The sequence below is a fragment of the Urocitellus parryii genome, chromosome 5, assembly GCF_045843805.1.
Source record: "Urocitellus parryii isolate mUroPar1 chromosome 5, mUroPar1.hap1, whole genome shotgun sequence".
NCBI lineage: Eukaryota > Metazoa > Chordata > Mammalia > Rodentia > Sciuridae > Urocitellus > Urocitellus parryii.
In genome coordinates, this window is record NC_135535.1 from 141,317,940 (window position 1) to 141,390,028 (window position 72,089).

Consider the following 72,089-nt stretch of genomic DNA (forward strand, 5'->3'; position numbering starts at 1 on the left):
AGGGAAAAGAGGCCAACTCTCCTTTCACCAGGTGCTTGACTTTCCTGCGCTCACAGGCTCCTCATCTCCTGGGCTCTATAGACCTTGGAGACATCTCCCATCCAGGAGGTCTTATTGAGCAGCCAAACAAAACGTTAGCCTGCTTCCTATATTTTGTATTTTGATGCCTTCATCTATCACAATGATTCTTACCTTTGTTATCTCACATTTCTTGAGTATTATGGTTATTTAACATCTTTACTGTTGACAATATTCTTTGTTTTACTGTTGACAATATTCTTTGTCTTCAAGACCTGAGATTCTGTCTTTAAAGTGGTCTCATTTATTGGTGACGTTTTCCACTTAATTTTTAATTTGATTGTCTGAATCTTTCCAGGATTTCTCTTTGGTCCTTTTTCAGAATATCTATCTCTTTCTTGAAATCATCTTTTACCTCCTGTATTTTTAAAACCCTTACATCTTCTTTTAGTTCACTGAACATTTTAACTATGAACTTTCTAAATTCTCAATATTTTCTGCACTGTGATGTCAATGGGATCAGTTGTTGAAGTGTTGTGGGTTGTTTGGGGTGGTAGGTTTACATGCTTTTTCATATTATTTCTGTGTGTACCCAACTTCTGAGAGGATGATTACCTTTACTATTTTTTTTTTTTTGTGCCAAGGATTGAACCCAGGGGCGTAACCAGTGAGCCTCATCCCCAGTCCATTTATATTTTTTTTATTTTGAGACACATCTTCCTAAGTTGCCTAGCACCTCACAGTGTTGCTGCGGTTGGCCTTGAACTTATGGTCTTTCTGCAAAAACCTCCTGAGCTCCTGGGATTACAGCCTGAGGTTCCAAACCTGGTTATTACTTATACTTTTAAACAAGAGACAATTTAGTGAGCTTCTTTGTGTAAGTTCCCTGGGCTGGGTGAATATCCAGGTATTGGTACTCCCATTCTACATGTTCATCTGTATTCCCAAACTCAGCATCACTGAAAGAAGATACTAAACCTTAGTACCTTCAGAGCAAACTTCACACGCTAATAAACCTTAGGTCAAGTGGGACTTGATGAAAAAATTTTCAACTCTTCTCATATTCTGGGTATAAAATTGTGGTAACACTCTGGAGTAGGTTGGGAAATGAGTTATTACAGATAGTAAAATTACTGTCACATTATGTAGGACATGAAAAGAAGAGTAGAGATTAAATGGAAAGAAAGAGAGAGAGAGAAAATAGAAATGAATAATACAAACCAAGTTAAAAAGAAAATATGGCTGGAGGAATTTGTGTTAGTAGCAGATAATGGTAGAGGAGAAAGTGGGACTAAGGGGAAAGCGGAGCAAGTGTACATATGACCTAGGAAAACAAAAATAGAATGGTTTCCAGTGAATCTTTAAAACATTACAAGAATATAATCAAATATTGATGAGGGTGTAATTTGATAAAAGATGAACATGTATTGATTCAAAATAAAAAGTAGCATGTAAGATCAAAATTGATATTAGTGCTGTATGTAACAATCCAGGCCAAAGTGGGAAATTTTCTTATTGAGTATTGCTTGTTTGGATTTCACCAGAATTGGAGACCTTTAGAAAATGCCCACCAATCTTCAGCTTTACATCTATGTTTCTCTGGGTGTGGCAGTACTGGAAAAAGAACTGGGAGGTTCATCTTCCAAGACCTCCACCAACTTCTGGGTGGAAGGGCCCAGTGCTGACTGAGACAGATGGTGGAGCTTTCAGAGGGTCTTGACTATGCTGGCCGCTCAGGTGCTGTCCATCACGCAGTGGGTGGGGGTTTCTTGATCCTGTGCAGTCAGCAAGCACCTAATTGGTTGGCCACTCCAGCCACAGGATAACTTCAGCTCTCAGCACAGAGTTCCAAGATGGGCGTGGCTCTTGAAGCTGAGCATGCCCCCTCCTGTCTCTGTTACATAGGGTTACTTGGCAACCTTTCTTCATTTATTAGCTGCTACCCGAGTATTGAGTGGCTCAGCCACAACTAGGTACCTGGTGGGACTAAGTTGTTTATTATGTGACTGAAAAAAAAAGTCTTGAAAAGCCCCAGAATACAAGGCTGGGGCCTGTGAGGCCTTGTCATGGCCTCTAAGTTTGTCAGAACCGAGAGCTCATTCATGAGGAGCCTGTGGAAACTGGGCTTTCGCTATAAAGGGAACACGAGAATCCACAGAGCGGCCTTAGAGGGAGATGTAGACAAAGTGAACCACATCTTGACTCATGGAGAAGCTGGCGTTGATGACCGAGATAAAAAAAAAACAGGTAATAATGTCCAGAGGAGTAGGCGTCCTAGGGGGACAGGGTGCTGACCAGGGAAGGCGGGGCCAGTAAGGAAGAAGGCTCCACCTTTCCCACTGGGCCAGGGCGGCAAGAGGGAAAAGAGGCCAACTCTCCTTTCACCAGGTGCTTGACTTTCCTGTGCTCACAGGCTCCTCAACTCCTGGGATCTATACACCTTGGAGACATCTCCCATCCAGGAGGTCTTATTGAGCAGCCAAACAAAATGTTAGCCTGCTTCCCAGCCACTTAAAATTCATCCTATAGAATGCTTGATTGACTATTTAAAAGTGATTTAAATCACAAAATTTTGTTCCAGCACTTTGTTTTAATGTACACATTTTTAAAAAATGTCATGTACATTGTAGAAAAGTGCAGCATGAGACAACGTTTCCCATAATAGAGCAACTTAAGGGCAAAAATAATTCTTTGAACACAATCTGGAATCCATTTGCATCAGTGTAGATGTATATGTATATAAGTTCTCTACTGAGGACCCTTACAAGGACATTTTGAAATGGCAAGATGGCTCTTGTCTCTGTTGTGCAGGGTTGCTTGGTAACCATTCTTCATTTGTTAGCTGCTTCCTGAGTATTGAGTGGTAGCAGTGTTTTGTTTCTAATGTTATTTCACACTAGCATTTTTAGGGGTACCAATTTCAGTCTTCAAAGTATTTTCCTTGTTTCTTGGTGGTCCACTTGTACCCATCCATCAACTTCTGAAGGCTCACTCAGTGTGGTTTTAAGCAGACAACCATCTTCATAACCAGATTTGCCGAGAAGTCTGGATTTCCTGCAAGCTTTGCACTAATTTCAGGTACTTCCCTTGAGAGAGGATAGCAGTCACTGGGCGATTTCACACTTAATGAAACCGCAAACACATCATGCTTTTTTGTCGCACCTCCAGTTCTGTTTCCAGTACTGCCTTTACCACCCTATATCCCAAATGTCCACCTATCTGGTTGGAGGAGTCCAGGGTTGATTGGAGAGCAGGTGGCAGGACTTTCAGGAACCCTTGGCCACACTGGCCACACCTATACTGCTGTTTCAGGCAGGTGGATGGGGTTTCCTGATCATGTGCAGTCAGCACTCTGCTGGACTGGCAGCCTGGATGATCATGAGTGGAGGAGGATCACTGAAGATATCTACAGTGACTTCTTTTAGGCTTGCGGTAAATCCTGAGGTTCTCTTGGGAAACAACTGAGCTTTTCAAGACCTCCCTGAATGTCATTGATTTCTGGTCCATCATGATGGACCAGATCTTGGAGCTATTCATAGTGTTGGAGCTATTCATAGTGTTTACAGGAGAAAACTCCTCTCCAGTGGGCTTGAGTTTCTTTGAGAGCTCAGGTTGAGCACGCGCAGTGTCACTGTCCTTTTGGCTCTGCAAGCTCACTTGTGTTTAGCAGGGTTGTTTGTGAATGACTATTCTGCCCTTGAAGGACACCAGATCTTGGAGCTGCCTTGCTTAGTCGCTGTGGCAGACTAGTTTGGCTCACCTCTTGGATTCAATGGGTGGTGAAAAGTGCTCTATGATCTCCTAATGAATCTTCTTACTTTCCCAGGACCCCTCTCCATTATGCTTGTGCTTTTGGACACTGGGATGTGGTGGCCCTCTTAATAGAGAAGAAATGCAATCTTGAACTTTTGGATGGTGACTACAACACACCTCTGATTAAGGTACACAGTTAGTAGCCTAGGGTTTCTGCAGGAGATGGATTTGATTGAAATGCACAAATAAAAGGGGCTTAATATAATTTAAATATAACTAATTAGTGGACCCTATAAAATGTTTGGCTTGCATTTCTTGTATCTATGATACATTTCTTGGTACAATACCAACAGGCAGCAGAACAACATCATGAGCGCTGTGTAAATCTGCTTCTCGATAATGGCGCCAATCCAAATGTTCAGGACAGGGATGGTGACTCTCCTCTCCACAATGCCGTATTTTCTAGGACCACTGCAATGGCAGAAAAGCTGCTTTCACACAATGCAAATATGGAACTCCAAAACAAGGTACACATCACTGAATTTTATTTCCAGATTATTTGAAATACTTTTGTTTTCATAATGACATATGTTGGGTTTATTTCCATATTAAGAAGCTGAAGCACTCAGTGCAGGAAAATGTGTTGAAATGAATGGACTTTTGAGACTTCACTTCAAGTACCGATACTTTAAAAGTATTAGGAGGTACAGCTTTCGGGTATGCACCAATGGCAAATATTTGTAAAAATACTGAATTTTTAAGTTAAAACATTTCCTGTGTCCAAATTATTTTTTGCACCAAGACCTTTTTCTAAATAGTGTAAAAGAAAACAGAGAAGCAAATTTTGCCCTGGAAATAGGGTTTATCTTAAAACTCAAAACAGAGAATTTTACAATAAATGGTGATCTTTTTGATGTGGGAAATGTTACATGAAAGTTAAATATCTCTCTGTGGTAAGGCTTGAGCAGGAAATGTGGAAAAGCAGATAATTTTCCAATGAGGAAATTTAGATAATTAAGGAAAAAATACCAAGAAGAGTCTAGTTTTTGTAATTTTTCTCAGTTTCTGTGTATGGATGAGGTGCTATTCGATCTGGGGAACAACAATACTTAATTTAGGGAAGGAAGATGCAGAGTTGCAAACATGTTTAAAATGCAGTTTTAGGTGGGTTCTGAGGAAACCATGTTGGCAGTGACTAGGCAGTGATTATGGGGAAGCTAGTGGGGAGAACACATTATTAACTGATAGATGATGTTTTTCTGCCTGAAACAACCAATTAGATAAGAGTCAAACCATTCTGTCAAACCTACACTATCTTATTAAAATGTGGGAGCTAAGGAGCTTACATATGAAACCAAGCTGCATTTTGAATTTACTGGTCCTTATTATGCCTCTGTCTAGGAAAATTACATGGAGTATTGTTAAATCACTCTCTCTCTTGCCTGTTTTTTTATTTTTTTTATTTTTTGGCAACTCTCCAAATTGTAAATGGAATTGTTCCTGAAAATGAGAGATGAGATGAAGAGATGATTGTCTGGTCTTCTAGTTCTCTGCTCCAATGGTATCACAAAGTGACCTGGGAAAGATTTAAATATTGTCAAACCTAGGCTTTTCCCGGGAGGTTTATATTCACTAAATCCAATAGGACCTGGACATGGATATTTGCAATATTTCCTGAGATTCTGACCCAACTCCTGGAAAAGAATCACTCAATAGAGAGTATAATATACAAAATCCCAGATCCCCAAAACTGAAGAAATAACTGGGAGAATTGGAGTTTGACTAGGTACAACTTCCTTCCAATCTCTCCTTTCTGACCAAATTAGTTTAACTTACATTTTTTTTTTCTATTTCCATGGCTGGGAATTTAAAAGAAGTATGATTAGTGATATATTTTTGGCTTACAGAATACAACCTTTTTCCTTTCAACAAACATTAATCAACTACTATCATTGGAAAGGTGATTAGAAATTTTCTTATGGCTAGTCTTTCAATAAGCAGAGACCAACCTTTTAAGGATTTTATGTCTCTGTTATCATTCCAATCATTGGGTCAAAAAAACCTGACTTGAAAAATGATTTTCTTGGTCAGGAATGGCAAATGTTGAAGATTTTTAGCAGAGGTTGGATGCTACTCTATATCATTAGGTCTATTATGTTTCTGGGCCTGACGTAATCAGCCTAGCAGTTTTAAAAACTGAAAACTATGTAGTAAGAGCATCATGGGGGCTCCTCTTAATAATTTAGTTTCAGCATTCCTATGCATCTAAATTCTTATTTAAATAATCATCTGGGAGAACAGTGATCAAATGGAGTATGTGTTTATAGTTGGTAGAAAAAAATATTAAAATGAAGATGTTACGAATTTTTTGTATTATATTTTGAGGTCTCATTTTTGGGTGAAAAATTATATTAAAGAAAGGAAAGATTTTACATGCAAACACTTGCTTTGAACATAACCACTCGTATACTCACAGTAAAGATAAAATCAAGAGCTGCAGACTAAATGTAACACACAGATATATGTGTTATATTCATTCATTGAGTCACCATTTAAAATGCAGGTGATTTAGTGTCTTTTATGATGTTAAATTTAAGCCATGTACGTCAATGTAAAACATTTGTTGATTCACAAAATGTTTGAATTAATTAATAACTTTAAATTGCAATTAAAATGGGAGCAGAGTAAAAGAGAATTTAAAAAGTAGATGTGGACTATGATAGTATAACCCAGGATTATTATTATAAGTGAGCATATATTTTGTGTTGAGCTTTGTAACAGCTAATACAAACAGTTTTCATTGTATAATATCAGCAAATTCAGGGAACAATTAAGAATGAAATCAAAGGTCATTTTGAGCCTCTTTTAATTCAAAACCTATTTCCTTAGAAATCTATTGAAGCAGTGCCTGACATTGGTATTTGGGATCCTGACACCATAGATAGAATCACTTGGGTTTATACACCATGAGAGAAGCTTTCTCCTCATTGGAAAACTCTCAATAGTTGTCTCCTAGAAACTCCTTAATTCCTCAAATGTAACTGTTTTATACAAAAATGTTCAAATTGGTATTAATGATGGCAAAGGACTTCTTTAATATTGGACATGTTTCTCTAACAAGGAATCTTTATGATGAAGCTTGGTATTTATGGAAAAGTAGATATTCTTTGGAATAGATGGATAATTCACACTCTAAAAAAGAAAATTTAGCACATTAATTCAACAAAAGTACCAAAATAATTTACCTTTAGGTTTTTGGGGTTTGGGGTTTTTGAGATAAAAGATCTAGTCCCTGTCGTCAACAAGTTCTTGGTTTAGAAGGGAGCTGCAACCACACAACATCAATAAACCAGGATAAATGCTATGATGGAGACCAAGATTTCTGGAACCCATTATGTCTTTTATAATTTTTCTGCTTCAGTTGAGAAATTTTGTGAATAAATTGTTTTATTTTTTTTTAGGATGGCCACACGCCCCTTCTACTTGCTTTGAAGTACAACAGTCAAGAAGTCGCAGCATTGTTACTTCACAGAAAAGCAAATATACATGCAGTTGACAAAGAGAAAAGGTATAGTAGTGATATCTTTCAAAGTTTAATGGAATGATAATAATAATTCAAGTAAAAATATTAAATTAATGGGAAGAAGAATATTAACTTACAATTATTGGGATAAATTGAAATATAGGAACACATATCACCTTTTAGAAAAGTAATTATATGGGCTAATACAAATAACATTATATAGTATGATCAGATTCCATTATAATATTTGTTGATGTTTGTCATGTGTAAACTGATTTGATTTGTCACATTATCAACCCTTTAGCCAAGGGTATTTCACATTAATTTTGCAAAGTATTCGCTTTTTGTTTACTTTTGCATTCAATACTGTGAATTGCTTAACCTTTTATCATATTTAAACTTCTGCATCTTATGTATGTTTTCTTTTACAATGCTCTGTTGATCATAAGTAGATGTTGAAAGCCATTTACTTTTGGATGATCCTTTGCTTAAACTGCTTTTTGAAGAAAATTCATTTTAGGTTATCTCTAGGTGAGCATTAATTGCTATTGGTAGATTATTTTTAATCCCCTCCTTTTCATTTCTAACATACTCTGATGGCTATATTTTTAATTGACTGGAGCAAAGGGAAGAAAAGCAGCTTTAATGGGATAAACATTTGCTAATAAACGTGAGTCATAGATGGGTGAGCAAAAGACAAGTGATAGGCTTTAGATCCAAACATGACTGTTTTGCATTCCTTCCTTTGCTAATTGCAAGGTGTGTCACCTTAGAAACATTATTCATCACTAAACATGTTTCCTGAAAATTAAGATAATATATAATTGAAGGTGGTTAGAAAATTACGTATATTGCAGAAGTTTCAGTGCCTAGCAAATGCCCATGATTATCATTACCTGAAACTGCAATGACTATAATTATCATTCTTATTCCTATTGTTTTAAGCTTGCAAACAGCCTTTTCTTATTTGACTTTGAAGTGAATTAGAGTTATAACATGTTACATTAGACTAGGGTAAAAATGGATCATTCTTCACTTCAATCTTTACCTATTTCAGTCAAATGACCTCATCATAGTTGTGGTCCATCAAAGTACATTAAATGTGCAACTTCTGTTATGTAATACCCAATTGGGATAAGAGGTTTCCTGTTTGTGTTTCTCTATTTGATGTGGAGGTAATATGCAAAGATGAACCCTTGGGTGTTAGTATATATAAAGGTTATTTGTACACAATCAAGAACTTAAATTGGTAAAAAGATTAGTTGTTTAAATGATTTTATTAAAGACAATTCATCATTTAAAGTACCTAAGGGTGAAGTTATCTCTCTGTTATTTTAGAACAGCCCTCATACTTGCCACAAAATATGATGCAAAATATATAGTTGAGTTTCTTCTTCGAGAAGGTATTGATGCCTTTGCTGAAGATCAGTCTGGAAGGAACGCATTACAGCACGCCATTGCTAGTGGTTTCAATGTGTAAGTGTTTGCATTAAAATGATATGATTCAATGGAGGTTCAAAATAATTACAACTAATGCATCCTACACACCAATCTGATTTCATAGTTCAGGTATGTTTGGATTGCAGTCAAGACCCCTGCAAAAATCAAGACTCTTTAGATGGCGCAATGTATGTAGGATTCATTAAGCCCCACCCTGTTTCTGATGGTGCTCATGGTAGAACCCTGTCTCAGGACTTTTAAAACCTTTATCTAAGCCAACTGATTGATTAGTTTCAGTATAGGAGAAAATTATGTTATTCAATTATATTTATAAATAAATTGAGTTTATAAATTGTTAAATAGCTGATTTATCCTAAGCATTATCCCAGCATTATCCATTATATTCTAAGTATAACCCCTGCATATGGGGCACAAATAACACCATATCTTTGATTTTTTGTTTTGGTTATTTGTGTTTTGCCAGTGTCATTTTGGGTTTTACAAAGCACATTTTCTTTGGTTGTGGGAGGCCCCATGTCAGAGTTTAACAGAAAATCTTACTTTCTCTAGGAACTAGTTGTTCAACCATTCTCCTTGGATTTCTTTGAGGAGTTTCTTAAGCCTAAGGAAGAGAAATCTCTTTCACCAGAGGGTAGATAAAAAGGACTTCCCAGACATTCTTTTGTTTCTGTCCATTGGGTTGCTGTAATGTTGCAATTAGAAGTAGTCCTACAATCTGGTAATGATTAACTTCACTACCAGGTTGTCCTGACTGATCCAGATCCCTGAGTCTTCATGGTGATATAAGCTTAGACTTAAAAGTTACAACTTATTTTCCTTCTAAGTATCCATATGGTTATCACCTCATCTATTGTTTCCCAGTTGGCACTCTGCTTTAGTAGCTGGATCTCCTAGCTTTGGTCACCCCAGGGTGAACATGCCAATCCTGCCCTCCCACTCAAAACCTTATGTGCAGTCCACATGCTAGCCCAGACCTTTATGATGAGTGGTCCTTTGAGGGTTTTGTTTGTCTTTTTGGATCATTCAAAATAATCCAACAGTCTCAAATAATCTTATAGGAAAAGTTCAGAGTTCCCTTTTAATCTCTTCTAACTGATCCGTAGCCCAAAGCCCCATTATATCTCATAAAGCACATTTTCTTTGGTTGTGGGAGGCCCCATGTCAGTGATTCCCAGGGAGGATGCTAATCCTAATTGGTACCTTAAGTGATTTTTTTTCCCCATGGCAATAAAAGTTTTCCATGCTGCTTTCATATCTGCTTCATTTTTCAGAACATTTCAAGTTCTTTCTCACAAATAAGACATTAAGCAGCATTCTCAAAAACTAAAGTAAATTCATTGAACCTAGAGCTAAGCCTTATCATGATTTGTCAGTATTCATGTGTAAAAGAAGGTTTTGTGTTTCAAGTTAGCTAGAGATCAGTGTGGAAATTAAGCTTCATTCTGAATAAAGATCTACTGGTTCCATTTGATTAGGTAGAAAAGGAATAGTAATAATCCAAGCTAACTGATTGATTAGTTTTAGTATAAGGAGAAAAATATGTTATTCAATTATATTTATAAATAAATTGAGTTATAAATTATTAAACACCTGATTTGTCCTAAACAATATAGCACAAGAATAGTACAGTCAATGACCCAAATTAGGACTCATTAGAATTTGTTAATAATTGCAATATTTGATCATTAGAACCTGTGAAAAAACTGAGATTGGATTTTTACTTGAGTTTCAGAGTTCAACATTAACGTACAAATAATTCCATTACTTTACTATTTCTCTCAGCATTGTTTATATTAACTCACTAAATCTTCATAGCAACCTGGTGACCTAAAGCAGTACAATCCTTATTTTTTAGAAGGAGACTTTGAGCCTAAGAGCAATGACTTGTGTCAAAACACAAAGCTATTGTTGACAGAGAGAGGACATCTTCTGAGTTCAGAATGTTTTCCTTATGTCAAGCTAATATAGTTAATATTTGAGCAGGTGAAATGAAAGTGAATTATAAATGTGAACATTCATTTCACCTTACTTTGTTTTTGATTACAACTTATGGATGCAGTCTTTGGGATGCTGAGGCAGGAGGGTAGCATGAGCCCAGGATTTGAAGACTAGCCTGGGCAATGTGGTAAAACCTCATCTCTAAAACAAAACATAATAAATACCCCCTTCCCCAAACATCCTAAAAATAACTGCAAGATTAATACCGTGCATAGAGAGCTTGCACATTTGAAATATGTGGGGCTAAGTACTGATACTAGTTCTGATGCTATCTATAATACTCTTCACAATTTATATTTGGTTAGTGTTTCTCACATCAGTCTTAAGATACTAATTTGATTCCTTTTTTGTACATTGTAATAGGAAAATAATTCTGGCACATACACGAGCAGTATTTAATGACATGCATGCCAGGAAAGCAGGTAATACTTCTGATAGTGAATTGCCCTTAGTGTTCCTACCCTACATAAAAAAGTAAGAGTAAGAAAGTGCCATCATAAAGGAGTGGCATCAGATCAATGTGTATAGGACATTCATATTTTCCTTTTTAATAGCCTATAATTTAGAATTCTTTAAGAAATGGTAGAGAATTTATATTTTCAAACAATGTTTTCTGAAAAAGATTTCGTTATTTAAAATTTGGCTTCAGAAATCTTACTTGTCTTTGTATAAATCATATTTTAAAATTAGTATGTTGTGTAATTCTTCTATAGTGACATTACAGTAAATTAGGCTTGTTATAAAACTTGATACTTTTTTAGTATAATTATTGACTCCTGTTTTTTGGCACTAATGAGTGGATTTCACTGTGACATTTCCACACAGGGATATCATATCATATTTGAATCCTCTCTATCCTCCCTATGTTCCCTTCTCTGTTTCTCCACGGTCTTTTCCCTCATCCCTATAGTCACTTGTAGTTTCAGAGCATCCTTTCATTTATTTGTTTTCCAGGCTGTACATGTGAGGGAAACACAGGATACTTGCCTTTCTGGTTTACTCTGCTTAACAGGATAATTGCCCTTGTATATTCCAGTTTTGTTTCCCCCTGCAGGGCTTGAAATAATCATTGTATACTTATCTGGTTTTTAAAGTTTCAGTTTAAAAATGTACTGTACTTCTGATAGCTTTGCCTGTATAACAGGTTCAACCATTGTCTCTTGTAGCTTTCAGTATTCTTTCTGATTTTGTATTTTTGACAATTTTATATAATAATATGATGTGGAGAGTTTCTTTTCTGGTCAGGTCCACTTGGGGTTCTAAACACTTTCTGTTCCTTGGTGTCTATATAATTTCCCATGATATGGTGTATTTTCTAGTATTATTTCACAGAATAAGTTTGCTATGCCTACAGTCTGTACCTTTGCTCCTTTTATGTACCCTTGATTCACAGTGCATTAATTGCCTATCAGTAGTATAATTGATAGCCAGTACAGAATAGTCTTCAGGAATGGTCTGAAAGAATTGCTTTATAAGAAAGCATGATTCATGAACTTCTACTATTTATGTTTTGTATTGTTGATAACATATTTATTTTACCATTTGCTTTTATAGTGGGCGGTGACTCTTCAACCAGGTATGTTTTTGTTTTTTGGTGGTGCTGGGGATTGAACCCGGGGCCTTTGTGCATGCAAGGCAAGTACTCTACCAAATGAGCTATATCCCCAGCCCTCAACCAGGTAGAATTTTACCAGTTAAAAAAGAAAAAAATAATGACCTCATAAACTAATGAGGGAATGCATCAGAAAGAAATGAAAATTGTTGGATGTTCTAGTCTAAGCCAGACACCATAATATGTGCTTAGCAATTCATCACACCACCTTTGAAAGTATCTGTGCTATTATAACCTATTAATTACTGATTAAGCACCAGTCATTCAAAAAAGTTGACTAATGGGCCCATGATCTTATAATCTTATAGCTGGCCTCTGATTTGATCATCAGCCTGTCTGGCTGATAAATTCATTCTATTGCCCTTTTACATAGATTGATAGGGACCTCTATGACACAAAGGATCAAGATTCAGGTCCATAGCAGATGAATTCATAAGTTCAAATTTATTTGTCTGTTAATGCTTAAATCAGGCATTTTCTAAAAAACCTGTTTGTACTTGAATTTGTGCTAATATTTTTAAAACCTGGCACCAGTAAGTGTTGTACCTTTTGCTTAGTATTCGGGATTGAACTCAGGGGCACTTGATCACTGAGTCACATCCCCAGCCCTAATTTCAATTTTATTTAGAGACAGGGTCTCACTGAGTTGTTTAGCACCTCACTTTTGCTGAGGCTGGGTTTGAACTCATGATCTCCTACATCAGCCTCCAGAGCTGCTAGGATAACAGGCCTGCACCACTACACCCAGCAAATGGTAACTTTTTAACTTCAAATGTTTTAGGGCAAATCTCACATACCAGTGGTCATAGGACCATGGGTTTTACATAAGCAGAGTCAGGCAATTGAGCTGGAGTTGTGGCTTAGAAGTAGAGCATTCACCTACCATGTGTGAAGTCCTGGGTTCAGTCCTCAGCACCACATATGAATAAAATAAAGATTTTTTTTTAAGTCAGGAAATTACTGATGAGGAATTGTTTTCCTGGAAGTGAAGAATACATATGACCTGTCTGTGATATACAAACAATTATTAATTGTTAATAATGATTACTATTAATATTAATAATATATAGTTATTAATTACATTAATCTTCTTCAATAATTATTTAGAGAATAGTTTAATAGGTTTATCTAGTTCTTGATTTCATAGTTGATTGTCACATCAAGCTAGCGTCCCTGCCTAGTTCTAGAAAGATTTTTCTTTTTTCATCATTTATGTTTTTTCTATGGCTATGATGTTTTCTTGAAAAAACTTTTTAACTTTCTCTTCTGCTTTTGTTGATGTTTGGTCTTTTAAAAAATTACTGTCAGCTAAGTACTAAATTATTCTCTAGATAAAATCAAAATCACAGAGAATAACAGAATTTTAAAGACTCTAGTCATGAGACAAAGAAACCTCCAATACTTCAAAATATTTTAAACATTCTGCCAAATGGTTGTTAGGATGGACAACCTAAAACTTAAATATATTAAATGACCTTATCTTGTAGAAAGTAACAGCAATGACATTTGAACTCATATTCCTTAATGGAAAGCCAAATACTGTTCTGAATTGCAGTACCATTGGTGAGTATTTTAACAATAAAATGGAACAGTGAGTCTAGTGAGCCCAAACATGGATAATAGGAAGAGAATTAGTAAGTGAACCTGGAGGTAGAGGATCATAATAGAACTACAGAGGGAGGGCATATTGAAGAGGAAAAACTGAGTTGGGTAGGAATCATGGTTTTCCCAGAAGAAAACAAAATATCTGAGTTTACACCTGGTTTGATGAAGACAAAACAGGAATTTAGGACATGGATTTTGGGAACTAAGTAGAAAATGATATTAAAATAAGGGGTTCAAAAAAGTCCAAAACAAGTTGTTGCTTATAGGAACTGACAGACTTTCAGGTTTCTGTTGAAGATGTTAAAACCTTTTGAGCTACTGGGAAGATTGTGTAGAGTACATAGGAACATGAGGGTGGTTTACCAGACTTCAAGCACCAAAGGACTAGGAGTTGCTCAACCACATGATCTATGGCCCAGAGCAGGCATAGGCTCACTTCTGCCACTTTTGCCACCTTCTCATTTTTCCCCTATGTTTAGGGTAGGGTAGGACATGGGTACAATCTGGCAGAGCTATCACAGAGCTTTAGTTGGATGGTTGGTAACATGCTTATGCTGAGACCAGTGACTGAGACTCCATTTAGCTTATTTTCTAGGAGTGAGGAAAGAGCAGCTCCCACTCATGGTCATTGAAGCCAACCTTGTTCAGGAAAGTACATCTTAAAGCTTGAAAGGTCCTGCAGAAGGAGGACATGGGAGTGGAAGCCCACAGGAAGGAAGATGTTGAGACATTTGAGGACACAGAAGTACAACTTTAGATAGTACTTAGGGAAACAGAGTCCCACGTGCAGTCCTCTACCTCAGAGGCAATCATTCCCACTGAGTGTCTGAGTGTCTGTGAATATTTTGAAGTGCTTTCATGGCCCTGAATAAGGCAGGACTTGTACTGGGAAATTAATTGAATTATATAATTTATAATGTTTTAATGTGTCTAAGAAAGGAATTCCCAATAACAACATATGCATTTTTTTTTCTCTTGTGTATCTTCATCTTTCAAACCATTAACATGTTTCAGGGAAATCCCTGTGCTGTTTTTGAGTAAAGGGAAGCAATAGGTACATATTGCAAGTGGTTTCCATGCCAAAGCACCAAGGCTACCACATTCAAGTTAGCCAACTTTGATACAGGGAGAGAAAAGGGAGAAGGAGCAGTATCTCTTTCTACCTCATGCTAGATTATCAGGTTTGTTTCAGTCCAGGCCACAAAGGTTGTGTTGGACTCTAATTGGATTCTTCAGTTCAGCCTTCAGGGCAGGAGGTAGTTTCTGAAGATAAATGATTCTCAGACTTGGCTAATATATTGCCTCTCACTGTTTGAAATTGATCTAAGTATGACTTCACTAAATGATTCATAGAATGGGAAAATCGAAGGCAGTAAGAGGTAAACAAAAGTTTTGTTAAAAGGGAGGTCATATTTTAATTCTCTCAGTCAAAAACCTGATTCTGGGTCTGGGAATGTGGCTCAAGCAGTAGCGTGATGGCCTGGCATGCGTGCTGCACTGGGTTCCATCCTCAGCACCACTTACAAACAAAGATGTTGTGTCCCCTGAAAACTAAAAAATAAATATTAAAAAAATTTCTCTCTCTCTCTTAAAAAAAAAGAAAAAGAAAAAACCTGATTTAATATAGTGATATCCAAACACTCACCAGATTTTATTACTTTAAAAAACCAGACTCACCCATTTTTGTAATACATTTTGCTCTAAAGATTTGCAGAGGAACCTGGTGCTGCTGATACCAAGCCTACTTCAGAAGAGAGCAACAACAAATCTGACACCAAGGTAAATGCCCTGTTGTTAAATTCATTTTCTTGATGTGAATTTTGTGAAGTGTTTAGTCTTTCAATTTAGCAATGCTTTTCTTGTCATTTTATTTGGAAATGTTCTAGGAGAAATTATCTGATAACAATGTGTTGGGATTTTACTTTTATCTTTTATCAGTGTTCCATCTGATCCTTTAGGCAAGTAGGGGCTTTTGAAAATCCATAGCCACAGAAAATTACATTAGTAGAAACATTGTAATTACATTAGTAGAGATTGGGTCAATGATTATTGGATAAATTCACTGTGACTTTTAAATAAGCTTCCATAATTTTTAATACTCAGGACAAAATAAATCTTTAATGAATCAAATAAATATTTATGAATCATGAAATTTTCCTAATTCCTTCAATTTGAACACTATGCAGAACACTGCGTATAGTTTTTTTCTTGGCCACTTTGTTTTCATGTCATATATTTTTATGAGAGCTTTTCCTCGATTTCTATTCTAGGTTCCATATTTACATTTAAACTGTGAGAATTTTTTAAAAAGTAGAAATTTTAAACCTGTTTCTCAATATTTCTATTGTAAAGGTATTTGTACTTTGGTTTTGAGTCTTTTCCATTAAGAGTATTTAAATCTCTTAATCTAATTAAAAACTAGATGTCTTCGGCAAATAATAAATAGTTCTTGAAGCAGAAAGTCTGAAAAACCATATAGTATGATTTGAACTTCTAAAAACTTTTTCATAGCAGTGTTTAAAAATATACACTCTGAATTTTTATATCATAATCTATAATTTCAGTTTCAGAAATTTGTGTACTTAGTTATTTAAGTATTCGTTTTAAAGCTCTGTTGTCACTCTTGAGATACTGCAGGATAGGAAACATGGGCGTGTCTTGGAAAACTGAGAATAGGGTTTGATGTAAAGTCTTTTACATATATTGTGAACCTGAATAAATGGGAAGACAAGAAGATATCTGAAAATGAAGTGTTTTAAGTAATAAGCCTGAGGTAGTTAATCATGAAGACTATTGGATTTCTGAAAATACGACTTTGGTATATATTTTCCTTTGAAGTTCAAGAGATAAAAGTTCTGGTGAATTACCAGAAACTAATGTCACAAATAAGAAGCAAAGAAAGTGAGGAAGTGTCACAAATATGAAAGTAGGTAGCAGAATACCCCTTACTTCTTCCAGCTTTGAGCTAAGATTAGGAGTTTAGATCAAAATTTCTTAAAATTTTTGATGCTCAGTCCATGTACTATAAATTACATCTTTTCCAGTTGTATCTGCTCATTAGTGTTCTGATTTCCAGTACTCTCTTTCAGAGGCAAATTGGGAAAATTTATTTTATCCTACTAAGAATTTTACAGATTTTAAGCCTTTTTTTTCCTTAGGACAGATGAAGTAGATTGAGGCTAGTTCAGTTAGGCATTAAGCTGTTAATTAAATATTTACAGGTTTAAATATCATCCGTCTAGAGAATTAAGATAGCTTTTAGCTTAATTAAAGTAATTGATTTCTATTCAGTTGATGTGAGATAAATAGTCCTGATTGTAGGAGTTAAGTATTAGTACTTTCTTAGAGCTTTGAAGGCTCTTGGTCTAAATTTAACCTATATCCCTAGCTTAATTAAGATTGATAGCTAAGATATAAGGTGAAGGGAGAGGGTTGATGCAATTATGAGAGTTGGCATGAGAGGGTTTATTTTTGTTTTTCAAATTGTCACTTTAGTGTTGTTGGATGATGGAAATAGTGTTAGCGATGTTGAGTAGATAATTCATATATAGAAATATAAGTTTAGTAAGGCTGTTATTGGTATTGATATAGATACATATAATGACATTGCTATTTGATATAAGTTAATAATCATTCATTTTGGGGGTGAATTTTGTCAGTTGGGAAAGTTCACTTAGAGAGATATAAGTACAATAAGTATTATTGAAATTAGTAGAGGAAATTTGTTTCATATGTTGGAGAGTGAAAAAGGATGTATGTGTTCCTAAGTCCCTTTGTGGTCAATGGTCACTCAGCTACCTTTTTTCAGGGTGGGGTGGGTAGAGATGCGGAATAAACATACAGACTCTGGGAGCTGGTGAGAGAACTGTCTGAAGACTTACCTCAGGTTGTCGTCCAGTAGCTCATTTTATTTTTGGAATGCACACAACTGTTATAGGGTTCAAGTGGGGTGTGCCTGTCAATCATACATAAGCAAGACAATATCCATAAGCAAATCATCTTCTGCCTAATGTAACTGCACTTTGAGGAATCTCTAAATATTGCTGTCGTGGTGGAAAGCAATCTGGAAGGGTCTTTGGCCCTTAATGAGTCAGGGGTTTCATGCCCTGAAGCCCTTGACTCTCAGTTTCCTGGCCTGGTAATTTGGCAATGCAAACCCAAGTACTGAGGATGTGGTTTTACCCCATCCTCAGGCGCTCCTCTCAGGCCTGAAGGAAGGTGGATATTTTAGGCACTTCCAAGCTTCTCTTAGCTGCTAGCTGTGACTGAAAGTTATTTCAACAAAAGGGTGGTGGTTTTCTTGTTATAATAGAATAATATGAACATGTTGATTGTATGTATAATGTAAATAATCAGATAAAATATATTCAATGTGGGATTCAATGCAATGATTGCTATTACTCAGCCTATGTGGGTGATTGATGAGTAGGCCAGGATTTTTTGTAGAACGGTTTGTTTGAGTCCTCCTCAGCCTCCTCATACATTTGACAGAATTGCTATTATTATCATTGCTATCATTGTCATAAGGACAAATTGATTGAGGGAGCAATTTGAAACATAATGGAGTTTGGGGCGACTTTTGACATTGTAGTCAGATTACTGCTGATATAAGTGGAACTCCTTGGGTAACTTTTGGGTCTCATAGGTGAAATGGGGCTAGTCCCATTTTTACTGACAGCACTACAGCAAATATTAGGGGTGAAATTTGGTTGGGTGAGTTGATTAGAGTTCATTGTCCTGAGTGTATAAAACTAGTGATGCTAGAGCCTGAATTAAGAAATATTTGGATGCATTTTCTGTGGATTGAGGGTTTGCTTTGTTAATTAAAATAGGGATAATAGCTACTATGCTTATTTCTAGTCCTACTGAGGTAAGTAGTCAGTGGGAACTAAATAGTGTTTTTAAAATTCCTGAAAATGAGGTGAAATTGATGGTAGAGGCAATTAGGGGATTAATTAGTACAGGAAGGGTATAAACCAACATTTTTGTGGAATAGCCTGACAGCTTATTTACCTGACCTTACTAATAGAACATTATGTGTATGTAAGGTAGCATCAAGAAATTTAGATTCTTAAGGTTAGGTTCAAACCCTATGATTGTAGAAATAAAAGGGTTTAAACCTCTATTACTTACTCTATGAAAGTAACTATTTTGTCAGACATATTTCTTTAGGTTTGAGGGGTACACATGCCATGACAATGGGCAGGGAGATGTGTCATATGCATATAGAGCTAGTGTTAGGGGTTATAAGTTATTTTCATAATAAGTGTATGAGTTGGCCATATCAGAATCATCGGTATGATGCTTGAATTCATAGAAAAGTTGAAGTTAATACAAGGGTTTTTAATGCAAAACTGAATATAAAGATTTCAGGGATTGGTGGGTTTAAGAGTACTCCTATGAAAAAGAGTTGTGGTTAAAGTGTTTATTATAATGATATGAGTGTATTCGTCCAGGAAAAATAAGGCAAAGAGGCCCACAACATATTGTAGGTTAAATCCTGATACAAGTTCCTCTTTCTGTTGGTTTGTTTCTGCTACTGTTGAGATGAATCATATTATTGCTATGTTGGTGATAGTGATCCTAAAAATCGTTGAGTTGCAATAAGGGTTGATAAAGTAAATGGCCTGATTATAAGTAGAAATGACAGGAGAATGATGGCCAGAGTTATTTCATATGAGATTGTGCTGCAACTTGTACTGCTGTGATTAGGGCTGTGAATTGGATGCTCATCTCAATCATAAGATTGTACATATGGCTAAGCTTGAGGTTGCAAGGATAAAGAGTACTTCCATATTTATGTTGATGAAGGGTCATGGTGTGAGTAGGGGAATTCACATTGTAAATGCCAGGATAAGGGCTAGGGAAGGTACAATAATAAATAAAATGATGGAAGATGTTAGAGGTTTGTGTGGTTCTTTAATAAATAATTTTATTGCATCAGCAAATGAAGAATGTTTGGGCCTTTTTGGAGTTGTATGTAACCCAGTATTTTTCATTCAACTAAAGTTAAGAAAGCTATTCCTCTAAAATTAGGACAACCAGGAATAATAATTTTACTAAGAACATGTGTTAAGAAAAGGAGTTGAACCTCAGGTAATAAAGTTTGAAGTGTTATGCAATTTCTGGGCTCTGCCATCCTAACAGACCCTGTTCTAGGGCAGGGTAAGTAATGGTTTAATAGGTTTAGATTATTTCATCCATTATTCTAAGGAAATGTATAAAATTAGCCTTAATTTTGTTGTACTTTTTAACTGGGAGAAATATTTTAATAGCTAGAAACTGACCTAGATTTCTCTAGTCTGAACTGAGATCATGCTGGACTTTAATTATTGAACAAATGAACCATTAATGGCAATTACATTCTTTGGATGTCCTGATCCAACCCATCAAGGTCTTAAACCCTCCTGTCAACCCTCTTGAGTAGGATTGCGATGTTATCCCTAGGATAACTTGTTCTACTGATTAAATAGTTTGAGTCAATTAATGAGTTTGAATTTAGACAGATGTGTCTGGATTATAATCATTCCGAGGTTGGTTTACACTCTGAGGTCACTCCAGCCAAAATTTTTGGCCTACAGGCAGGATTTTATATCCCAAGGGGATAGTGTCAAGGGTTCATAACTATGGTTATATAATTCAATTTCATTTATGTTAATGAAACTAACTGATTTATTATAGAATTTTTTAGAGGAAGAAATTGTAGTGTAATCAAAATCAGTATTATCAGTATTATTTGTTTGGTCCAAATTCTGTGTTTTATTTCTTTCCATGCTCTGCTCTTATTTCTTTCCTTTCTTCTTTGTCTTAAACACATGTTCAATTGACTGGCCATGTTTCCCTTTCTGTTTGTTTCTTTCTCCTCCCTTACCTTTCTAGAAATGTTTTACCTCTAGGCTCAATATTTCCCTCAGCCACCTGTGCCTCCATGGTGGCTTCTTTAATTAATCTTTCTGTTTTCTATTTGCTGTGTGCACCTGTCATTCATCCATCATTGCCCTAAAGGATTCATTATTGCCTTTGTCAGATGCATCCAAATGTATGCAATCACTTCTCTTCAGGTATCTGACATACAGGATAAAAAGACTCTATCCCATCTCAGTTGTAAATTGTCCTCAAAACTGAGCTCAAGAGGGACTTTGTGCAAATAAAAATCATGGGAACATGAGTAGTTACTTTGAATTTCTTAAATGTCAGATTTTGACAAGTATGCTGAGCTACTGATGGATCAAATTTTTACCCAGGATTATTGTGGTCAAGAAAATAATCTATTGGATATCATAGTATCTGTGTAATAACTAACTAGAGGTTAGGGGAGTAATGTTTGTAGATGTCTCTATCATCTCTAATAATTCTCAATCTATGTGAAAATGTAGGTCATTAAATGGCAGAATTGTAATTGGAATGTACATCAGAATAATTCAGAAACCTGTGTTCTTTCTAATGTATCCTGTAGTAATACTGAATATTATAATTATTTTATCAAATGTAATGCTCATTACACATAAAGCCTTTCTTTCTTCCCAGAATATCCCTGAAGGAAAAGGAAGTTTATGTGGAGATGTTCAGAAATCCAAGAAAGATGGTAAGATACTTGAAGTCTGCTCATTCTTGTGCTGTTTATTGACTTGAGATTATAGACATTCTCATGTTTTCATTAACATAGAAGCAAAATGTGAGATGGAAAAACCAACAAATGCCATAATTTGCACTTATTCAACTGGAGGGCAATTGGAGAAGCAGTATACACATCTCATGATCATGTAAATGATTCTGATGTGTTCCACAAATGGCATATCCTGTACATTCTAACAGCAGCTTTGACGTTTTACTCACAATTCCTAGGGTTGTGAATTGCTCCCTTGTCTAGGGATCATGTTGTTCTCCACTAATCAGCATGTTTACTTTTTTATATGCACACTTTCCTATAATTTTTTTTTTGGAACCAGGGTTTGAACTCAGGGGCACTTAACCACTGAGACACAAGCCCAGCCATGTTTAGTATTTTGTTTAGAGAGGGCATCACTGAGTTGATTGGGGCTTTCCTACATTGCTGAGGCAGGCTTTTAACACACAGTCCTCCTGCCTCAGCCTCTGAACAAATGTTGTCATTGGAAACATAAACTTGATACTGGAATCTTAATTTTATGTTTCATTAAACCTGTATTTAAACCTGTAAAGGAGACATGAGATTTTTTAGTGCCTTAATTGCCTATCAGTAAATTAAATAATATTAATTCAAGAAGAGTCTCCATGAATGGTCCCAAAAGAATACTTTGTATTAAAATATGTCTCATATACTTTTACTATTTCATGTTTTTATACTGTTGATTAATTTTATCCTTTTCTTTAATAACAGATGAGAGTCCTAAAAATGAAACTTTAACCAGGTAGGATTTTATGGATATAAAAATTGTATTTGTTGTTAGGGCTAGGATTGTGGCTCAGCAGTAGAGTGCTTGCCTAGCACGTGTGAGTTCCTGGGTTCAATACTCTGCACCATATAAAAATAAGTAAATAAAATAAAGGCATTGTGTCCATCTACATCTAAAAATTATTGAAAAATGTATTTGTTAAGTATTTAGAGCATATAGAAAAAAGGAGGGTGTTTTGAGTATTCTTTCCTGAGCTAGAGAACCTATCATGTTATCATGTGCCTGGAATTTGTTCTCATTCATTCTCTCTCTCTCCCTCGTTTTAGTTTTGGTACCAGGGATTGAGCCCAGGTGTGCTTAACCACTGAGTCTTATACCCAGTTCTTTTTTTATTTCTTATTTTGAGAGAGGGTCTTTCTAAGTTGTTTATGACATTGCTAAGATGCTGAGACTAATCATGAACTTGTGATCCTCCTGCCTCACCTTCCTAGATCACTTGGATTACAGGCTCTGCCACACCCAGGCACTTTTTTTTTCTTAATAGTAGTCACAGCAGCTTGAAACTGTTTCTCTAACCTACTGTTTACTATTTAAACAATCATTCAGAGATGTCAACTGATTATTTCATGATTCCCAAACTAACAAGTACTTGGCCTATGATGGCAGATGGATATTTGACCATCTACCCACTTGGCTGACTAATCTATACTTTTGCCCCTGTTCATGGATTGATAGAGACTCATGGGGCATTATGATCAAGATGTAGTTCCATGAAAGATGAATTCAGAAATTTATTCTGAGTTATGTGTTCATTTTGATTCAGACTTTACCTGGGAAACCAGGATAATACTGAAAGAGTCTGTCTTAATATTTTGTAAAGTGGTTTGATAACCAATACCTTTTAACATCAAATCTTTTAGGAAAAATCTCACAATAGCAATGATTATAGGACCATGAGGCAAATCTGGGAGAAAAAAATATTTCATTGGAAGTGTTTGTATATTGATGTATAGGCCATGTTATATAACATAAATTACATTTGAAATCTTTTTAGAAGATATTTCAATTGATCTCTCTATTTCCTGATTTCTCAATTTGGATTTACCTTCAGGCTACAACCACTATGTAGTTCTATCTAGACACTTTTTTCTTCAGAGTCTTTTAACTTTTATGTGAGTATAATCGTGTTATGAGTATTGTCCTGTGTTTTTATTGTTGTCACTTTTTACATTCTCTTTTTACTTTTATTTGAGTTTCTTTTGCTCTATTAAGAAAATGCCAGCTAAGTATTCCTGCTTCTATATACTGCATCAAAAACACAGAGAATTTCAGGGTTTCAAAGAATCTTATCAACTAGTCAAAGTAATACTTCCAAATGTGTTTATCATCCTGGGCAAATGGTTGTCATGATCAACAACCTACAACTTAAAGGGTACTAAAGTGATTTTCTGGATATAGTAAGTGCCACAGTAAAATCTGAACTCAGGTTCCTAACTATTAGCCCAATATTTTACAATTTTAATACTTCTGAAGGTGGTTTTTGTTGTTGTTTATTTATTTTTTCATTGTTTCTTTTTAGTTAAACATGACAGTAGAAATTATATCACATAATTACAAAAGCAATGGAACATATCTGCTTGTAATGCAGTCCCCAGTATCTCTTCTTCCCCTCCCCTCATGCACTCCAGCCCCTCCCTTTCCTCCACTGATCTTTCTGCCATTTTCCCATAGATATTTTTAAAATTAAATGATTTCAGGTTTGCACAATGGTTTCTCTATGATATATTCATATATGTACATAGGAAAATAATGTTAGATTAATTCCAGGGTCTGTCCTTTGCTGATTTCTCCTCCCTTCTCTTGACTCCTGTTTGTCTATTCCACTGAAATTCTATTTTTTTAATGCTCCCCACCCATTTATTTTGGATTAGCTTCCATATGTCAAACAAAATATTCAAGCTTTGGTTTTATGGGAATATCTTATTTCACTTAGCATGATAGTCTCCAGTCCATCGATTTACTAAAAATTTTCATAGTCATTCATTTCATCTATTTCTCCATTAGGTATATATACCTCATTTTCTTTATCCATTTATCTGTAGAAAGGCACCAAGCTTGGCCCCATAACTTGGATATTGTGAATTGTTCTGGTATAAATATTGATGTGTCTGCCTCAGTATATTATGCTGATTTTAGATCCTTTGGATATATTCCAAGAAGGTGTATAACTGGGTCAAATGGTGATTCCATTCCTAGTTTTTAGAGGAATCTTCATACTGCTTTCCAGAGGGGTTGTACCAATTTGCAGTTTCACCAACAGCGTATGAGTACACCTTTTCTCCTCACATCCTTGCCAACATTTATTGTTACTTGTATTCTTGATAATTGCCATTCTGGTTGGAGTGAGATGAAATCGCAGAGTAGTTTTAATTTGCACATAGCTGAGTGCACAACAGAATAGGAGAGCTTGCCTAGTGAACTCAGCTGAACCCAACTGAAGAAGGTGAGACTGAAGGTAGTGCATGATCGCCGTCCAGAGAATCAGAATGGAAGCAATAGAGGAAAGACAAGTTTGAAGAGGAACATTGAGTTTTGGAGGCATAGGTTTTGAGAAAGAGATCAGAATATTAAGTTTTGTGGCTAATTTGTTAATGACCAAACAAACATGAATGACAGAGGATGTTGGGAGCTATCTAGAAAGGCATATTTAAAAATTGGTGCCCAAGGGAGGTTTGCTATTGCATGCTTTTTTGCTTTATTGGAGGAATGGGCAAAATCCAAGTTCCTGTGGGAAGATCTTAAAATTATTTGAGCCACTGGGAAGAGCAGAGAGCAATGTGAGGAAGGGTTAGATTTCCTCAAGCATCATGAGGCTTGAAGTTCCTGAACTTCAATTTTGTATTTCCCTGAACAGATGTCTGCTCACATTCATCCAACTCACTGATTCCATTCCTATGTAGGGTTGGGCTGGATTGTGATTGGGTGGCAGAGCCAGCATGAATCTTCAGTTGACTAGTTGGGTAACATGTTCACACTGAGATCAGTCACTGACACTCATTTAGCTTATTTTCCAGGAGCAGGAAGAGAGAGCTCCTAACTTTGTCCTTTGAGCCCAACCTTGTTTCAGAAATCTTCATCTTCATAGGATGAAGAGTTAAAAGTAGGGGATTGTCTTTGAGTCCTGCAGGAGAGGGCCTTTGGAGTGGGAGCCCATAGGGAGAAAGTTATTTAGATAGTACTTAGGGAAACAGAGGTACAGCTTCCAGAACTCTACTTTGCCAATAATGTTTCCTCTTGAGTGTCTGAATGCCTACAGAATTTTGAATTACTTGGTATTTAATGTGGTACTGAATAAGGTGGGACCTATATAAGATCATGAGTTGCATTTTATAATGTACAATGCCTCCATCTTGCAGGGAAAAGTATTCTCAATAACACATTACACATTTGTTTTTTACTATTGTAAGTTCATCTTTCAAACAATTTAAATGGAACAGGTAACTCCCTATGATATTTCTGGATAAAGGGGAGCAATAGATTCTTTTCAGGAAGTTGTTTCCATGCTGAGGAACTATACATGCCATTTTCAAGTTAATGTGGCTTAGTCTTTGATTCCTGGAGATACAAGGGAGTAGAGACAGTGTATCTGAGGTAGAAACCTCATCTGGGTTACCAGTTTTTGTTTCAGTTCAGGTAATAACAGTGATTTCTCCGATTAGTTGGATTTTCTGTTCAGCCTTCAGGACCATTTTTTAAAAAGGTTTATTCTCAGGCTCTGTCAACCTGGCCATCACCTTTGAAACAGAACTAAGTATGTCTTCTTTTACTATTCAATTGATTAGAAAAGTAGAGTCGAGGAGGGTAAAAATACTGTTTTTTAAAACAGAGGTCATATGTTAATTACATCAATTTAGAAAAATCATGTAATATAGTGATATCCAGATATTGACCAGCATTTATTTCTTCGAAAACCTGGGCTCACTCAATGTTGTTTTTCATTTTTGCTCTAATGATTTTCCAGGGAATCTGGTTCTATTGAAGATGGGCTTACATACAATGTGGGCACCAATAAATCTGATACCAAGGTAAAGTGCACCATTGTGAAATTAATGTTCTTGGTATGGATTTTGTTTTGTGAAGTGTGTACCATTACAATTAGCAGTGATCTTCTGGTTATTTTATGTTGGAATTTTGCAAAATAAACAATGTTATGTGCAGTTGAAATTTTTATTTATTTTATTTTTATAGTTTTGTACATAGTGATGGTCTGCAAGCACTTAAGGGTGGTAGCAGCTGGAAAATATGTAGTGATACAAGAACTGGATTATGTAGAGCCTTCCAGCTGCAGATAAATAATGAGATTTGGTCAGGGATTTTTGTTTAAATTTATTTACTGTAACCTAAATTTATTTACTGTAACCTAAGTCCTACTGATGTGACTAACATGATATTTGGATCTAAATTAATTTTTAATTAATTAGTTTTGGTAATTATCATGGTGACTTTTGTTTGAAAGCTGCACAGCACATTGCCTGTAGTAGTTGTTCTCTGAGCCAGTTTATATTTTAGTATCACATCATTTTTGGTAGAGATTTTTCTCCTTCTCAATCCTTGGTTCTAAATTTACACTAGATATTGTTAAGAACTATGAAAATTTAGAAATTTTAAATCTGTTTTTCAAAATTTGTATGACAATGGTATTGCCCCCATGTTTTCTGAGTACTTCCATTAAAAGAGTATTTAAATCTCTTCGTCCATCTGAAGGATATATTACAAATAATAATCAGTTCTAGAAACAAAGACTCTCACCATATTGTACAATATTAATTAAAAGATTGTTTTTACATAGTTATGTTTTAACATATTCACTCCAAGACCTCATGTCACATTCTAAGATTCAAATTATAGAAGTTTCTGTACTTATTTATTTTATTTTGGTACCAGGGATTGAACTCAAGGGCACTCAACTACTGAGCCCCAGCACCAGCCCTATTTTCTACTTTATTTAGAGGCAGGGTCTCACTGAGTTGCTTAGTGCTCACCATTCCTGAGACTGGTTTTGAACTTTTGATCTTCATGTCTTAGCCTTCCGAGCTGTCATTGGAGGTTTGCTAGGGATTGCATAAATTCTGTACCACTTTATGTATGTGGATGTTTTCTCAATATTGTCTTTTCATGAATATTAGAGGTCTCTATATTTTCTTTTATCTTGTACAATTTCCTTTTTATCATTATGCAGTTTTCTTTGAATTGTTATATAATCTCTTACCTTGGTTAATTCCTATGTATAAATTTATTTCTATTGTGAGTGGAGTTGTTATTGTGATTTCATTCATTTTATTGTATACATATATCATTTATGTTTGCATGTTGATTTTGTTTTCAGCTACTTTGCTAAGTTTGTTTATCCCATCTTAACTTCTTCTGGGAGAGCCATTAAGATCTTCTAAAAGAGGATCACATAATATGTAAAAAGGGATAATTTGACTTCTTACTTTTTATTTGCTTCCCTTGTCTAATTGCTCTGACTGAAATTTCAGGTGCTATTTTGTATAGGAGTAGTGAGCATGCAGAGCTTATTCTTGTTTCTGATTTTAGGAGAAATGACATAGATTTTCACCATTCAGTATGCCATTGGCTTTGGCTTTGCCTTTGCCATACATGACTGTTGTAATACTATAACAAGTTCTTGATGTCCTTTGTTTCTTAGGACTTTTCTCATGAGGAATGGTAGAATTTTGACAGAGGCTTTTTTTACTTCTATTGTAATGATCATGAGATTTTTGTCCTCTATTGTGTATGTGGTGTACTGCATTGATTTGCATATGTTGAACCATTTTGCATTCTTCTAATTAATTGAATGTTATGTTGTTCTATGATGATTAAATGTGTTGATGAAATTGTCTTCAAGTATTCCATGAGCGTTTTTGCAAATATCTTCCTCAAGTATATAATTAAATAATTTTCTTTTCTTGTTTCTTCTTATTCAGTTTTCCTATAATTTCGCAAATATTATGTGTTTTGCCAGTCTCCTTCTTTTCTCTCCCATGTAATCTTTGGGGGTGCATCATTATTAGTTGTCATTTGATGGTCTGGCAGAATTCAGCCATGAATCTCTCTGAGGTATGTTTTTATTCTCCTGGTTTCTGGTGTTTTAATTTTAACCTTGTCAGATGCTTTTTGTGCTTCTATTGAGATAGTTATGGGATTCTTGTGTTTTTGTGTCATGATGTGATGAATTACATTGGTTGTTTTCCCTAAGATTGGCCAACATTGCATCCCTGGAGTGAAAACCACTTGCTTGTGGTGCACTATCTTATTCATGTATTTTGGTATCCAATTTCCCAGTATTTTATTAAGAACATTTCCTTTTATGTATATCAGACTTATTGGACTGAATTTTTGTTTCCTTGATGTGTTTTTGTCTGATTTTGAAATCAGCATGATTCTAGCTTCATAGAAGAAGTTTGGAAGTGTCCCTCTACTGTTTTTTTTCCATAGAATAATTTGGAGAGGATTGATGTTAATTCTTCATTGAAGATCTGGTTGAAATCAGTTGAGATTCCATTGTGTCCTTGGCTCTTCTTTGTGGCTGGGCATTCAATAATATCTTTTATTTTATTGCTTGAAATTGATCTTTAAATTTTCTATGTTGTCTAGGCTCTGTTTGGGTAGGTGATCTTAATGTAGAAATTTCTCAATGTCTTTATAATTTTCTATGTGATCGGAGTATAAGTTTTCAAAATATTTTCTGATTAGCCTCTGTATTACAATCCAATGTTGTCTGTGGTGATATTTCTGTATACATCATAAATTTTAGAAAATTGAATTTTTCCTTCTTTCTCTTTTTAGCATGGCTTAAGGTTTATCAATTTTATCTATTTTTTTTAAAAGGAACAACTTTTTGTATCATTGTTATATTAGAAACTTTTTTTGTTTCCATTTCATTGACTTGATGCTGATTTTAATTATTTTTCATCTTGTGCTACATTTAGTGTTAATTTGCTCTTCTTTTTTCTAGGGCTATGGAATGTAATCTTAGGTTATTTATTTGGAGAATTTTTATTCTTTTAATGAATGAAATCAGTGCTCCGAGTTCTCCTCATAGAATCACCTTCATAGTGTCTCAGTGTTTTGGATATGTTGTGTGACTATTCTCATTTATTTTATATATCCTTATATTTTATCCATGACATCCTCTGCTATCCTTCAGTCATTCAGTAGCATACTATTTAGCTTATAGTTATTAGAGAAGCTTTTATATTTTATTATGTTGTTGCTTTCTAATTTCATTCCATGATGATCTGATGGAATGCAAGGTAATTTTCTAATTTTTTGAATGACTTAGAGATGCTTTGTGGCCTTAGATGTGGTGTATTTTATAAAATGATCTGTGTGTTTCTGAGAAGAACCTGTTTGTAATGCTTGCTCCTTAGATTTATTATGTTTTTCCCTTTCTAGACTGACTGTGAAGGAAAAGGAGAAGATGATGGTAATTTCTTTGGTGACTTTCCATTCCTGGACTGTTTATTGACTTGAAATTACAGAGAGTTTCATGTGTATTTTACTTTTTTTTTTTTTCATGAAAGCAAAATGTGACCAGGACAAGGAAGAAAATCAAGCCTCATGTGACAACAATGATTCTGGTAAAGGAGCAGAATGTATATTTTGGACTGCTCCTGTCAGAAGAATCAAAGTTAAGAGCTTGCATGGTACTCCTCCTTCCTCACCTGACATGAAGGTAAGGCTCCTTGTAACAAATTTTTCCCACTCCCCCTTTTTAACATATCATCCTCCATATCCTTATAATGGTGATACTGATCCTAAAAATAAACATAAGGCCCCTAGTAGTTCACAATAGCAAATGTGTATAGCACCAAGAAAGAATTATGTGCAGGATTGAGATTTGTAGATGTTGGTAGAAGAAAAGATTGTCATGTATGCTGTTGTGGAGGGAAAGAAGTAGAAAGAAACCAAATGAATAGCTGAAAGGTGAATTTGAATGTTAGAAGGCAGAAAAATAGGAAGTAGTCTTTAATGAAGAGTAATATAACTATGTAGATTGAATAAGAAAGTGAACACAAAGGATGTACTGCAAACAACAGAATTAGTGAAGTTAAGGATAGCAGTAACTGTAGACAAGGGTCTTCTGAAACACTTGAAATTCATTTTAACTAATAATTGAAAGACATATAAATCTCACATATTTAAAATTTATGGAGTACTCAAATAGTTCCAACATGGAAAAGTGGGTGAGTGGAATTCTGGAATCAGTGAAGGTTTTTCCATGTGTGACATTTTTTTTCTTTCTGGGACTTTTATTTCTTTAACATAATTCATACAAATGGTTACAGTCACAAACATGATTTTAACCAAAATATTGCTAGCCTACCACATCAGCAGGACGGCAAGGGCGCAGGCGGGACTTGGCGACCGCAGCGCCCAGGACAGTCAGCACAGGGAGCTCCAGGCGCCCCCTCCTCTGAGCTGCTTGAGATGCCGTCTCCATTTGGAACAAGGGGGTTCATGCCAAAATCAGGAAAACAGCCTTTGTTGTTTTTCTAAATTATTCTAAAAATAAGACAAGCAGGTAGAAAAAACAGTGCACTGTGCCACATAAAGGAAGCCGGAAGCACCCAAGTCCTGAGAAGGGGCCGCGCGGAGGGCGTCCAACAGAGGGAGCTCAGACCATGGCCGCAGGTCCTGCGGCTGGCTTTTGTTGACAGCTAAGCAAACGAATCCCCCGTCATGTCCTAAAGACTGCACACAGACAAGACCATCCATGAGAGAACTGACTACTAACTTCTTTTGCTCAACGAGGAACACAAAGGACACAGGACAGTGAGCCAGCCCACAGGACGGGACAACTACAGTGGACACAGAGGCTGCGCTGCCTCGCGCCCTGCACACGCCTGGGCCAGTGTCTGGGGCACGGGGCGCAGGCGCCTCTCTGCACATTCCTGGCTGGGCTACAACTGATCACTCATGTGGTCTCTATCCGCCTCAGGCTTGACAGTTTGGCCAGGAGAAGGGGCATGGGGTGGGTGGGCCACAGGGGGCAGGCCGTGGGACAGGGACGTGGCTCTGGGTAGGATGCCTTCCACTGCAGCCGGGATGCCAGTGGGGGCCACGCCCACCACGCCTGGCGGGTATCTGCTGTAGGCAGCCCGATTGAGCTCAGGGTGCACCATGGCAGGGTCCATGCTGGCCCAGTGCGTAGCAGCCGTCAGGTGGTCCTTGTTGACGCAGTTTTTCAGGCTATCAGGGATCCGGCCTGTGATGGCTCGCCGGATCTCCTGGGCTGCCTCCTCCTGCATCTCGATGGACGCCTGCTCGCTGTACCACGCAGCATGGGGGGTGCAGATGAGGTTGGGCGCATCCTTCAAGGGCCCCTGGATGAAACTGAAGGGCTCCGACTCATGCAGTCCAGTGCTGCGCCACGGATGCGTCCTTCCTTCAGGGCCTGGGCCAGCGCCTTCTCATCCACCAGCCCGCCACGAGCTGTGTTCACCAGAAAGGCCCCTTGTCTCATCTGCTTAATGGTGAAGTCGTTGATGAGGTGGTGGTTGTGCTCCTTGAGGCCGCAGTGCAGCGTCACACAGTCGCTGTGGAAGAGCAGGTCCTGCAGGGTGCTCACTCGCTGCAGCCCCTGGGCCCGTTCCCTGCCATCCGACAGGTACCGGTCATAGAAGAGCACGCTGAAGCCGAAGGCCTTGGCCGGTAGCGCCACTGCCTGCCCCACACGACCTAGTCCAATGATGCCCACGGTCTCCCCGCGGATCCTAGCAGCTCCTGAGGCCACTTCGCGGATCTGCTCACCACTCTGGACCCACGTGCCTTCCCGCAGTGCCTGGTGCAGCCAAGTGGTCCGACGGTACAGGTTCAAGATGTGGCACATGGTGGAGGCCGTGGTCTCCTCCACAGATGCTGCAGGCACGCTGCAGACAGCAATGCCTAGGTCCCCGCAGAGCGTCCTCGGCACTGGGCCCGCCCGGCGGCGCGCACCCGCCAGGGGCAGCCTAGCCTCCGACCAGCCCGGATCTGCGGACGCCGCCCTGCCGCTCCCGCGAGCACTGCGGAGGGGCCCGTGGATAAGAGCTGGGGGCGCCGCGGCTTGGGGAGGCTGCACGCCCAGCGGCGGGCCTCGGGATCCCGCGACTTCTGCAGACCAACTCTGGAGAGGCCGCAAGCCCTGCCGCCCCGCAGGTCGCGGCGCCCCCACGACAGGCCCACCTCCGGACTTGCGCCCCCCGCTTCCGCAAAAAGGCCGGAGGGACTGCGCGAGCCCGGGACCGCGGGGTGGCGGCGGCCTGTGCGGCCCGCGGGCCCCTGTGTCACCCGCGCCGGCCGCCCCATGTGTGACATTTAAGTGGACCCATCAAGCAAGGTAAGGGGCCAGCACCATAAAGGTCTAGGGGAGGACTACGTTCTCTCCAGAGAGAACACTTGTCTACCATTCATCTCCTCATATTCTGGAGGGATTGCGAACAGGGTGTGAGATAACATCACCATGATCATTTTATGATTGTGAAATATAATAACACATTCAAATATATGCCTACACATTTTAGATAATAAATTTCATCACTTCCCTTCTTAGTAAGAGTTCAAATAATTATTTCATCTTAGTACTAATGAAAATGATTAAGATAGTTAGAGTTTTGGAACTGTGCACCTTTGTTATACAGAATAGAGGGTTTCACTGTGGCATATTTTCATATGTGTATAAGTTAGTGTGAAGCATATCACTCCCAAAATATAGCCTTAGCATCTCCTCCTCCTTCAGTTTTCTCTCTTCTCCCTTTTCACTAATTGTCTTCTCTCAAATTTGGTGATGAACCTTTCCACTAATGACATGTTCCTTTCTGTGTCTGGCTTATTTGATTCAATAGGGTGCTGTCCAGTTCCATCAATTTTTCTGCTACATGACACAATTCTTAGGGCTGAAAACTAGTCCATTGCGTGTACACTGACTATTGTTTTTCTGTAAATAGTGGGGCATGTTATTGCTGAGCCAATTGATATTTGTCTTTTTAGTTTTAGGAGTAACCTCCTAATTCCCATAGTGGGTGTCATAATATGCATCCTCACCAATAACGTTGATGAATTCCTATTCCCCAATCATCATTGGTGTTTATTTCTTGAATTCTTGAATATTGCCTTTATGAATGGGGTAAGATAGACTCTGAATTGAATTTTGATTTGCATGTCCCTGATGGCTAAAGACAGTGAATAGCACTTCATATAGAAGCTGAGAAATTATACATTTTCCTTGGTGACCTCTCTGTTTATGTTGCATTGATTAAATGGGTTGTTTGCATTTCCAGTGGTGAATTTCTTACTTGTTTATATATTTAATATACCAATCCTTTATCAAAGATTAGCCAGCAAGGATTGCCCTCTATGCTATAAACTTTCTCCTCACTATATTGGTGGGTCCCTTTGGTCTTATGAAAATTTTACTTTGATGCACTTCTGTTTGTGTCTTTGTGCTATTATTTCCTCTGCTCTAATATTTCTGTTCATAAAGCCTTAGTCTGTGGTACATGATGAGATGTTTCCCTGGATTACCTAGAAGCATTAGCAGCATTCCTATTACTCAATCTATGTTTTGTATCCATTTTGTGTTGTCTTGTGCATGGGGAGATATAGAGATCTATATCCATTCTTCAACATATGGATATCCATTTTAACCAATACCATGTGTTTTTCTATAAAGTGCCTTATGGTTGAACATACGTTGAGTTCATTGTGATATAATCATACCTGCATTTTGTTGGCACCATTTCAGACCCGAGTTCTTCCCTTTCCTTTTTCTCCTCCCTAACCTTCCTCTCCTCTACTGGACACCCTTCCACTCCTTTATTTTTAAATTTTTTATCAGTGCTTATTGAGATACATAAAGGTGGAGGTCACCATAATATACTTCCACATGCACACTGAGTAATTATGTCACATTCATTGCCTATTCCCTCCACGAATCTAACCCTTCTACATCCCCATCAATCATTTTCTACTTCACTAATCTTTCCTTAACTTTGTGATATCCATTGCACTATTGTTTTTCTTAGGTTGCTTTAGCTTTTGCCTATGAGAGAAAACTTTTCTTTGCTTGATTTTCTCATTTGACTTATTGCATTTTGTGTGACATTCCCAATTCCATCTATTTATTGGCTCATGGCGAAATCTCATTGGAAAAGACAGAATAAAACTTTTCTATGTATATATACCACATTTATATTCCATTCAGTATGTCTTGGCTACTGCGTGTTGTTTTGCTATAGACATTGATGTATTTGTATCCCTATTGGTCTGCAGATTTTTCCACTTTGGACATATAACTGATGAGTATATGTCCACATGGTGGTTTCAATAACAGTTTTTTGAGAAATCTCCATTCTCCCTCCCAGAGGGTTCGCACTAACTTGTGGTCCCACCAACAATGTATGAATGTACCTTTTTTTCCCACATTCTCACCAACATTTATTGTCTATATTCTTGGTGTTTAACATTCTGACTGAATTCAGAGGAAAGTCTCTGTGTAGTTTTGACTTGCATATCCTTGATTAGTAGATACTTAGATAATTTTTTTCTTACTTATTTGATCTTTTTTGTTTCTTCTATTGAAAAATGTTTGTTTAGTTCTTATTAATTGACTTAATTGTATTTATGGCATTAAGTGTTTTGTATTGTGTGAATATTCTTATTAATGCCCTCTAAGATGAGTTGTAGACAGATTTTATCCTCCTCTATAGATTTTTCTCTTTACTCTCTTTATCATTTCTTTTAATGCTTGGACTTAAAAAAAAAAAAAAAGCTTTCTTTTCCCATGCATTTGTTTTTGGCATTTCTGTCCAGGAATCAGATGATTGCAAATTTGTGGATCTGTCTTTGTGTTTCCAGTCAGTTCTGGTTTGTTTTAATGCCAGGGTCATGCTGTTTTCCTTACTATTGCTCTGTGTTATACTTTGAAATTGTGTATTATATTGCATTCTGCATTGCTCTTATGTTTCAAGTTTTCATTTTCAATTTTTGGTCTTTTTTTTCAATGATAAGAATTTCAGGATAATTTTTTCCAGTTCCATGAACACCATCAGAGGTCTGATAGAAATTGCATAAAATCTGTGAATCACTTTCTGAATATGGATATATTCCCAACCTTAAATTCTGCTTTTTTTTTATAATATTAGATGTTTCTCTATTTTATGATGCCTCTTTTTTTTTTCTTACTGAGACCTCTTCAATTTCATTTTATGATTTTGCCATTTGCCACTTTAGACTGGATTATGCCTATGTATTATTTTGCTTCTACTATAAATGGAGATGTTATCCCTATTTCAGTCTCAGTGGAGTTGTTTGTATTGTATACATATATTATGCATGTTTGTATTTTGAAGTTGTTTTCAGAGAGTTTGCTAAAGTTCTATATCCCATCTTAACTTCTTCTGGCAGAGACTTTAGGGTCTTCTAAAAGAAGATCACATAATCTGTACATAGGAATAATTTGACTTCTTTTAATTTTCTTCCCTTGTCTAATTGCTGTGACTACAATTTCAGGGGCTCTGGTGAAATGTGAAATCTGGTGAACATGCACACCTCATTCTTATTTCTGATTTTAGAGGCAATGCTGTAGATTTTTCTCCATTCAGTTTGCCCTTTACTTTGGATTTGGAATATATAAACTTTGTAATACTATGGGAAGTTCTTACTGTTCTCTGTTTGCTGAGACATCTCATGAAGGACTGTTGAATTTTGTCAGAGGCTTCTTCTATATCTATTGAGGTCATAATGAGACTTGTCTTGTGTCTCTGTGGTTTTCTGCAATTATTGATTTGCATGTGTTGAACCATTTTGCATTCTTCTAATTAATCCAATTTTATATTGTTGTATGATGCTTACAATGCTTAAATAATGCTTAAATAATGCTTAAAATAATTCGAATTATTTTCATTAATTCCATGAGGGTTTTGCAAATATCTTCCTCAAGAATATTATTAAAATTTTTCTTTTCTTGTTTTGTTCTTAGGCAGTTTTTCTAAAAGAGTGATATTGCCTTCATGATATTGCCCTCCTAAAATGCATTTGCCAGTGTCCTTCATTTCTATCACATGTAATCTTTGGGGGAGTAGCTGTGTTAGTTCTCATCTGATGGTCTGACAAAATTCAGCCATGAATCTCTCTGGTACTTGCATTTTTTGAAAGGCTTTTCATAACTGCTTCAATATGATGACATATTATTGGTCTGTTTAAATTTCCAGTTATTCTCTTGAATCAATTTTTGTAGGTCATATAGAGAGAGACATTTATCTGCTGCTTCCACATATTCTAAATTTCATAATGTAAATCATCCTAACATTCTCTGAATTTATTGGCATTTAACTTTTCAATGTAGTCCTTAATTTTCCTCAGGATTTCAGAAAGGTGTGTTGTAAGATCCACTTCTTTTGTCTTAAATTTATTCATTTATATCTTCTCTCTCTTTACTTGGTTTGGTTTGGTGCAGGCTTTATCAATCTTGTTTATCTTTTCAAAAACCAACTCTTGGTTCCATTGATCCTTGGTATTTTTTCAAACATTTTCCATGTTATTAATTTTTATACTAATATTTGTCATTCCTTTGTTTCTTCTGGAATTGGAGTTGTATTGTTCTTGTTTCCCTAAGTCCTGGAGATTCCACTGTAGTTCATTTAGTTGAGATCCCTCTTATTTTTTATGGTATGTAGCCACATTTATAAATTTCCATCTTACCACTGCTTTCATTGTACCCTCTAGATCTGGATTATGTTTCTCTTTTTAATTGATTTTATGGGTCTTTTAGTATTTCCCTGACCTGATTTGTGGATGAGCCATACATTGGGTAAAAGTGTATTGCTCATTCTCTAAGAAGGTGTACTGTTTCTGTGGGTTTTTTTTTTTTTTTGGTCTCAGTTTGAAATATTATTTTAATATCAGATGATGTGTGAGGAATTGCTTTGTGTATATGCTAGGAATAGCCTTTATAGCCTACTCTGGAACCTGTTTATGAGAACATTCTATGAGAATGGTGAATATTCTACTATTATCTGAGTAAATATTCTGTAGACATTTTAAAGTCCTTTTGATCAAATGTACACCTGAAGTCTGCAATTTTTGTTGATTTTTTTTTCTGGATGATCACTCTATTTGTTAGAGTGATCAATTGTAGTGACCCACACATATTAAATTGGTGTTCATCTGTTTTTTCACTTTAAAAATATTTTTGCATGAAATTAGGGGCACTGATATCTTTTAAGCCATTAAAACTTCTTGTTAAATTATTCCTTTTACCAGTAGGTAGTAATCTCCTTGTCATGTCTGGTTCTTTGTGGTTTGAAGTCTGCTTTGGCAAATATGAGAAGAGCCAGTGCTCCTTGCATTTGGCTTCCATTTGTATGAAATGGAAATATTCTGAGAGTCTCTTTGAATGTGATTTTTTTTTTCTGACAGAAACATACAGTTGTGTCTTGATATTTTCCTTCAGTATTCCACTTAGTGTCTTTTAATTGAATCGTGAAGCCCATTTACATTTAGTGTAAATGGTAGACAGGTATGTATTTTTTTCATGGTACTTTGCTTTCTTTTAACATTGGATTCACCCATAATTCACAGTTGCTTACCTACTCTAGTGACATTTATTCTTTCGCATGCTCTGTTTTTTTAATCTTTTTTATATGTAGGATTTCTTTGATTACCTTCAGCAGTGCTGGCTTAAATGGTCATGAATTGTTTTAGTTTACTCCCATGAAAGTGGTTTATGGGTTTTGATTGTTTCCTGCTAGTTTGCTGCATTTGTCCATGAGTTTCAGAAGTTTTCAGGTGCAGTTTCTTGGGTCTTGTAAACTGAGAATCATGTTGTTGTGAAATAGAGCATAGTGTTAGATCTTCTTTTCCTGGATGTATGCCTCTTCTTTCTCTTTTGTGGATAATAGCTCTGGTTAGAGTGACAAAGGAGTATTTTGAACAGAAGTGGTAAGAGCAGGCATCCCTGACATTTTCCAGTTTTTAGAAGGAATGCTTTAAGTTTGTCTCTATATAGAATGAGGTTGGCCTTGGTTTTAGTATAAATATATTTCACAATATTGTGGTATGGTTTTACTCTTCCTGGTTTCTTGTGTTTTAACTTTTATTTTGTTAAATGCTTTTTCTGCTTCTATTGAGATAGTCATGATGTTCTTGTCTTTTTGTGTCATGATGTGGTAAATGATAAGGGTTGTTTTCCCTATGTTCAGCCAACATTCCATCCCTAGAGTGCAACGCACTTGCTTGTAGTGGACTTCTTTTTCATGTGTTTACTGTGCAATTTACCAGTATTTTTAAAGAACATTTCCTTATATATATTTTCTATTTAATTGATTTTTTAAAATACACAACAGCAGTATGCATTACTATTCTTATTACACATATAGAGCACAATTTTTCTTATCTTTGTATATAAAGTATGTTCATGCCAATTCCTGTCTTTATACGTGTACTTTGTTTTTTTTTGTATTATGATTCTTATTATTCATGTACACCATAATTTTTAATATCTCTGTGTATAAAGTAAGTTGACACCCAATTTTTGCCTTCATTCATGTACTTTAAATAATGTCCATCACATTCCACCATCCTTGCTAATCCCCTGCCCTCTCCCTTTCTCTCCCAACTCTCTTCCCTATCTAGAATGCATCTATTCCACCCAAGGTCCCTCTACCTACCCCACTATGAGTCAGCCTCCTTATATCAGAGAAAACATTCATCATTTGGTTTTTTGGGGATTAGCTATCTTAGTTAACATTACCTTGTGTAATGCCATCCATTACCTGTATATGCCATGTTTTATTCTTTTATTGCTGAGTAATATTCCATTGTGTATGCCACACATTTTTTATCCACTCATCCACTGAAGGGCATCTAGGTTGGATCCACAGTTTAGCTATGGTGTATTCTGGTGCTATAAACATTGATGTGCCTTGACCCTGTAGTATGCTGTTTAAAACAAAACAAAACAAATTTCCTTTTATGTACATTAGGATTATTGGCCTGAAGTTTTGTTTCCTTGATGTGTCTTTGTCTGATTTTGGAATCAGCGTGATTCTAACTTCATAGAGGAGTTTTGATGTGTCACCTCCATTTTTTTCTTCATAGAATACTTTGAAGAGGATTGATGTTAATTCTTCATTGAAGGTCTGGTTGAAATCCATTGAGATCCCATTGTGTGCTTTTGTTTTTCATTGTGGCTGGGCTTTGAATAGTATCTTCTATTTCATAGTTTGAAATTGATCTTTTAATTTTCTATGTTGTCAAGGCTCAGTTTGGGGAGGTAATCTTAATGTAGAAATTTATCAATGTCTTTATGATTTTCTATGTGATTGGAGTATAAGTTTTGCAAATATTTTCTGATTAGCCTCTCTATTCCAATCTAAAGTTGTCTGTTTGATATTTACTCATACACCATAAATTTTAGACAATTGTATTTTTTCTTCTTTCTCTAATAAGCATGGCTTAAGGTTTATGCATTTTATCTTATTTTTTTTTTTAAAAAGACCAACTTTTTGTATCATTGTTGTTTTAGAAACTGTTTTGTTGTTTCCATTTCATGGATCTTGCCTCTGATTTTAATCCTTTCCCATCTTGTGCTGCATTTAGTGTTGATTTGTTCTTCTTTTTCTATTACTTAGGTTATTTATTTGGGGAGTTTCTATTCTTGTAATGAATTAAATCAGTGTTCTGGGCTCTCCTCATTGAACCACTTTCATAATGCCTCTGAGTTTCGGATATGTTGTGTGTCTATTCTCACTTACTTTTAAGTATTATATTTCGTCCATGATGTCTTCTGCTATCCTTTGGTCAATCAGTAGCATACATTTAGTTTATATTTGTTAGAGAAGCTTTTATTTTTTTTATTATGTTGTTGATTTCTAATTTCATTCTATGATGATCTGATGGGATGCACGGTAAATTTCCAGTTATTTGGATGCTTTGTGGCCTCAGATGTGGTGTATTTTATAAAATGATCTGTGTGTTGCTGAGAAGAACCTTTATGTAATGCTTGCTCATTACACTTATCATGTTTTTTTTTCTTCCTAGACTGTCTGTGAAGAAAAAGGAGAAGTTCGTAAATATTCTTTGCAATCCAAGAATGATGGTAATCTCTTTGAATACTTTCCATTCTTGTGGTGTTAATGACTTGAAATTACAGAGAGTTTCACATATATTTTACTTTGTTTTTTATCATGAAAGCAAAATGTGACCAGGACAAGCAAAAAAATCAACCCTCAGGAGACAACAATGATTCTGATAAAGGAGCAGAATGTATATTTTGGACTGGTCATGCCAGAAGAATCAAAGTCAAGAGCTTGCATGGGACTCCTCCGTCATCACCTGACACGAAGGTAAGGTTCCTTGTAACAAATTTTTTCCCACTCCCCCTTTTTAACATATCATCCTCCATATCCTTATAATGGTGATACTGATCCTAAAACGAAATATAAGGCCCCTAGTAGTTCACAATAGCGAATGAGTATAGCACCAAGAAAGAATTATGTGCAGGATTGAGATTTGTAGATGTTGGTAGAAGAAAAAAATTTCATGTATGCTGTTGAGGAAGGAAAGAAGTAGAAAGAAAACCAAATGAATAGCTGAAAGCTAGGTGAATATTAAGGTTAGAAGGCAAAAAATTAGGAAGTAGTCTTTAAAGAAGAGCAAGGTAACTGTGTAGATTGAATAAGAGAGTGAAAACAAAGGACATATACTGCAAACAACAAAATTAGAGAAGTGAAGATTAGCAGGAACTGTAGACGAGAGTCTATTGAAACATTTGAAATTCATTTCAACTAAGAAGTGAAAGAAATATAATTTGTCTTTCTAGTTTTAGGAGTAAACCACCCTCCTGATTTCCATAGTGTCTATAATAATATTCATACTTACAGATTAATTCTAGATAGGGCAGAGGAGTGGGAAGGAAAAGGAGAGGGCAGGGCATTAGCAAGGATGGTGGAATGTGATAGACATCATTATCCAAAGTACAAGTATAAAGGCATGAATTGGTGTCAACCTACTTTATATACAACTAGAGATATGAAAAAAATGTACTGTATATGTGTAATAAGAATTGTGATGCATTCTGCTGTCATTTATTTAAAAAATCAACAAAAATAATATTCATCCTCAACAATAATGTTGAAGAATTCCTATTCCCCATATCATCATTGTAGTTTATTTCTTGTATTCTTAAATATTGCCTTTCTTCTGAATGGGATAAGATAGACTCTGAATTCAATTTTGATTTGCATGTTCCTGATGGTGAAAGACAGTGAATAGCACTTCATATAAATGCTGAGCAATTATACATTTTCCTTTGTGACCTCTCTATTCATGTGCCATTGATTAAATGGGTTGTATTTATTTCCAGTGCTGAATTTCAGTCTTATTTTATACTTATTATACCAGTCCTTTGTCAAAGATTAACCAGCAAGGATTTTCCTCCATGAAATAAACTTTCTCCTTACTTTGTTAATAGTTTCATTTGCTCTTCTAAAGATTTTATTTGAGTGCAACTTCTGTTTGTGTCTTTTTGCTATTATTTCCTCTGCTATAATATTCCTGTTCGTAAAGCCTTAGTCTACTTATATGATGAGATGTTTCCCCGGATTATCTAGAAGCATTAGCATCACATCTACTCTGAATCTATATTTTGTATCTGCTTTGTGTTGTCTTGTGCATGGGGAGATATAGAGATCTATATCATTCTTCAACATATGGATATCCATTTTAACCAATACCGTGTGTTTTACTATAAAGTGCCTTATGGTTGAACATGAGTTGAGTTCATTGTGATATAATCGTACATGCATTTTGTTGGTACCATTTCAGACCCAGGTTCCTCCCTTTCCTTTTTCTCCTCGCTCACCTTCCTCTCCTCTACTAGATACCTTTACACTCCTCTAATTTTTAATTTTTAATCAGTGCTTATTGAGATACATAAAAGTGGAGGTCACCATGATATACTTACACACGAACGTCAAGTAATTATGTCACATTCTTTGCACATTCCCTCTACGAATCTAACCTTTCTCCTTCCCCATCAGTCATTTTCTACTTCACTAATCTTCCCTTAATTCATGATACCATTCCACCATTGTTCTTCTTCTGTTGCTTTAGCTTTGCCTATGAGAGAAAACTTTTCTTTGCTTGATTTTCTCATTTCACTTATTGTATTTTGTACGACATTCTCCAATTTCATCCATTTGTTGGCTGATAGAAAAATCTCATTCAAAAAAACAGAGTAAAACTTTTCTATGTATATATACCACATTTATATTCCATTAAGTACGTCTTGGCTACTTGTTTTGCTATAGACATTGATGTATTTGTATCCCCATTTGTCTGCTGATTTTACCACTTTGGACAAACACAGAGGAGTGTATCTCCACATCGTGGTTTCATTCCCAGTTTTTTTGAGAAATCTCCATTCTCCCTCCCAGAGTGTTTGCACTAACTTGTCGTCCCACCAACAATGTGTGAGTGTACTTTTTCTCCAAATTCTCTCTGACCTTTATTGTCTATATTCTTGATATTTAACATTCTAACTGAATTCAGAGGAAAATCTCTGTGCAGTTTTGACTTGCATTTCCTTGATTACTAGATATTTTGATCATTTTTTCTTACATATTTAATCATTTATGTTTCTTCTCTTGAGAAATGTTTGCTTAGTTCTTATTCATTGACTTAATTGTGTGCATGATATTAAATGTTTTGTATTCTTTATATATTCTTATTTATTCCCTCTCAGGGGAGTTGTAGATAAGATTTTCTCCTCTTCTGTAGGTTCATTCTTCAATCTCTTTATCATTTCCTTTGTTGCCAGGTCCTTTTTCAAGAAACTTTCTTTTTCCATGCATTTGTTCTTGACCTTCTGTCCCGGAATCAGATGACTGCAAATTTGTGGATCTGTCTTTGTGTTTCCAGTCAGTTCTGGTTTGTTTTAATGCCAGGGTCATGCTGTTTTCCTTACTATTGCTCTGTGTTATACTTTGAAATTGTGCATTATATTGCATTCTGCATTGCTCTTATGTTTCAAGTTTTCATTTTCAATTTTTGGTCTTTTTTTTCAATGATAAGAATTTCAGGATAATTTTTTCCAGTTCCATGAACACCATCAGAGGTCTGATAGAAATTGCATAAAATCTGTGAATCACTTTCTGAATATGGATATATTCCCAACCTTAAATTCTGCTTTTTTTTATAATATTAGATGTTTCTCTATTTTATGATGCCTCTTTTTTTTTCTTACTGAGACCTCTTCAATTTCATTTTATGATTTTGCCATTTGCCACTTTAGACTGGATTATGCCTATGTATTATTTTGCTTCTACTATAAATGGAGATGTTATCCCTATTTCAGTCTCAGTGGAGTTGTTTGTATTGTATACATATATTATGCATGTTTGTATTTTGAAGTTGTTTTCAGAGAGTTTGCTAAAGTTCTATATCCCATCTTAACTTCTTCTGGCAGAGACTTTAGGGTCTTCTAAAAGAAGATCACATAATCTGTACATAGGAATAATTTGACTTCTTTTAATTTTCTTCCCTTGTCTAATTGCTGTGACTACAATTTCAGGGGCTCTGGTGAAATGTGAAATCTGGTGAACATGCACACCTCATTCTTATTTCTGATTTTAGAGGCAATGCTGTAGATTTTTCTCCATTCAGTTTGCCCTTTACTTTGGATTTGGAATATATAAACTTTGTAATACTATGGGAAGTTCTTACTGTTCTCTGTTTGCTGAGACATCTCATGAAGGACTGTTGAATTTTGTCAGAGGCTTCTTCTATATCTATTGAGGTCATAATGAGACTTGTCTTGTGTCTCTGTGGTTTTCTGCAATTATTGATTTGCATGTGTTGAACCATTTTGCATTCTTCTAATTAATCCAATTTTATATTGTTGTATGATGCTTACAATGCTTAAATAATGCTTAAATAATGCTTAAAATAATTCGAATTATTTTCATTAATTCCATGAGGGTTTTGCAAATATCTTCCTCAAGAATATTATTAAAATTTTTCTTTTCTTGTTTTGTTCTTAGGCAGTTTTTCTAAAAGAGTGATATTGCCTTCATGATATTGCCCTCCTAAAATGCATTTGCCAGTGTCCTTCATTTCTATCACATGTAATCTTTGGGGGAGTAGCTGTGTTAGTTCTCATCTGATGGTCTGACAAAATTCAGCCATGAATCTCTCTGGTACTTGCATTTTTTGAAAGGCTTTTCATAACTGCTTCAATATGATGACATATTATTGGTCTGTTTAAATTTCCAGTTATTCTCTTGAATCAATTTTTGTAGGTCATATAGAGAGAGACATTTATCTGCTGCTTCCACATATTCTAAATTTCATAATGTAAATCATCCTAACATTCTCTGAATTTATTGGCATTTAACTTTTCAATGTAGTCCTTAATTTTCCTCAGGATTTCAGAAAGGTGTGTTGTAAGATCCACTTCTTTTGTCTTAAATTTATTCATTTATATCTTCTCTCTCTTTACTTGGTTTGGTTTGGTGCAGGCTTTATCAATCTTGTTTATCTTTTCAAAAACCAACTCTTGGTTCCATTGATCCTTGGTATTTTTTCAAACATTTTCCATGTTATTAATTTTTATACTAATATTTGTCATTCCTTTGTTTCTTCTGGAATTGGAGTTGTATTGTTCTTGTTTCCCTAAGTCCTGGAGATTCCACTGTAGTTCATTTAGTTGAGATCCCTCTTATTTTTTATGGTATGTAGCCACATTTATAAATTTCCATCTTACCACTGCTTTCATTGTACCCTCTAGATCTGGATTATGTTTCTCTTTTTAATTGATTTTATGGGTCTTTTAGTATTTCCCTGACCTGATTTGTGGATGAGCCATACATTGGGTAAAAGTGTATTGCTCATTCTCTAAGAAGGTGTACTGTTTCTGTGGGTTTTTTTTTTTTTTTGGTCTCAGTTTGAAATATTATTTTAATATCAGATGATGTGTGAGGAATTGCTTTGTGTATATGCTAGGAATAGCCTTTATAGCCTACTCTGGAACCTGTTTATGAGAACATTCTATGAGAATGGTGAATATTCTACTATTATCTGAGTAAATATTCTGTAGACATTTTAAAGTCCTTTTGATCAAATGTACACCTGAAGTCTGCAATTTTTGTTGATTTTTTTTTCTGGATGATCACTCTATTTGTTAGAGTGATCAATTGTAGTGACCCACACATATTAAATTGGTGTTCATCTGTTTTTTCACTTTAAAAATATTTTTGCATGAAATTAGGGGCACTGATATCTTTTAAGCCATTAAAACTTCTTGTTAAATTATTCCTTTTACCAGTAGGTAGTAATCTCCTTGTCATGTCTGGTTCTTTGTGGTTTGAAGTCTGCTTTGGCAAATATGAGAAGAGCCAGTGCTCCTTGCATTTGGCTTCCATTTGTATGAAATGGAAATATTCTGAGAGTCTCTTTGAATGTGATTTTTTTTTTCTGACAGAAACATACAGTTGTGTCTTGATATTTTCCTTCAGTATTCCACTTAGTGTCTTTTAATTGAATCGTGAAGCCCATTTACATTTAGTGTAAATGGTAGACAGGTATGTATTTTTTTCATGGTACTTTGCTTTCTTTTAACATTGGATTCACCCATAATTCACAGTTGCTTACCTACTCTAGTGACATTTATTCTTTCGCATGCTCTGTTTTTTTAATCTTTTTTATATGTAGGATTTCTTTGATTACCTTCAGCAGTGCTGGCTTAAATGGTCATGAATTGTTTTAGTTTACTCCCATGAAAGTGGTTTATGGGTTTTGATTGTTTCCTGCTAGTTTGCTGCATTTGTCCATGAGTTTCAGAAGTTTTCAGGTGCAGTTTCTTGGGTCTTGTAAACTGAGAATCATGTTGTTGTGAAATAGAGCATAGTGTTAGATCTTCTTTTCCTGGATGTATGCCTCTTCTTTCTCTTTTGTGGATAATAGCTCTGGTTAGAGTGACAAAGGAGTATTTTGAACAGAAGTGGTAAGAGCAGGCATCCCTGACATTTTCCAGTTTTTAGAAGGAATGCTTTAAGTTTGTCTCTATATAGAATGAGGTTGGCCTTGGTTTTAGTATAAATATATTTCACAATATTGTGGTATGGTTTTACTCTTCCTGGTTTCTTGTGTTTTAACTTTTATTTTGTTAAATGCTTTTTCTGCTTCTATTGAGATAGTCATGATGTTCTTGTCTTTTTGTGTCATGATGTGGTAAATGATAAGGGTTGTTTTCCCTATGTTCAGCCAACATTCCATCCCTAGAGTGCAACGCACTTGCTTGTAGTGGACTTCTTTTTCATGTGTTTACTGTGCAATTTACCAGTATTTTTAAAGAACATTTCCTTATATATATTTTCTATTTAATTGATTTTTTAAAATACACAACAGCAGTATGCATTACTATTCTTATTACACATATAGAGCACAATTTTTCTTATCTTTGTATATAAAGTATGTTCATGCCAATTCCTGTCTTTATACGTGTACTTTGTTTTTTTTTGTATTATGATTCTTATTATTCATGTACACCATAATTTTTAATATCTCTGTGTATAAAGTAAGTTGACACCCAATTTTTGCCTTCATTCATGTACTTTAAATAATGTCCATCACATTCCACCATCCTTGCTAATCCCCTGCCCTCTCCCTTTCTCTCCCAACTCTCTTCCCTATCTAGAATGCATCTATTCCACCCAAGGTCCCTCTACCTACCCCACTATGAGTCAGCCTCCTTATATCAGAGAAAACATTCATCATTTGGTTTTTTGGGGATTAGCTATCTTAGTTAACATTACCTTGTGTAATGCCATCCATTACCTGTATATGCCATGTTTTATTCTTTTATTGCTGAGTAATATTCCATTGTGTATGCCACACATTTTTTATCCACTCATCCACTGAAGGGCATCTAGGTTGGATCCACAGTTTAGCTATGGTGTATTCTGGTGCTATAAACATTGATGTGCCTTGACCCTGTAGTATGCTGTTTAAAACAAAACAAAGCAAATTTCCTTTTATGTACATTAGGATTATTGGCCTGAAGTTTTGTTTCCTTGATGTGTCTTTGTCTGATTTTGGAATCAGCGTGATTCTAACTTCATAGAGGAGTTTTGATGTGTCACCTCCATTTTTTTCTTCATAGAATACTTTGAAGAGGATTGATGTTAATTCTTCATTGAAGGTCTGGTTGAAATCCATTGAGATCCCATTGTGTGCTTTTGCTTTTCATTGTGGCTGGGCTTTGAATAGTATCTTCTATTTCATAGTTTGAAATTGATCTTTTAATTTTCTATGTTGTCAAGGCTCAGTTTGGGGAGGTAATCTTAATGTAGAAATTTATCAATGTCTTTATGATTTTCTATGTGATTGGAGTATAAGTTTTGCAAATATTTTCTGATTAGCCTCTCTATTCCAATCTAAAGTTGTCTGTTTGATATTTACTCATACACCATAAATTTTAGACAATTGTATTTTTTCTTCTTTCTCTAATAAGCATGGCTTAAGGTTTATGCATTTTATCTTATTTTTTTTTTAAAAAGACCAACTTTTTGTATCATTGTTGTTTTAGAAACTGTTTTGTTGTTTCCATTTCATGGATCTTGCCTCTGATTTTAATCCTTTCCCATCTTGTGCTGCATTTAGTGTTGATTTGTTCTTCTTTTTCTATTACTTAGGTTATTTATTTGGGGAGTTTCTATTCTTGTAATGAATTAAATCAGTGTTCTGGGCTCTCCTCATTGAACCACTTTCATAATGCCTCTGAGTTTCGGATATGTTGTGTGTCTATTCTCACTTACTTTTAAGTATTATATTTCGTCCATGATGTCTTCTGCTATCCTTTGGTCAATCAGTAGCATACATTTAGTTTATATTTGTTAGAGAAGCTTTTATTTTTTTTATTATGTTGTTGATTTCTAATTTCATTCTATGATGATCTGATGGGATGCACGGTAAATTTCCAGTTATTTGGATGCTTTGTGGCCTCAGATGTGTGGTGTATTTTATAAAATGATCTGTGTGTTGCTGAGAAGAACCTTTATGTAATGCTTGCTCATTACACTTATCATGTTTTTTTTTCTTCCTAGACTGTCTGTGAAGAAAAAGGAGAAGTTCGTAAATATTCTTTGCAATCCAAGAATGATGGTAATCTCTTTGAATACTTTCCATTCTTGTGGTGTTAATGACTTGAAATTACAGAGAGTTTCACATATATTTTACTTTGTTTTTTATCATGAAAGCAAAATGTGACCAGGACAAGCAAAAAAATCAACCCTCAGGAGACAACAATGATTCTGATAAAGGAGCAGAATGTATATTTTGGACTGGTCATGCCAGAAGAATCAAAGTCAAGAGCTTGCATGGGACTCCTCCGTCATCACCTGACACGAAGGTAAGGTTCCTTGTAACAAATTTTTTCCCACTCCCCCTTTTTAACATATCATCCTCCATATCCTTATAATGGTGATACTGATCCTAAAACGAAATATAAGGCCCCTAGTAGTTCACAATAGCGAATGAGTATAGCACCAAGAAAGAATTATGTGCAGGATTGAGATTTGTAGATGTTGGTAGAAGAAAAAAATTTCATGTATGCTGTTGAGGAAGGAAAGAAGTAGAAAGAAAACCAAATGAATAGCTGAAAGCTAGGTGAATATTAAGGTTAGAAGGCAAAAAATTAGGAAGTAGTCTTTAAAGAAGAGCAAGGTAACTGTGTAGATTGAATAAGAGAGTGAAAACAAAGGACATATACTGCAAACAACAAAATTAGAGAAGTGAAGATTAGCAGGAACTGTAGACGAGAGTCTATTGAAACATTTGAAATTCATTTCAACTAAGAAGTGAAAGAAATATAATTTGTCTTTCTAGTTTTAGGAGTAAACCACCCTCCTGATTTCCATAGTGTCTATAATAATATTCATACTTACAGATTAATTCTAGATAGGGCAGAGGAGTGGGAAGGAAAAGGAGAGGGCAGGGCATTAGCAAGGATGGTGGAATGTGATAGACATCATTATCCAAAGTACAAGTATAAAGGCATGAATTGGTGTCAACCTACTTTATATACAACTAGAGATATGAAAAAAATGTACTGTATATGTGTAATAAGAATTGTGATGCATTCTGCTGTCATTTATTTAAAAAATCAACAAAAATAATATTCATCCTCAACAATAATGTTGAAGAATTCCTATTCCCCATATCATCATTGTAGTTTATTTCTTGTATTCTTAAATATTGCCTTTCTTCTGAATGGGATAAGATAGACTCTGAATTCAATTTTGATTTGCATGTTCCTGATGGTGAAAGACAGTGAATAGCACTTCATATAAATGCTGAGCAATTATACATTTTCCTTTGTGACCTCTCTATTCATGTGCCATTGATTAAATGGGTTGTATTTATTTCCAGTGCTGAATTTCAGTCTTATTTTATACTTATTATACCAGTCCTTTGTCAAAGATTAACCAGCAAGGATTTTCCTCCATGAAATAAACTTTCTCCTTACTTTGTTAATAGTTTCATTTGCTCTTCTAAAGATTTTATTTGAGTGCAACTTCTGTTTGTGTCTTTTTGCTATTATTTCCTCTGCTATAATATTCCTGTTCGTAAAGCCTTAGTCTACTTATATGATGAGATGTTTCCCCGGATTATCTAGAAGCATTAGCATCACATCTACTCTGAATCTATATTTTGTATCTGCTTTGTGTTGTCTTGTGCATGGGGAGATATAGAGATCTATATCATTCTTCAACATATGGATATCCATTTTAACCAATACCGTGTGTTTTACTATAAAGTGCCTTATGGTTGAACATGAGTTGAGTTCATTGTGATATAATCGTACATGCATTTTGTTGGTACCATTTCAGACCCAGGTTCCTCCCTTTCCTTTTTCTCCTCGCTCACCTTCCTCTCCTCTACTAGATACCTTTACACTCCTCTAATTTTTAATTTTTAATCAGTGCTTATTGAGATACATAAAAGTGGAGGTCACCATGATATACTTACACACGAACGTCAAGTAATTATGTCACATTCTTTGCACATTCCCTCTACGAATCTAACCTTTCTCCTTCCCCATCAGTCATTTTCTACTTCACTAATCTTCCCTTAATTCATGATATCCATTCCACCATTGTTCTTCTTCTGTTGCTTTAGCTTTGCCTATGAGAGAAAACTTTTCTTTGCTTGATTTTCTCATTTCACTTATTGTATTTTGTACGACATTCTCCAATTTCATCCATTTGTTGGCTGATAGAAAAATCTCATTCAAAAAAACAGAGTAAAACTTTTCTATGTATATATACCACATTTATATTCCATTAAGTACGTCTTGGCTACTTGTTTTGCTATAGACATTGATGTATTTGTATCCCCATTTGTCTGCTGATTTTACCACTTTGGACAAACACAGAGGAGTGTATCTCCACATCGTGGTTTCATTCCCAGTTTTTTTGAGAAATCTCCATTCTCCCTCCCAGAGTGTTTGCACTAACTTGTCGTCCCACCAACAATGTGTGAGTGTACTTTTTCTCCAAATTCTCTCTGACCTTTATTGTCTATATTCTTGATATTTAACATTCTAACTGAATTCAGAGGAAAATCTCTGTGCAGTTTTGACTTGCATTTCCTTGATTACTAGATATTTTGATCATTTTTTCTTACATATTTAATCATTTATGTTTCTTCTCTTGAGAAATGTTTGCTTAGTTCTTATTCATTGACTTAATTGTGTGCATGATATTAAATGTTTTGTATTCTTTATATATTCTTATTTATTCCCTCTCAGGGGAGTTGTAGATAAGATTTTCTCCTCTTCTGTAGGTTCATTCTTCAATCTCTTTATCATTTCCTTTGTTGCCAGGTCCTTTTTCAAGAAACTTTCTTTTTCCATGCATTTGTTCTTGACCTTCTGTCCCGGAATCAGATGACTGCAAATTTGTGGATCTGTCTTTGTGTTTCCAGTCAGTTCTGGTTTGTTTTAATGCCAGGGTCATGCTGTTTTCCTTACTATTGCTCTGTGTTATACTTTGAAATTGTGCATTATATTGCATTCTGCATTGCTCTTATGTTTCAAGTTTTCATTTTCAATTTTTGGTCTTTTTTTTCAATGATAAGAATTTCAGGATAATTTTTTCCAGTTCCATGAACACCATCAGAGGTCTGATAGAAATTGCATAAAATCTGTGAATCACTTTCTGAATATAGATATGTTCCCAACATCATCTGCCTTTTCTTGAATATTAGATATTATCTAGTTTCTGATGATTTATTTTTCTTCTTCTTTTTGCTCTTGAGACTTCTTTAATTTCATTTTATCATTCTGCTATTTGCCTCTTTGAATTGGATTGCTCCTATATATGATTTTGCTTCTATTATAAATGGAGATGTTATCCTAATTTCAGTTTCAGTGGTTTGTTTTTATTGTATGGATGTATTCTTCATATTTGTATTGTGAAGTTGTTTTTATTCTTAACATTGCTGAAATTGTATATCCCATCTTAACTTCCTCTGGTAGAGCCTTGAGAATGTTCTCAAAGAGGATCACATGACCTGTACACAATAATTTTGACTTCTTAACTTTTTATTTACTTTTCCTGTCTAATTGACTTCTTACTTTTTATTCACTTCCTCTTTCTAATTGCTCTGAATAAAATTTCATTAAGTGTCTTTAAATGGGAGATCTGGTGAACAAACACACCTCATTCTTAGTTCTGAATCTAGAGAAAATGTCATAGATTTTCCACCATTCAATATGCCCTTTACTTTGGATTTGGAATACACAGACTTTATAATACTACAGTAAGTTTCTGATGTCCTCTGTTTTAAAAACTTCTCATTAAAGACTGTTGAATTTTGTTAGAGGCTTCTTCTCTCCTGTATCTCTGAGGTATACTGCATTTCCTGATTTCCATTGTTAAACCATTCATGAATTTTATTATATATAATTATGGAAATATGTTGTTGAAATTGTTTTGCAGTATTTCATGAAGGTTTTTGCAAATATCTTCAAAATGAATATTATTAAATCTATTTATTTCCCTTTTGTTTTATTATTCAAATTTCCTGTAAGTGTGATTTTACCTCATTGAATGCATTTGCCAGTTTCTTCCCTTTTATATCCCTTGTTATCTTTGGGGGTGCATCAGTGTTGGTTGTTATTGGAAGGTCTGAAACAATTCAGCCATGAATCTCTGTGGTCCTGAGCTGTTGCTTTTGGAAGGCTGATTATTACTAGTTCAATATAATTGCATGCTGCTTGTCTGTTTATATTTTCAGTATCCTTTTGATTCTATTTTTGTATGTCATACATTTCTAGAACTCTATCCAATTCTTCTACATTTTCTGCTTTTTATAATGTAAATTATCCAAATAGTGCTCTGGATTTCCCATTTATTAGCATTTAACTTTTTAATATAGTCCTTAATTATCTTTGAATTTTGGAAACGTGTCTGTTGTAAGATCTATATTTTTGCCTGTAAATTTATTCATTTGTATTTTCTTTCTCTTTACTCTTTGTAGTGTATAAGTGTTTAGATATGTTGTGTCTTTTTTTTTTATTGGTTGTTCAAAACCTTACAAAGCTCTTGACATATCATTTTTCAAACATTAGTTTCAAGTGAGTTATGAACTCCCATTTTTACCCCAAATACAGATTGCAGAATCACATCGGTTACACATTCACATTTTTACATAATGCCATACTAGTGTCTGTTGTATTCTGCTACCTTTCCTTAGATATGTTGTGTCTTTATTCTCACTTTTAAGTATTCTTAGATATCACCCATGCTGTACTATTATTTACTCTAGAGGTGTTAGAATAGCTTTTATTTTTTATTTTATTGTTACTTTCTAATTTCATTCCATTATCTGATGGCATGCAAGGAACCACATCTCATGTTTTTGATGTATTAACTGATGCTTTGTGGCCTCATATGTGGTCTGTTTTAGAAAATGATCTGTGCCCTTCAGAGAAGAAAGTGTATGTAAGACTTGCTCATTACAGTTACCATGTTTTTATCCTTTTTCCCTTTCTAGACTGTCCATGAAGGGAAAGGAGAAGTTTGTAAATATTTTTGGCAATCCAGGAATGACGGTAATCTCTTTGAGACTGCTCATTTTTGTGCTGTTTATCAATTTGAAGTTAGAGAAAATTTAATGAGTGTTTTACTTGTTTTTCATAAAAGCAAAATATGACCAAAATAAGTACGGAAATCTAACCTTGCTAGACATCAGTGATTCTGATAATGAAGTAGAAAATGTAGTTTGGAACACTTGTGCAAAAAATATGAAAGTAAAGAGCTTGCATGATACTCCTCCTACTTCACGTGGCAAGAAGGTAAGATGCATTGTAAGACTTTTTCCCAGGCCCTGTTAACATATCATCTCCCATATCCTCATAATGGTGACACTGATCCTAGAAAAAACTAGTTCCTACTAGTTCACCATAGCAAATAATCACAGCACCAAGAAAGTCATGTGGGCCAGGACTGTGATTCGTAGAAGTTTTGGCATGTAATCAGTGGCTAGGGAATGCTCTTTCAGAAGGAAATAAGTAGAGAGAAAACCAAATGAATACCTAGGTGAATCTGAATGTGAGAAAGGAGAAAAATGGGAATTATTCCAGGAAGAAGAATGATATAATTATTTAGATTGAATGAGAGAGTGGAAACAAAGAAGTACTACAAACACAACAAGAAGAGTGAAGTTAATTAAGGATAGCTGGAACTGTAGAATAGATTCATCTGAAACACTTGAAATGCATTTTACTTAAAAAGTGAAAGAAATATAATTCTCACTTCTTTCAAATCTATGAAATACTTGTGTAGTTCCAATGTGCAGAATTGTGTGAGTGGAATACTGGAATCAGTGAAGATCTTACCATGTGTAACAATTAAGTGGACAAGTCAGGCAGGGAGAGAGCCAGCCTCATAAAAATGTAGCAGGAGAATATTGTGGACAGAGAGAACATTTGTTTACCATTCTTCTTCTCACATTGTGGAGTGGCAGGATCACAGGTGTTAGAAAACATGACCACAGTCATTTTGTGATTCTAAAATATACAAACATATGCATAAATATAACTACACATATTAGATACTTAATCAATTTCTTCACTTCCAAACTTATTGAGACTTGGAATAATTATTTTATCTGAGCAGTAATGAATTATAGATTGAAAATGATTAAGATGGTCAAAGTTTTGGGACAGTGCACATTGGTTTTACAGAATAGAGGGTTTCACTGTGGTATACTTGCATACGTGTATAAGTTAGTTTGAAGCAGGTCACTCACAAAATATTATTCTATGTGTTCTTTTTTTAAAATATAAGACATCCTAACTAAAACTAGTAGATTTCTCATTCATTGCCATTTAATGTTCCTTAGTAGTATCAAGTGGTCCTCTGGATTTCAAAAAAAACTGTTGGTTATAAGAACCACATTTTGGATAGTAAATTATTTCACTTGCATCTTCTGTCTCTCTCCTTTGGTTCCTTTGGTTCAGATTTATAAGACTTGTTTCTCTTCTCAAAAACATAACTCTCTTTTTCATTCATATTCTTTTTCATTCCTTTGGCATGAATATGTATCATTTGTTCATTTGTCCTGGATTTGCAGTGGGATTGTTCTTGTTTCCCTAAGACCTCGAGATTCATCTCTAGGCTATAGAGTTGAGATCCCTCTGATAAGGTAGTTAGCCTTATAAGATATGTAGCCTTATCACTTGTATAGTTGAGATCACTCTGATAAGGTATGTAGCCTTATAAGGTATGTAGCCACATTTATACTCTTCCTCTTTGACTGCATTCATTGTGTGTAGCAGACACTGGGATGTGTTTTTCTTTTCAGTTGATTCTAATGATCTATTAATCTTTTTGCTGATTTCTTGGAGGACTGATTCTTCATGCCAAAGTGTATATGGCTCATTGTCTTGTGATTGTGCTCTTTCTGTCCCTTTTTTGGTGTGCATTTGAAATGTTATTTGAATGGCATCTGATAATATGAAAGGAATCACTTTGATTGTGGTGTGTACTTGCTAAGAATTGTCTTCATGACCTACATGGAGTCTGTTTTATAGCAAATTCCATAAGAAGCCTGAGTACAGCACTTTTTTTCTGAGGAAGTATTCCATAGATACCTGTAAAGTCCTCTGGATCAAAAAGTGCAGTTGAATTCTGTAGGAATGGTTGATATTTTGTCTGAGTGAAATACCTCTTAGTGAGTTTGGCAGAGTGTAGTGACCCAAACTTGTGTTACAGGGCCCCTGTGTCCCTTTCCTTGGAGCAGTTTGTGGCTAATGTAATTGGGGGCATTGGTGTTCCAGGCACAGTCCTTTACCATTCTTTGTCACCTCTGGCTAATGGAGGGTTGAAGTCTGCTGTAGCAAATATGACAATAGCTATTGCTCCTTGCTGTTGGCATCCATCAGCATGAAATGCAAATACTATTTTCCATTCTTTCGATCTCTGCAACTCTGTGCATGTGAAGTACATTTTCTGCCGACAATATGCATTTGGGTCTTGATTTCTTCACTTAATATTCCACGCGGTGCCTTTAATTAATCGAAGAATAAAGCTCATTTACATTTGGTATGAATGGTGAGAGGAACATGTTACTTGGTGCCATTTTGCTTCATTTGATTTCTGTTGGAGTCAGTCGTAATTCAGATTGCTTACGTATAATAAGATTTATTCATTCCCATGCTCCACACTGTCTGATTTTAATGTTGTTCTTTCACATGTAGGATTGTCTGAGTACTTTCAAGATTGCTTCCTTAGTGCCCCTGTATTGATTTTAGTTTTCTCTTAGCAATTGAGTGATGGGTGTTAACTGCGTATTGTGCTCCTTTTCTCAATTGCTTTCTTTGTTCTAAATTTTTTGGTGAACATTTAAAATCTTCTAAGTACAGAATCATGTTGTAGTAAAACCACACTAGTTTTAACTGCTGGTTTCCTATAAAAACACTTCCTTCTTCTTCTTGGCCTAATAGCACTGGCTAGAGTGACACAGAATGTTTTGAACAGAAATGATAAAAGGGGGCATCTCTGTCTTGTTTCAGGTCTAAGAAACATGGTTTGTGTTGTCTCAGTTTTGAATGAGATTGACCTCGCGTTTACCGTAAAAAGCTTTTACAAGGTTGAGGTGTGTTCCTACTATCATTTGTTTTTCTTGTTTTTTGAACCCTTATTTTGATAAATGCTTATCTCTGCCTCTATTGAGAATACCTAAGATTCTGGTCTCTGTGTGTGTTGCTATGGTGAATGGCGTCTGTTGGTTTCCATCTATGGAGCCAAAGTTGTATCCCTAGATGAAACACATAGGATTGTGGTTTCCTATATTTTTCTTCTGCTTTGGAAAGTTAATTGCCCACATTTGATTAAGATCTTCTGCATTTATTTTCATAAGGATTATTGGCCTCAAGTTTTATATCCTCATGTGTCTTTATCTGATTTTGGAATCCTGGTAATGCAGCATTCATAGAATGAGTCTGTCTGGGTTCCCTTCATTTCCCCTAAATGGAATGTTTTGAGGGGTGGTGGTTTCTATTAATTCTTTTTAGGAGGTCTGGTTGAACAGGACTAGGCTTCCATTGGGTCCTGGGCTTTGCTTTGCTGGTAGGCTTTTGAGCATATCTTCAATTTCATGGCTTGATTTGGATCTGTTTGAATTTGTGATGTGCATTTGGGTAGGCAATGCTGGTATAAGTTTCCCAAATAGTTTCTGATTATCCTCTCCATTTCATTGTGCTCCATGGTGATTGTTCCTTTTCATCCCAAATTTCAGGAAATTGAGTCTTGTCCTTCTTTCTCTGTATAGTGTGCATAAAGTTTGATCAAATTTACGTTTGGTTTCAAAGAACCAAGTTTCTATATTGTTGATTTTGTTGGAACTTGTTGTTTTCATAGAAGTTTGGTTCTGATTTGAATTATTTGCCATCAAAGGCTGCTTTCAGTGTTGATTTCTTCTTTTTCCATGGCCTTGAAATGTAATGGGAGGTTTGTGTTTGGGAGGTTTTCTGTTCTCTTAAGGAAAAAGATCAGGGTTGTGAACTTTCTTCTCTGAACCACCTTCCGAGTATCCCTGGGTTGTGGATAGGTTGTGTGGCTCTTCTCAGTAACCTTGAAGTATTGTTTATCTCATCTCTCCTGTCTTCTGCTCTCCAGTAGTTGATCACTCAGTCTAGGGGGCTTGAGGGGCTCCTGTGTTTTTATTGTACTGTTGATTTCTGATTTCATTGCATAAAAGACTGATGGAAAGCCAGATTTTTCCCTAATTTTTTTCCTGTGAAATAATCCTTGCTTTTTGGCATCAGATGTGGTATGTTTCAGAAAACTATCTCTGTGCTTCTGAGAAGAAAGTGTCTTTATGGTGCTTGCTAATTTCTGGCTTCCTGTGTTTTTCCTTCCCAGAATGCCCCTGAAGAAAAAGAGGAAGTATGTGGATTTTTCCGGCAATCCAGCAAGCATGGTAATGTCTTTGAAGACTGCCAAATGTGCTATTAATTGACTTACAATTACACAGAGTTTCATGTATGTTTCACTTTGACTTCTTCCCATAACAGGTAAAATCGACCTCGGGAACCAAGAACACCGAGCCTTGCTGGACAGCAATCATTCTGAGAGTGAAAGAGAACATGTGGTTTCCACCTCCCATTTAGTACATACCACCAAGAAGGGCTTGCGTGATGCTACCCATTCATCACCTGATTTCAAAGTAAGGCATGTTTTAATACTTGTATCAAATCACCTGCCCACATCCTTGTTTTGTTCTTCTTTTTTATTTCTGATTTTTTAGCATATCATTTCCCATATCCTCATAAAGGTGACAATCATCGTACACAGAAGGCCCCTAACTCAGGGTCACAAAAGAAAATAAGTGTCTCACCAGGAGAGGCATAAGGACAGGATTGTGTTTTCTGGAAGTCAAGCACTGTCAGGCCTGCGAATGTGGAATAGAGAACTAGAAAGCAAAGCCAATAAATAGCTAAAGGAACTTGGAAGAGAGATTTTCATGCCCGAAAAAAAAAAAAAAAAAAAAAAAAAAAAAACACTGTTTGAATGCTGACTATAGTTTTTCAGTAAATAGTGGGCATTGGTACAGCTGGGCCAGTGGATATATTTCCCTATTTAGTTTTAGAAGTAAACTCTATTCTGATTCCCATAGTGAATATAATAATAAGAATCCTCACCAACAGTGTTGAAGTATTTCTGTTTCCACATGATCATAAGTGTGTATTATTTGTGTCCTCAATATTACCTTCCCAAATGGGGTAAGATGGACTCTTTGTTGAAATCTGATTTCCGTGTCCTTGATATTTGAAGACTGGGATTGTTACTTCTTTTATGAGCTGAGTGATTATACATGTTCCTTTGTGTACTACGTGATTATGTGCCATTGGGTAAATGGGTTGTTTTTCTTACCAGACCTCAGTACTTTAGCTGTTTGAATATTTAGTATGGCAATCCACTGTGCAAGAGTAATTAGCAAAAAATCATCACCTAGGTATATGCTTTCTCCTCACCCTGTTAATTGTTTCCTTTGCTATTCTAAAGATTTTATTTGAATGCGCTCACATTTTTCACTTCATGCGAAGATGTTCTCATGTGCAATATTCCTCTTCTTAAAGTCTTATTCGATGCCTATAAGCTGAGGAGTTTCTGCTGTTTTTCCTCCAATGGCTTCCATGTTTCCCATTTGTAATATCTAGGTTTGCTATCCCTCTTGTGTTGTGTTGTGTATGGGGAGAAACAGAGACCTAGTTTCACCCTTCTTCGTATGGATATCCAGTTTGCCCAATTCCATCCGTTTTCCTTTTGCATTGGATCAAACATGTACATGATAGTTGGGTTCATATGGACATATTCATACACGTGTTTTTTTTTTACACCATTCAGACCCTGGTTCCTCTCTCTTATTTCCCTCCACCCTCAACTTGCTCTAATCTATTGGTTTATCTACCATGCATTCATTTATGTAGTGATTTTTTATAAATATACATTGAATTGCAATTCACCATGATATAATTTCATGCTTGTAGAGTATTTTCATCAATATTCTCTCCACTACCCTAAATCTTGTTCCTCCCGATGATATTTTACTGCTCTATTAAAGTTTGCTTTCACTTCAGGATATCCATGCCTACCTTGTTCTTTGTCAGTTGCTTTACCTTCTCCCTTGATTGGAATCCTTTCAATGCTCCATATTCTCCTATGACTTATTGAATTGAGCATGGGATTCTCCACTTCCTTCCACTCATGGAAAATGGTATAAGTTCATTCTTCAACATGTACTAAAACTTATTCTTGTATATATGCCTCATTGTATCATCCATTCAATATGTGGCTGCTGGTAAGAGTTATGGGGCTACATACATACAGTTATGGGGCTACTTCTGTCCCTGCAGGTCAGCTGAACACAAAAGAGGCGTGGATATCAAGATCCTGGCGTGGTTCCATTGCTTGTTTTTGGAGGCATCTCCATAGTGCTTCCCACATCTCTTGCCCTAATGTGTGGTGGAACCAGTAATGTGGGAGTTCAGTATTTCTTTGATGTCCTCACCAACATTTATGATCTTATTTATTCTTTTTGTTGTTGTTGCTGTTGTTGTTGGGGATTGCTGCTGGGGTCCCTGAACCCCTGAGCCAAAACCCCATCATTTAAATCTGTAAATTTGCCTTTCTACATTCTGTTTTCTTTCTTTGCCTCATTGCTTTTACTAACATTTCAGGTGCTGTTTTGTTTAGGAGTCTCATTCTTTTCTGATTTTAGAGGAAATCCTATACTTTTTTCACCATTCCGTATGCCAGTGATTTTGCTCAGCGTACATAGCCTAGGTAATCCTTTAGTAAATGCCTGCTTTCCATGGCTTCAGAGTTTTGTCATGTGCAAATCTCTAAGTGATTGTGCTCTTTCTGTCCCTTTTTTGGTGTGGGTTTGAAATGTTACTTGAAAGCATCTGATAATAGGCAAGCAATAACTTGGATTGTGGTGTGTATTTGCTAAGAATTGCCTTGATGACCTAATACGGAGTCTGTTTTAGAGGAAGTCATGTGAAGCCCGAGGACAGCACTGTTTTCTGAGGAGGTATTCCATAGACACCTGCAAAGTCCTCTTGATCAAAAAGTGCAGTTGGATTCTGCAGGAACACTTGATACTTTGTCTGAGTGAGATACGGCTTAGTGAGTTTGGCAGAGTGAAGTGACCCATACTTGTTTTACAGGGCCCCTGTGTCCCTTTCCTTGGAGGAGATTGTGGCTGATGTAATTGGGGGCATTGGTGTTCTGGGCATAGTCCTTTACCATTCTGGTTGGATGACTCCTTTTTCCAGTAGGTGTGATCTTCTTTGTAATAGAGGGTCGAGGTCTGCTTTGGCAAGTATGACAATCACTATTAAACCTTGCTGTTGGCATCCATCAGCAAGAAATGCAAATATCATTTTCCATCCTTGCTTTCAGTGGGACTCTGTGCAGGTGAAGTACATTTTCTGCTGACAATATGCAGTTGGGGCTGAATTCTTCAATTAATATTCCACGAAGTGCCTTTAATTTAAGAATCAAGCACATTTACATTTGGTATGAATGGTGAGAGGTATATGTTACTTGGTGACATTATGCTTGAATTGAAGTGTTGGAGTCAGTAATAATTCACATTGCTTATGTTCTCTAGTGAGATTTCTTCTTTCTCATGCTCCACACTGTCTGATTTTAGTGTTCTTCTTCACATGTCAGATTGTCTTAGTACCTTCAGCAGCACTTCCTCCGTGCCCCTGTATCTCTTTTAGTTTTCTCTTAGCAATTGAGTGATGGGTGCTGTGTATTGTGTTGCTTTTCTCTATTGCTTTCCTTGTTCTAGAACTTTTCTGGTAAACATTTAATATCTTTTAAGTACAGAATCATGTTGTAGTAAAACCAAGCTAGTTTTAGCTGTGTGTTACCTATAGGAATCCCTGTCTTTCATTGATTGGCCTAATAGCACTGGTCAGTGTGCCACAGACTGCTTGGAACAGAAATGCTAAAAAGGGCGCATCCCTATCTGGTTTCATGTCTAAGAAACAAACTTGGGGTTGTCTCCATTTCAAATGCTGTTGACCTCACGTTTACCATAAAAAGCTTTTACAAGGATGAGGTATGTTCCTACTATCCCTTGTTTTTCTTGTGTTTTGAATCTTTAATTTGTGAAATGCTTGCCCTGCCTCTATTGAAATAACCTGGGATTCTGGTCTCTATTATGGTGAATGGCATCTATTGTTTTGCATATCTGGAGCCCAAATTGCAACCCAAGATGAATTACATGGGATCCTACTGGTGTCCTGTCTTTTTCCTATGCTTTGGTAAGTGAATTACCCATGTATTACATAATCTTTTCCATTTATTTTCATGAGGATTATTGGCCTCAAATTTTGTTTCCTGAAGGGTCTTTGTCTGGTTTTGGAATCGGGGTGATGCAGCCTTCATAGAATGAGTCTGTCCGGGTTCCCTCCATTTTTTTTTATGGAATGGTTTCAAGGGGTTTCCCATTAAATCTTTATCAAAGGACTGGTTGAACTGGGCTCAGCTTCCATCAGGTCCTGGGCTTTCCTTTGTTGGTAGGGTTCAGCGTATCTTGAATTTCATTGCATGATTTGCATCTGTTTAAATTTCTGATGTGCATTTGGGTCTGCAATGCTGGTATAAGTTTCCCAAATAGTTTCTGATTATCCTCTCTATTTCATTGTGCTCCAAGCTGATCGATCCTTTTCATTCCAAATGTCAGGAAATTGAGTCTCATCTTCGTGTCTTTGGATAGTGTGCATAATGTTTGATCAAATTTACGTTTGGTTTCAAAGAACCAAGTTTGCATATTGTTGATTTTGTTGGAACCTTGTTGTTTTCAGTTCTTAAAGTTTGGTTCTGATTTCAGTTATTTGCCATCAAGGGCTGCTTTCAGTGTTGATTTCTTCTTTTTCCATGGCCTTGAAATGTAATGGGAGGTTTGTGTTTGGGAGATTTTCTGTTCTCTTAAGGACTAAGATCAGGGTTGTGAACCTTCTTCTCTGAACCACCTTCCGAGCATCCCTGGGTTGAGGACAGGTTGTGTGGCTCTTCTCAGTAACCTTGATGTATTGTTTATCTCATCTCTCGTGTCTTCTGCTCTCCAGTAGTTGATCACTCAGTCATAGGGGGCTTGAGGGGCTCCTGTGTTTTTATTGTACTGTTGATTTCTGATTTCATTGCATAAAAGTCTGATGGAACGCCAGGCGTTCTCCATAATTGGTTCCTATGAACTGATCCTTGCTTTGTGGCATGAGATGTGGTGTGTTTCAGAAAACTATCTCTGTGCTTCTGAGAAGAAAGTGTCTTTATATTGCTTGCTAATTCCTGGCATCCTGTGTTTTTCCTTGCCAGAATGCCCCTGAGGAAAAAGAGGAAGTACGTGAATTTTTCCGGCAATCCAGAAATCATGGTAATGTCTTTGAAGACTGCCAAATGTGCTATTAATTGACTTACAATTACACAGAGTTTCATGTATGTTTCACTTTGACTTCTTCCCATAACAGGTAAAATCGACCTCGGGAAACAAGAACACCATGCCTTGCTGGACAGCAATCATTCTGAGAGTGAAAGAGAACATGTGGTTTCCACCTCCCATTTAGTACATACCACCAAGAAGGGCTTGCGTGATGTTACCCCTTCATCACCTGACCCGAAAGTAAGGCATGTTTTAATACTTGTTTCCCGTCCCATGGCCACATCCTTGATTTCTTCTTCTGTCTTTTTTTTTTTTTTTTCGCATATCATCTCTTATATCCTCATAATGGTGACAATGATCCTACACAGAGGGCCCCCAACCTCAGGGTCACTAAAGAAAATAAGTGTCTCACCGGGAGGGGCATAAGGACAGGATTGTGCTTTGTGGGAGTCAAGAACTGTCAGGCCTGCGAATGTGGAATAAAGAACTAGAAAGCAAAGCCAATAAATAGCTTCTGGAAGCTGGAAGAGAGATTTTCATGCCTCCAAATAAACCATTGTTTGAGTGCTGCCTAGAGTTTTTCAGTCATGAGTGGGCATTGGTACAGCTGGGCCCTTTTGAGTTTCAGGAGTCAGCTCCATTCTGATTCCCATAGTGGATGTAGTAATAAGCATCCTCACCAACAATGTTGAAGCATTCCTATTTCCACATGATCATCAGTGTGTATTACTTGTGTTCTCAACATTACCTTCCCGAATGGGGTAAGATGGACTCGCTGTTGAAATTTGATTTGCATGTCCCTCATGTGTGAAGACTGGGATTGTTACGACCTTGATGAGCTGAGCGATTATCCATGTTCCTTTGTGTACTTCGTGATCATGTGCCATTGGGTAAATGGGTTGTTTGTCTTCCCAGAGCTCAGTACCTTTAGCTGTTTATATATTTAGTATGGGAATCCACTGTCCAAGAGAAACTGGCAAAAACTCATCTCCTAGGCTATATGCTTTCTCCTCATCCTGTGAATGGTTTTCTTTGCTGTTCTGCAGATTGAATTTGGATGCGCTCATGTTTAGCACTTCTTGAGAGCACGTCCTCACATGCAATATTCCTGTTAATAAAGGCTTATTTGATGCCTCTATTGGGAGGTGTTTCCCCTGTATTCCTTCCAATGGCTGCCATGTTTCTCATTTGTTATATCTAGCTTTGTTATCCCTCTTGTGTTGTGTTGTGCATAAGGAGAAACAGAGACCTAGTTTCACTCTGCTTGGTATGGATATCCAGTTTGCCCAATTCCATCCGTTGTTTTCCTTTTGCATTGCATTAAACATGTACATGATGGTTGGGTTCCTATGGACATATTCATACCCGTAGTTTCTTTTACACCATTCAGACCCTGGTTCCTCTCTCTTATTTCCCTGCACCCTCAACTGGCTCTAATCTACTGGTCTAACTACCATTCATTCATATATTTAATGTTTTTTTTTAGATATATATTGAATTGCAATTCACCATGATATAATTTCATGCTTGTAGAGAATTTTCTTCAAGATTCCCTCCTCTTCCCTAACTCTTGTGTCTTTCCAAATATCTTTTTCTGCTCTTCTCGCCTTTGCTTTCACTTCAGGATATCCATGCCTACCTTGTTCCTAATAGGTTGCTTTACCCTCAGCCTTGATTGGAATCCTTTCAATGCTCCATATTCTCCTATGACTTATTGAATTGACCATGGGATTCTCCACTTCCTTCCACTCATGGAAAATGGTATGAGTTCATTCTTCAACATATACTGAAACTTGTTCGTGTGTATACACCTCCCCTTGTATCATCCATTCAATATGTGGCTGCTGGTTAGGGTTATGCGGCTAGAGACATTGGTACACTTGTGTCCCTGCTGGACAGCTGAACACAAAAGAAGCGTGGATATCAAGATCCTGGGGTGGTTCCATTGCTTGTTTTTGGAGGAATCTCCATAGTGCTTCCCACAGTGGTTGCTCTAATGTGTGGTTGCCCTCATGTGTGTTGTTTTGCATCTCTGTAGCCCAAATTGCATCCCGAGATGAATCGCAAGGGGTCCTAGTGGTTTCCTATCTTTTCCCTGTCTTTGGAAAGTGAATGACTGATGTTTTACTAAGCTCTTCTGCATTTATTTTCATGAGAATGATTGGCCTCAAGTTTTGTTACCTGATGGGTCTTTGTCTGGTTTTGGAATCGGGGTGATGCGGCCTTCATAGAATGAGTCTGTCCGGGTTCCCTCCCTTTCTTTTTCATGGAATGGTTTCAGGGGGTTTCCCATTAACTCTTTATCAAAGGACTGGTTGAACTGGGCTCAGCTTCCATCAGGTCCTGGGCTTTGCTTTGCTGGCAGGGTTCAGCGTATCTTCAATTTCATTTTGATTTGGGTGTGTTTAAATTTCTGATGTGCATTTGGGTCGGCAATGCTGGTATATGTTTCCCAAATAGTTTCTGATTATCCTCTCTATTTCATTGTGCTCCAAGGTGATTGATCCTTTTCATTCCAAATGTCAGGAAATTGAGTCTCATCTTCGTGTCTTTGGATAGTGTGCATAAAGTTTGATCAAATTTACGTTTGGTTTCAAAGAACCAAGTTTGCATATTGTTGATTTTGTTGGAACCTTGTTGTTTTCAGTTCTTAAAGTTTGGTTCTGATTTCAGTTATTTGCCATCAAGGGCTGCTTTCAGTGTTGATTTCTTCTTTTTCCATGGCCTTGAAATGTAATGGGAGGTTTGTGTTTGGGAGGTTTTCTGTTCTCTTAAGGAATAAGATCAGGGTTGTGAACCTTCTTCTCTGAACCACCTTCCGAGCATCTCTGGGTTGAGGATAGGTTGTGTGGCTCTTCTCAGTAACCTTGAAGTATTGTTTATCTCATCTCTCGTGTCTTCTGCTCTCCAGTAGTTGATCACTCAGTCATAGGGGGCTTGAGGGGCTCCTGTGTTTTTATTGTACTGTTGATTTCTGATTTCATTGCATAAAAGTCTGATGGAACGCCAGGCATTCTCCCTAATTGGTTCCTATAAACTGATCCTTGATTGGTGGCATGAGATGTGGTGTGTTTTAGAAAAGTATCTCTGTGCTTCCAAGAAGTAAGTGTCTTTATATTGCTTGCTAATTCCTGGCATCTTGTGTTTTCCTTGCCAGAATGCCCCTGAGGAAAAAGAGGAAGTATGTGAATTTTTCCGGCAATCCAGCAAGCATGGTAATGTCTTTGAAGACTGCCAAATGTGCTATTAATTGACTTACAATTACACAGAGTTTCATGTATGTTTCACTTTGACATCTTCCCATAACAGGTAAAATCGACCTCTGGAAACAAGAACACCTTGCCTTGCTGGACAGTGATCATTCTGAGAGTGAAAGAGAACATGTGGTTTCCACCTCCCATTTAGTACATACCACCAAGAAGGGCCTGCGTGATGCTACCCCTTCATCACCTGACCCGAAAGTAAGGCATGTTTTAATACGTGTTTCCCGACCCATGGCCACTTCCTTGATTTCTTCTTCTGTTTTTTTTTTTTTTTTTTTTTTAGCATATCATCTCTTATATCCTGATAATGGTGACAATGATCCTACACAGAGGGCCCCCAACCTCAGGGTCACTAAAGAAAATAAGTGTCTCACCAGGAGGGGCATAAGGACAGGATTGTGCTTTGTGGGAGTCAAGAACTGTCAGGCCTGCGAATGTGGAATAAAGAACTAGAAAGCAAAGCCAATAAATAGCTTCTGGAAGCTGGAAGAGAGATTTTCATGCCTCCAAATAAACCATTGTTTGAGTGCTGCCTAGAGTTTTTCAGTCATGAGTGGGCATTGGTACAGCTGGGCCCTTTTGAGTTTCAGGAGTCAGCTCCATTCTGATTCCCATAGTGGATGTAGTAATAAGCATCCTCACCAACAATGTTGAAGCATTCCTATTTCCACATGATCATCAGTGTGTATTACTTGTGTTCTCAACATTACCTTCCCGAATGGGGTAAGATGGACTCGCTGTTGAAATTTGATTTGCATGTCCCTCATGTGTGAAGACTGGGATTGTTACGACCTTGATGAGCTGAGCGATTATCCATGTTCCTTTGTGTACTTCGTGATCATGTGCCATTGGGTAAATGGGTTGTTTGTCTTCCCAGAGCTCAGTACCTTTAGCTGTTTATATATTTAGTATGGGAATCCAGTGTCCAAGAGAAACTGGCAAAAACTCATCTCCTAGGCTATATGCTTTCTCCTCATCCTGTGAATGGTTTTCTTTGCTGTTCTGCAGATTGAATTTGGATGCGCTCATGTTTAGCACTTCTTGAGAGCACGTCCTCACATGCAATATTCCTGTTAATAAAGGCTTATTTGATGCCTCTATTGGGAGGTGTTTCCCCTGTATTCCTTCCAATGGCTGCCATGTTTCTCATTTGTTATATCTAGCTTTGTTATCCCTCTTGTGTTGTGTTGTGCATAAGGAGAAACAGAGACCTAGTTTCACTCTGCTTGGTATGGATATCCAGTTTGCCCAATTCCATCCGTTGTTTTCCTTTTGCATTGCATTAAACATGTACATGATGGTTGGGTTCCTATGGACATATTCATACCCGTAGTTTCTTTTACACCATTCAGACCCTGGTTCCTCTCTCTTATTTCCCTGCACCCTCAACTGGCTCTAATCTACTGGTCTAACTACCATTCATTCATATATTTAATGTTTTTTTTTAGATATATATTGAATTGCAATTCACCATGATATAATTTCATGCTTGTAGAGAATTTTCTTCAAGATTCCCTCCTCTTCCCTAACTCTTGTGTCTTTCCAAATATCTTTTTCTGCTCTTCTCGCCTTTGCTTTCACTTCAGGATATCCATGCCTACCTTGTTCCTAATAGGTTGCTTTACCCTCAGCCTTGATTGGAATCCTTTCAATGCTCCATATTCTCCTATGACTTATTGAATTGACCATGGGATTCTCCACTTCCTTCCACTCATGGAAAATGGTATGAGTTCATTCTTCAACATATACTGAAACTTGTTCGTGTGTATACACCTCCCCTTGTATCATCCATTCAATATGTGGCTGCTGGTTAGGGTTATGCGGCTAGAGACATTGGTACACTTGTGTCCCTGCTGGACAGCTGAACACAAAAGAAGCGTGGATATCAAGATCCTGGGGTGGTTCCATTGCTTGTTTTTGGAGGAATCTCCATAGTGCTTCCCACAGTGGTTGCTCTAATGTGTGGTTGCCCTCATGTGTGTTGTTTTGCATCTCTGTAGCCCAAATTGCATCCCGAGATGAATCGCAAGGGGTCCTAGTGGTTTCCTATCTTTTCCCTGTCTTTGGAAAGTGAATGACTGATGTTTTACTAAGCTCTTCTGCATTTATTTTCATGAGAATGATTGGCCTCAAGTTTTGTTACCTGATGGGTCTTTGTCTGGTTTTGGAATCGGGGTGATGCGGCCTTCATAGAATGAGTCTGTCCGGGTTCCCTCCCTTTCTTTTTCATGGAATGGTTTCAGGGGGTTTCCCATTAACTCTTTATCAAAGGACTGGTTGAACTGGGCTCAGCTTCCATCAGGTCCTGGGCTTTCCTTTGTTGGCAGGGTTCAGCGTATCTTCAATTTCATTTTGATTTGGGTGTGTTTAAATTTCTGATGTGCATTTGGGCCGGCAATGCTGGTATATGTTTCCCAAAAAGTTTCTGATTATCCTCTCTATTTCATTGTGCTCCAAGGTGATCGATCCTTTTCATTCCAAAGGTCAGGAAATTGAGTCTCATCTTCGTGTCTTTGGATAGTGTGCATAATGTTTGATCAAATTTACGTTTGGTTTCAAAGAACCAAGTTTGCATATTGTTGATTTTGTTGGAACCTTGTTGTTTTCAGTTCTTAAAGTTTGGTTCTGATTTCAGTTATTTGCCATCAAGGGCTGCTTTCAGTGTTGATTTCTTCTTTTTCCATGGCCTTGAAATGTAATGGGAGGTTTGTGTTTGGGAGGTTTTCTGTTCTCTTAAGGACTAAGATCAGGGTTGTGAACCTTCTTCTCTGAACCACCTTCCCAGCATCCCTGGGTTGAGGATAGGTTGTGTGGCTCTTCTCAGTAACCTTGAAGTATTGCTTATCTCATCTCTCGTGTCTTCTGCTCTCCAGTAGTTGATCACTCAGTCATAGGGGGCTTGAGGGGCTCCTGTGTTTTTATTGTACTGTTGATTTCTGATTTCATTGCATAAAAGTCTGATGGAACGCCAGGCATTCTCCCTAATTGGTTCCTATAAACTGATCCTTGATTGGTGGCATGAGATGTGGTGTGTTTTAGAAAAGTATCTCTGTGCTTCCAAGAAGTAAGTGTCTTTATATTGCTTGCTAATTCCTGGCATCTTGTGTTTTCCTTGCCAGAATGCCCCTGAGGAAAAAGAGGAAGTATGTGAATTTTTCCGGCAATCCAGCAAGCATGGTAATGTCTTTGAAGACTGCCAAATGTGCTATTAATTGACTTACAATTACACAGAGTTTCATGTATGTTTCACTTTGACATCTTCCCATAACAGGTAAAATCGACCTCGGGAAACAAGAACACCTTGCCTTGCTGGACAGCGATCATTCTGAGAGTGAAAGAGAACATGTGGTTTCCACCTCCCATTTAGTACATACCACCAAGAAGGGCCTGCGTGATGCTACCCCTTCATCACCTGACCCGAAAGTAAGGCATGTTTTAATACGTGTTTCCCGACCCATGGCCACTTCCTTGATTTCTTCTTCTGTTTTTTTTTTTTTTTTTTTTTTTTTAGCATATCATCTCTTATATCCTGATAATGGTGACAATGATCCTACACAGAGGGCCCCCAACCTCAGGGTCACTAAAGAAAATAAGTGTCTCACCAGGAGCGGCATAAGGACAGGATTGTGCTTTGTGGGAGTCAAGAACTGTCAGGCCTGCGAATGTGGAATAAAGAACTAGAAAGCAAAGCCAATAAATAGCTTCTGGAAGCTGGAAGAGAGATTTTCATGCCTCCAAATAAACCATTGTTTGAGTGCTGCCTAGAGTTTTTCAGTCATGAGTGGGCATTGGTACAGCTGGGCCCTTTTGAGTTTCAGGAGTCAGCTCCATTCTGATTCCCATAGTGGATGTAGTAATAAGCATCCTCACCAACAATGTTGAAGCATTCCTATTTCCACATGATCATCAGTGTGTATTACTTGTGTTCTCAACATTACCTTCCCGAATGGGGTAAGATGGACTCGCTGTTGAAATTTGATTTGCATGTCCCTCATGTGTGAAGACTGGGATTGTTACGACCTTGATGAGCTGAGCGATTATCCATGTTCCTTTGTGTACTTCGTGATCATGTGCCATTGGGTAAATGGGTTGTTTGTCTTCCCAGAGCTCAGTACCTTTAGCTGTTTATATATTTAGTATGGGAATCCACTGTCCAAGAGAAACTGGCAAAAACTCATCTCCTAGGCTATATGCTTTCTCCTCATCCTGTGAATGGTTTTCTTTGCTGTTCTGCAGATTGAATTTGGATGCGCTCATGTTTAGCACTTCTTGAGAGCACGTCCTCACATGCAATATTCCTGTTAATAAAGGCTTATTTGATGCCTCTATTGGGAGGTGTTTCCCCTGTATTCCTTCCAATGGCTGCCATGTTTCTCATTTGTTATATCTAGCTTTGTTATCCCTCTTGTGTTGTGTTGTGCATAAGGAGAAACAGAGACCTAGTTTCACTCTGCTTGGTATGGATATCCAGTTTGCCCAATTCCATCCGTTGTTTTCCTTTTGCATTGCATTAAACATGTACATGATGGTTGGGTTCCTATGGACATATTCATACCCGTAGTTTCTTTTACACCATTCAGACCCTGGTTCCTCTCTCTTATTTCCCTGCACCCTCAACTGGCTCTAATCTACTGGTCTAACTACCATTCATTCATATATTTAATGTTTTTTTTTAGATATATATTGAATTGCAATTCACCATGATATAATTTCATGCTTGTAGAGAATTTTCTTCAAGATTCCCTCCTCTTCCCTAACTCTTGTGTCTTTCCAAATATCTTTTTCTGCTCTTCTCGCCTTTGCTTTCACTTCAGGATATCCATGCCTACCTTGTTCCTAATAGGTTGCTTTACCCTCAGCCTTGATTGGAATCCTTTCAATGCTCCATATTCTCCTATGACTTATTGAATTGAGCATGGGATTCTCCACTTCCTTCCACTCATGGAAAATGGTATGAGTTCATTCTTCAACATATACTGAAACTTGTTCGTGTGTATACACCTCCCCTTGTATCATCCATTCAATATGTGGCTGCTGGTTAGGGTTATGCGGCTAGAGACATTGGTACACTTGTGTCCCTGCTGGACAGCTGAACACAAAAGAAGCGTGGATATCAAGATCCTGGGGTGGTTCCATTGCTTGTTTTTGGAGGAATCTCCATAGTGCTTCCCACAGTGGTTGCTCTAATGTGTGGTTGCCCTCATGTGTGTTGTTTTGCATCTCTGTAGCCCAAATTGCATCCCGAGATGAATCGCAAGGGGTCCTAGTGGTTTCCTATCTTTTCCCTGTCTTTGGAAAGTGAATGACTGATGTTTTACTAAGCTCTTCTGCATTTATTTTCATGAGAATGATTGGCCTCAAGTTTTGTTACCTGATGGGTCTTTGTCTGGTTTTGGAATCGGGGTGATGCGGCCTTCATAGAATGAGTCTGTCCGGGTTCCCTCCCTTTCTTTTTCATGGAATGGTTTCAGGGGGTTTCCCATTAACTCTTTATCAAAGGACTGGTTGAACTGGGCTCAGCTTCCATCAGGTCCTGGGCTTTGCTTTGCTGGCAGGGTTCAGCGTATCTTCAATTTCATTTTGATTTGGGTGTGTTTAAATTTCTGATGTGCATTTGGGTCGGCAATGCTGGTATATGTTTCCCAAATAGTTTCTGATTATCCTCTCTATTTCATTGTGCTCCAAGGTGATTGATCCTTTTCATTCCAAATGTCAGGAAATTGAGTCTCATCTTCGTGTCTTTGGATAGTGTGCATAAAGTTTGATCAAATTTACGTTTGGTTTCAAAGAACCAAGTTTGCATATTGTTGATTTTGTTGGAACCTTGTTGTTTTCAGTTCTTAAAGTTTGGTTCTGATTTCAGTTATTTGCCATCAAGGGCTGCTTTCAGTGTTGATTTCTTCTTTTTCCATGGCCTTGAAATGTAATGGGAGGTTTGTGTTTGGGAGGTTTTCTGTTCTCTTAAG

At 36.7% G+C, this 72,089-nt stretch overlaps 1 pseudogene; it reads right to left on the reverse strand.

Annotated features, from left to right (window-relative positions):
* Positions 1-31,314: 31,314 nt before the first annotated feature.
* On the reverse strand, positions 31,315-32,857 carry LOC144255072 (C-terminal-binding protein 1 pseudogene; annotated as a pseudogene).
* Positions 32,858-72,089: the final 39,232 nt, after the last annotated feature.